The sequence below is a fragment of the Saccostrea cucullata genome, unplaced genomic scaffold (genome assembly GCF_032062105.1).
Source record: "Saccostrea cucullata isolate Sc308-1 unplaced genomic scaffold, CSIRO_AGI_Scuc_v1 ctg3136, whole genome shotgun sequence".
NCBI lineage: Eukaryota > Metazoa > Mollusca > Bivalvia > Ostreida > Ostreidae > Saccostrea > Saccostrea cuccullata.
In genome coordinates, this window is record NW_026938289.1 from 48,656 (window position 1) to 116,423 (window position 67,768).

General features: G+C 35.0%; 5 protein-coding genes and 1 long non-coding RNA gene across 7 annotated transcripts; 4 read left to right on the forward strand and 2 right to left on the reverse strand.

Annotated features, from left to right (window-relative positions):
* Positions 1-5,170: 5,170 nt before the first annotated feature.
* On the forward strand, positions 5,171-8,198 carry LOC134249910 (uncharacterized). The gene is made up of 3 exons (XR_009988394.1): positions 5,171-5,306; positions 7,226-7,352; positions 7,929-8,198. It is a non-coding gene; the product is annotated as an uncharacterized LOC134249910 (long non-coding RNA).
* A 6,027-nt stretch (positions 8,199-14,225) lies between these two features.
* Positions 14,226-15,152, reverse strand: LOC134249911 (P2Y purinoceptor 1-like). The gene has a single exon (XM_062732266.1). It carries the CDS (start codon positions 15,139-15,141, stop codon positions 14,590-14,592), a length of 552 nt encoding a protein of 183 aa, XP_062588250.1. The 5' UTR covers positions 15,142-15,152; the 3' UTR covers positions 14,226-14,589.
* Positions 15,153-15,958: 806 nt separating this feature from the next.
* LOC134249912 (metalloproteinase inhibitor 3-like) lies at positions 15,959-21,097 on the forward strand. Of its 2 annotated transcripts, XM_062732268.1 has the most exons (5): positions 15,959-16,007; positions 17,112-17,243; positions 19,255-19,346; positions 20,438-20,537; positions 20,933-21,097. In XM_062732268.1, the coding sequence occupies exons 2-5, from the start codon at positions 17,219-17,221 to the stop codon at positions 21,037-21,039; spliced, it is 324 nt and encodes a 107-aa protein (XP_062588252.1). In that variant the 5' UTR covers positions 15,959-16,007; positions 17,112-17,218; the 3' UTR covers positions 21,040-21,097. The 2 variants fall into 2 exon arrangements, with proteins under 2 accessions (XP_062588252.1, XP_062588251.1); XM_062732267.1 differs by lacking the exons at positions 15,959-16,007; positions 17,112-17,243 and adding an exon at positions 18,595-18,864.
* Positions 21,098-37,933: 16,836 nt separating this feature from the next.
* LOC134249913 (fibronectin-binding protein PlpA-like) lies at positions 37,934-41,953 on the forward strand. Its single transcript, XM_062732269.1, has 2 exons — positions 37,934-37,994; positions 40,166-41,953. Exon 2 carries the CDS (start codon positions 40,341-40,343, stop codon positions 41,310-41,312), a length of 972 nt encoding a protein of 323 aa, XP_062588253.1. The 5' UTR covers positions 37,934-37,994; positions 40,166-40,340; the 3' UTR covers positions 41,313-41,953.
* On the forward strand, positions 41,419-41,817 carry LOC134249908 (protein lin-41-like). The gene has a single exon (XM_062732264.1). It carries the CDS (start codon positions 41,419-41,421, stop codon positions 41,815-41,817), a length of 399 nt encoding a protein of 132 aa, XP_062588248.1.
* A 9,337-nt stretch (positions 41,954-51,290) lies between the features above and the next one.
* LOC134249909 (uncharacterized) lies at positions 51,291-53,603 on the reverse strand. Its single transcript, XM_062732265.1, has one exon. The coding sequence runs from the start codon at positions 53,601-53,603 to the stop codon at positions 51,291-51,293; it is 2,313 nt and encodes a 770-aa protein (XP_062588249.1).
* Positions 53,604-67,768: the final 14,165 nt, after the last annotated feature.

Here is a 67,768-nt window from a genome sequence, read left to right on the forward strand (position 1 = left end):
AGCATTGCCCTGTGTTGACCCTTATTTGTATTGAGTGTTTATCCTGCAAGGAGCCCCATTGTGACGCTAAGGTGATTTAAATATTGGGCCAGTCGCTATATAAGGTGATGTCAGGTAAGTCTTGGGTAGCGCAAGTTTTCCTTGAACAGTGAAAGTAGTTTCACATGTCCATGGAGGGTTAGGTTGGTTTATTCGTGGTAACTGAATCTCCAATCAGGGTAAGTGCAATTTATTTACATTTATCATATTGAAAAGTAGTGCAGTGTTATATTAATTTAGCTTATTCTATTTTTATCCACGAGAGAAGTGTTCGAATTGTATACGGGAATTTTACCACGTGCACATGCCGTGAGTTTAAGCGTAAAGTAATGATATTAGTTTAATACTGAGAGTGTAACGTTATATTGTACATTATTTTGCTTTGCCGTACGAAACGGTGTGATACATATTAGTTAAAACTGTATGTTTGAACAATTATATGTGTAAACATTTATGCTATGTTGTTCGGGGTCAAGCTGTTATTATGTCTACGCATATTTGTTGAAGGTTCTTGTACACATATATGCATCCGTGTGGTTACACGATGGTTTGGTGCTGTCAGCGGTGGCAACCTAGACGACTACACGAGGAAGTGGTACGCTAGGCCGAGGCCGTGTGTGTGGGGAAACGTCTTTTCCTGGATTTAGTCAGCACTGCAGACGCTTAAGACGCTTTGGATAAGCGGGACGTCAAGGACGTTGTGGCATTCAGTGCAAGGGCGTGGTACCCGTATGGCATGGACCGTAACAAGGAGTGGACGTGGACGGCTCAGGAACGTGGTCCCAGATGAACGCAAATAGACATTTTGAAATTGTTCTATTTTCATTTTTGTATATTTGTATGTATTTGTTTTTATATATAAACTTGTAAATAGAACATCAATCTTGTTATCACTGATCAAGCTTAGGGTGTCGTGACACTTCTCTTTTTTTATTTAATTTCAAATATTTTTGGCATATACACAATAAAAGCTCAAACTAAAGATTTCAAATTGCAAATCAACACATATATTTCATTGCAAGATATCACTGATTCTAATTCTGTGTCATGCTATTGCCAGTGGTATATCGGAAGCTGGATTTAAGGAGATTTCTCTCAGAAAATCTTTTTGTATGTAAGAGATTTACAAAGATCATTGTTCAACAAGACTGTTTCGAAGATGTACAAAACATTGAATCATATTGACATATATAGCATATATTACATGAAAAGATTTCAATTTTAAAGATTAGTAAGTAGTAATTAAAGATAAATTTAAGACATCATTCCTCGCTGTGAGCGAATTTCTTGAATGAGGCTGTTGACATCCCTGTAACCCTTACCTATTTGCCATTACTCTGCCTCGGTTTGAAAATTAATTATACTTGAATAACGAATGAATTGAAAATACAATTACCATACGCAAGTTGAGGCCGAATATTTTTATATAGAAAATGAAAGTTAGTGATTAAAAAGCAAGAGCCATTTTGTTTGTCATTTCTGGGACGTTGTTTTATCACATTTTCTCGGGTTGGAACTTTTTCGACGTTCTTCTCAGCAACTCTTAAATTTTGTCCTATACTTGGTACTTAGGGTCACTGAGTAGGGAGGGATCTTTTTCGTGCTAGCACCTATTGCGACACGGTACCTCGGTTTATAAGGTCCAATCCGAAGGACCGGTCTCCACATACCACAGTGAGATTCGAACCCGCGACGTAAGGATTGACTCTAGAGCAGACGCTACGTTGGTGATAATAAATATCTTTTAAAAGATATTAATGGTAATCTAACAACCAAGCTCTATGATAAACGACATGACTTTAACTTTTCTATCGTAAACTTCCTTTACTTATACAGCGATATATCTTCATCACCTGCATGCGGAGTGAAATATCTCAGTTGATTCGATACGCAAGGAGTATGCTCTATGTACCAAAAATTTCTAAAACGAGGAAAATTATTGACGAACAGTCTAACGAAACAAGAATATCAGCAGTCTCGTTTAAAGTCATCATTTCGTACGTTCTATGGTCGATACTATTACCTTGTCAGCAAATACATTTCATCATTAAATCAAATGCTGACTAACGTTTTTTTTTATTCTAATTGTTAGTCTATTATTTATACACTCCATTGACGACGGATACTTCCGTTTTGTCGCATATCTGCGGTGATTTTCTTTGATCTTTCTATGGTGATATATCCCATATCACATATGCGATAATACTTTCCACGCCCATCACTACAGGACGCAGAAATCAGGTCATGAGAAAAAAAAACTGATTTTATTTCACAAGTTCATAACTACAGAAAAATGAACATGTTTAGTTATTTCTTATCTTTTAACTAAATCAAAATCCGTGTATTTAATTCGGTTGAAAATTCCCAGTCGTTAAAAAGATTAATCCATTTTGAAAGTTACGGTAATATCTCCAAACTTTATATAGTTAAACTCCTAGATATTTGCTCCAGTCTGTGATTTCATATTTGCCTGGTTCGAAGATAAATTGTCAAAATCTTAAATCTCAGTAAAAAAAATCAAATCAAATTCACTAAGAACGTCCGACATGTTGAAGAGCTTGCTTGAAATGAATTGTAATTTCATGACACGCTGAATATGTTTTTTTATTGAATTTTGACACTCTCAATGAAATTTACGTCATCAGACATATGACAAAATGCTTACATCATAGATGCCTCGTACTATTGGTTATATCGTTTTCATGCGGAAAAATAGAAGATGCATGTCATTCCTTTTTTTCTTGTGTGAACTACACTGCCCCAAGAAACGATTTGTTCAATGCTATTTTTAGAATGATAAATTTACGTATTGTAGACACTCATGTTCTATTATGGGGAGATAATTCGATCAGTATTTCTGAAAAAGAAAGTTTATTTTTAAATGTGCAATTGTTTATTAAGATATCTGGTCGTTTTTGAGTAATGATTTTAGATTTGTTTGTCCATACTACATTAATTCAATTCTGTACATGCATTGCCTATGTTAGATAATCTTATTGACCTTTGGTTCCTGTGTAAATTAATTTTGAACAATATACTTTGTGTTACAAATTGTTATAAAGGAGAGGACGTTCTAAGTTTTTAAGAACTTGTGTCCAATCTTTTTGTTATAACATCAAAACAATAAAATATGTTAAAAACTCCGCGCCCTCGATTTCCACGCCCCATGAAAACGATATAATCAATACTACTCGGCTTCTATGATGAACATATACATATCCTGATCATGACAAGGAGAACACGGCGAGAGCGACTTGTAGGCAGGGAAAGTTCACTCCTTCATGGCACATGATCCCACCTCTGATGTTTTGGAGGTCTGCGTTTGCTCTTCTCCTGTTTTGTATCATTTTATGGACTTTTGATCTTAAAAACAGCTCGTTACACTCATTTCTTCCATTTTAACATTTTTTTTCTGAAGAACGTCAGTCAGCATTTGACTTTGTCTTTGTATCGACCAAAAAACTTGTAAATGCTCAGTAGTTGATTTTCAACAAGACTGTTAATATTTTTGTTTTTAAAACCTGTTTGCCAATAACCTACCTCGCTTTAGAAACGTTAGACATGCTTATGCGTATCGAAAAAAAGATGTCTTAAAAAGTAAAGATGTGGCAATTTTATATAATTGCAGTTTTTATACAACGTGTTTAATATTAAATTCGAAAACATATAAAATAAAATATAAATTAAAAAAATTTCAAATTTGTTCAAATGTATAATTTTAAATCAGTAAGAATTCAGGTATCCATTAATTGATTACAAAAATAATTTGAAAACATTTTTCAAAACAATGAAATTGCCAATAATAACAAATTTTAATTGCACATTAAATATATATTCAATTTTGTTTCCAGATTCTGTATTTTACTGTTCCGATATTGCTTCGAACACAATATATGATGTCACTGTTGCAGGGAAGATAGGTTACTTCTTTAGTAAATCGAAACATGTGATAGTAGACATTGATGTAGACAAGCTATTTCTGTATGGCATACTTACAGACAAAAGCTATTGTTTTCTTTTTTTCCTGTCCTTTCCACATGTTTCTGATCAAGTTAAACAAAAATTACATATGTATACGAGGGGTGATCAAAATGTTTACAAACTACTTGAATATCTTCCATACAAGAAACAATATTTGGTTTTAATGTTGATTATATTTTACATTAATCCTCCCCGATTTTAATGCACATCAACCACCGTTCTGCGCATGCGCGAGTCACGTGATATTGGCGGTCACGTGACCCCCTCCGTAGCTTTTTGTCACAAAAGTTTTTCTGAGTTTTATATTTCTTTCCATGTGAGTTAAATTTTATGACAAGAACAGTTCATTTGTCAGAAATGGTCATATCTCGGCAACAAAATGGGCGGATAATAATATCCTTTCCAAAAATAAGCATGGCGGCCATTAAAAGACAAATCTTCTGTCTCAGGAGAGACCTTTATTCAAGGTGGATAGAGAATGGGTGCATCCTTTTTATCATATTTAATATGTTTAAAATGTAAAGTAAACGATATCTAAGGTATTTAATACTTATATCATTGTTCAAATATTCAACTTTTTTTCAAAGTGCTAATTGGAGGTCTTTGTTTGCAAATTGCTTAATTAAAAATACATATCTTTTCAAACTTGCTTTCACTGGGCAAGATGACAAGTATCATTTTTAACCATCAGCCTTCCTTCACTTAAACGATTAATCCAATAATTAATTGAATCTATAGGAACTAGTTTATCTCAATGAACTGTCTAGAAATTATTATATGATACTGTATAGGGATTTCTTAAATATACAATCAATTGTACATGTACAGTCGTTTGTTGAACGAGTTCGACTACATGTAAGACAACCATTTTTCGTCACAAGTGACCTAAATAGTGACGTCATTTTCACATTGTGGCGTATCAAACAAGGAGAGAAACCTTTATTATGCATATGCTATTTATAGAACTTGTGTATGGCTATGTGTGTACTGAATTTCATTCTAATCTGAATTTCTTTTGATTTTCTAGATATAGAGATAGTTTGCGACATTTTTGATCACCCCTCGTATTTGATGGTTTTAGATATGCAAATTTTCAATATTTTATAATTTTGTGTAAGAGTGTTTCAAATAAACGACTACTTTTAGGTCTATTCTGAAATTAGATCGCAATGATGCAAGTTCAGCAACCTTGATAGAAATTTCACCTTTGTATGGTCGGCTTTTGTTGATTTTAGTGCTAAAAGATGGATGGACAACTGAGAGTAAAACGGATAATGGAAACAAAGGTAAAACTAAATTTATATATATTGCTATATTATTATTATATACTGAGTAATTCAAACATAAACAATATTATATTTTTATACTTGATTCAAGGCTTTGAAACGGATATTGAAAATTTCATCTAACAAATATAAACTAAATTTAAATTTGTACCTAACTGAGTCAAGGGCTCGAGTGAGCTTTTCTGGTCGAAATATGTTCGTTATCTGTCCTCGTTGTCGTTGTTGTCGTCGTCGTCATTGTAAATTTCAAATTTTATCTTCTTCTCAAGAACCACTAGTGTCGATTTAAATTTGTTGAAATCATCCCCCCGGGTATATAGAAACCATAAAATAGAGACATGGTCATGAAATATAACAAAGAAATATAAAGAATAAATCAATACAAAAAAGCTTGTAACTAATTTAAAATTATTCTGAAGAAGTGTATATTAAATTTTGATCACCCCCCCCCCCCCGACAACCAATGTTTAAGTGTCTTTTCTGCTGGAAGCCAAGGTTACGCAACTCAAATCTAAATGAAGCTTCCAGAATATATCCTGATAATCTATCATCAGCTGTCTGGAATGATGCTTCTCAAAGATTTGAATCTAGCAGTTGATCTCTGATTCATAAGATTTTCTGTGGACTTTCATCAGCTTTATATGGTTATTCCTTATAAGAACAGCACAATTTTTTTACTAAAATTTTTAGAATTGCTATTTAAATGAGCAACACTTTCCAGAAACTATAAGACATAAAGACTTAGTTTAAGACTTTAATTTCTAATTTGAACCAGAGTATTTTATAGCGATTCTGAAAGTCTGACCTCCATGCAGTACAAATAATATGAATTTAGCACTTTATAATCAAGAGACAAAACAAAATTCAATAGGGAGTGTGGTATATATGCACTTTAAAATTTCAATAATTATAAGAGTCATATAGACATGAAATCATTGTTCTCCTTAACATTGATGCACTATTAACGTAGAAATTATGTAAAAAAAATATTTTTTTCATAAGGCAATGACAAGTTACTATCAAATAAATATCGGCTGTATAAATTCATTGTTTAAACAAAACAGGTTTACCTTCATGTTTCTAAATCCACCTTACCCGTTACGAAGATATCTACTGAAAAGTAATTTTAAAATTCAAAGTAATTTATTTCACTTTTCCATTGTATTGTTTCCTTTTGTATTTGAATAAAACATTGGATTTTTGTAATGTATTACAAACCTATACACCCCCCTTTTTTTTAACACAACACAAAGACAAAATTCAACACACCAACACATTCTCATAAATCTGTGTAATAAATTTAAGTCGTAAACTGTTTCAATTCATTAAAAATTAAACTTTGAAGAAATGATCTAAAATATGAGAGAATTTAGGAATTAGATAACAATTGTTTTCTTTAGTAAACTTGAGTGAACACCATGAACACTGTAACTATGTGAAAACCTTGATTAACTATAGTGAACACTTTGACACTTTAATTTACTACAGTGAACACTTTGACACTTTACTATAGCGACAACTATGAAAACTTTGATTTACCATGATGGTGATCAATATGAATCCTTTGATTTACTATCGAAAAAAAAAATGATTTACAAAAGTAACTTTGACACTATAGTGAACACTTTGAAAACTTTGATTTCCTATGGTGATAACTTTGACACTTTGATTTACTATTATAATAGTTTACTAGAATTAAATAAGGTAGTTTATAGTTAACCATAGTATTTTTGTTAGGGCAGGTTTAAACTAAGTCGTAATATGTCTTTATTTTATTTTTTTTATCAAGGAGTGTGGGTTCAGTTCACAAGCATGAGTGCATACCATGTTTCTTTTGACGCAAAAAAACTCAACTCCAATAAAACAACGTTAGCTTGCAATAGTATAAATTCTATGAAATATTTACTCGTCTATTTCAGAGGATAATGTTCAAGACAACACTTTACATTTTATACTCACTCCTTTAACTGTTGTCGTATGTGGGGTTGGTGGTTGTTTCGCATTTGTTTTTGTTAAGAAGCGAAAACAACGACATCAATTGAACAGGTATGTAAATTAAAAAGAAGAATTGTATTTTATTTGCACAAACTAAGTAATGCATGCAATGATCTACCTCCCCTTTCGAAAACTATTGTCAACCGAGGCAAAGCAATAAATATCAATAGTTTCTTTTTTTTTTTTTTTTTTTTTTTTTGGTTGTTGGTTTAGGGGAGGGTCCACTTTTACACTCAACTACATGCAATATCTATATACCGGTAATGTAAGAAGGCTATTACTACGAGTTACATGTGAAAATAAAACCATGCTAGGATAAATATCATACTCAACTCAATACTTTGAACAGTAGTATGCTGTATTTCATATTGTTTTATTTTTATTGCTAAAAAACCTATATTTTTAAATTCAAATTATTAGTTATTTGTGTGAGAGAAAAATGTAATTACCAATTGATTTCGTTTGCCTTATATATCTTGATATGAAATATATGGAGATAACGAACAGTATTCAAGATCAAAGTCCATAAAACAATACAAAAAAAGGAGCAGAGCAAATAAGGACCTCGAAAACATCAAATGTTGGATCAGGTACCATGGATTTTATTGATATTTTAAATCTTTTTAGTCCTCCACAGGAATTGACTGAAAATGATCCCTATGTGTATCGTGAGCTTTCAGAGGCAACTTTTACAAGAATAGGTATCAACACTTCTACAAAAGAGGTTATTCCAAGATTATACGGACATGGTGAAGCAAATAATTCAGTCCCCTCGGAAATTGGTCTTCAAAGGGTTACAGAAATAAAATCAAGTTTCTCCTATGCCTATACCACAAACGAGAGTGGGTTGTTAAATGTTTCAAGAACAGTGAGTATAAGGGCGCCGTTGGATGATGACTGAAGATAACAAATGTTAATTGATCATTTCTCAAAATATATAAATATAAATCATTAATGTTTGTAAAAATAAATAAATGCTTGTGATTTTTATACAAGAAATTTACATTCTTATCCTATAATTCTTCCTTTGTTATCATGTGCAAATTGTTTCAACTATTTTATATTTCAACATTTTTAGAAACGAATGCATTTTTATTTTGTCGAAACCAAGATTTGTGCAATATTTTCAAATAAACATTTTTTGGATTCAAATGTGCATTTGCCGCAGGCTCAAGTGAGCTTTTCTGATCACATTTTGTCCGTCGTCCGTCCGTCTGTCTGTCCGTCCGTCTGTCCGTCTGTCTGTCCGTCTGTAAACTTTTCACATTTTCGACTTCTTCTCAAGAACCACTGGGCCAATTTTGACCAGACTTGGTACAAAGCATCATTGGGTAAAAGGGGAATTTAAATTGTTAAAATAAAGAGGCAAGTTCCCTCACAAGGGGAGATAATCAAGAAAAGATAAAAATAGGGTGGGGTCATTAAAAAATCTTCTTCTCAAGAACCACTGGGCCACAAAAGCTGAAAATAATGTGGAAGCATCCTGGGGTAGTGTAGATTCTAAATTGTTTAACTCATGACCCCCGGGGGAAGGGCGGGGCCACAATGGGGAATCAAAGTTTTACATAGAAATATATAGGAAAATTTTTTGAAAATCTTCTTTTCAAAAACCACTGGGCCAGAAAAGCTGAAACTTATTTGAAAGCATCCTGGGGTAGTGTAAATTCTAAATTGTTCAAGTCATGACCCCCGGGGGAAGGGCGGGGCCACAATGGGGAATCAAAGTTTTACATAGGTATATGTTGGAAAAATCTTTGAAAATCTTCTTCTCGAGAACCACTGGGCCACAAAAGCTGAAACTAATGTGGAAGCATCCTGAGGTAGTGTAAATTCTTAATTGTTCAAATCATGACCACCGGGGGAAGGGCGGGACCACAATGGGGAATCAAAGTTTTACATAGAAATATATAGGAAAAATTTTTGAAAATCTTCTTCTCAAGAACCACTGGGTCAGAAAAGCTGAAACTTATTTGGAAGCATCCTGGGGTAGTGTAGATTCTAAATTGTTCAAATCATGAACTTCGGGGGAAGGGCGGGGCCACAACGGAGAATCAAAGTTTTACATAGATATATATAGGAAAAATCTTTGAAAATCTTCTTCTCAAGAACCACTGGGCCAGAAAAGCTGAAACTTATTTGCTCATGGAAGGATCCTGGGGTAATGTAGATTTCAAAATGTCTAAATTATGATCAGTGGGGTAGGGTGGGGATTCATTATGTATTACAAGGAGGAAATCTGGTAAAGAGCAGAATGGTCAAAGCTTCTCAGGTGAGCGAAGTGGCGCATGGGCCTCTTGTTTTTCTGTATATTCTGGGTGTTAATTTGTTTTTGTTTTCTTGCAATACCACTTAATTTTGTTCATTTTTGTTGCTCTTGTAATTGTATTTTCTGTACATTTGGGAAAATATTCGGTGTAATTAAAAAAGAATAGCTTATACACATATGAGTTAACGTACTAGTTTATTTAAAGATTACACAATATCTATTCTCCTTTAACTGAAGTATATTCTAAAACCTACCTAAATAGTTTTGAAAAGTACATAATGCATTATAATGATAAATTCTATTATATCTCTAATTGTACTTACTGTAAGACAAAATTAATATATTCTGATTCAAATCTAATTTATTTAGAAAAGAAAACAACTGTTTATCAATTTAATTTTAAATATAATAAAATTGCTTTAAACAAACTTTTAATCGCAACGATTTTATTTCGCGATTTACCGGGGGTAAACTAATTCGCGACGATTAATTTTCACGATCAAGCCTATTTTGGATCTGTTGTTATATAGGGAAATAAACTTTAAGGATTTGTTCGCAGCCAGAAATATTCGAAAGGACGGAGCTCTCGAGAACCTCCCAAACATTTCTAGCACGCGAATTAAAGTTTGTTTACAGTAGTTGTTCATTTGGCAAATTAAAGTCAACATCAATATCATAGTCATTTTGTAAAAGAAAAGGTTAATTTTAGTGGCATCTCAGTATTATTTATTTTTGTTGATGAAAACTCAGACATCATAATCAATTATAAAAGTTTTACAATCCAACAGAACTACATTTATCTTTCTGTTAATGCTGAAAACATTGAATAAAGGGAGAAAAACAAATATCTCCTACATTTTCAGAATAGTTTCTCTTTGATCAGTAAGGGTCTGAGAACGACATCGAAATTTTTTTTTGCTTTTTAGCTCACCTGAGCCGAAGGCTCAAGTGACCTTTAATGATCACATTTTGTCCGGCGTCCGTCAGTCTGTCTGTCCGTCTGACCGTCTGTCTGTCTGTAAACTTTTCACATTTTCGAGTTCTTTTCAAGAATCGCTGTGCCACTTTTAACCAAACTTGCCACAAAGCATTTTTGGGTGAAGGGGATTCAAGTGTGTTCTAATGAAGGGCCACGCTCTCATACAAGGGGAAATAATTGGGAATATATAAAAATTTAATGGTACATATACGTTTTAAAAAATCTTCTCAAGAACCACTGTGCCAGGAAAAATCAAACTTATGGGTAACATCCTCAGGTAGTGAAGATTTAAATTTGTTCAAATCATGACCCCCGGGGGTAGGGTGGGGCCATAATGACCGACCAAAGTTTTATATAGAAATATATATGAAAATTCTTTTTAAAATCTTCTTATAAAGAATAACAAAGCCGTAATTGGTCATATTTATATGGAAGCATCGTCAGGTAGTGTAGATTCAAGTTTGTTCAAATCTTGACCCCGGGGGTAGGGCTGGGCCACAATGGCTAATCAAAGTTTTATAAAGAAATATATAGGAAAATTCTTTAAAAATATTCTCCTCAAGAATATAGCAAAGCCATGATTTGTCTTGGAACTAATTTTGGATTTAAACTTTTCAATAATGAACCAATTTCTACTTTTTCCTAACCACAGGGCTCAGGTGAGCGATGTGGCCCATGGTCCTCTTGTTTTGTTTATTGTGTTGTTTTTATAATTAAAGAAGAACAAAACAATATTTATATCGTGAATGCACAAATCATGATATAGAACATTAATCGAAATGCTATGTAGCCAATTTTACATAACGAGAACTTAGGCAATATAACATAAGATTTTCAAAAAAATATACTGCGCTTCAAATATTGATTTATATGAAATGAAATAAATATTAAGGGATGATCTTTTGTGTCTTACTTTTTACGGAGTTTAAACGGCTTAATGATAAAAAAATAATCATGGTTTGAGTATGGTACTCATAACCACAATCAAGTCCCAAATATTATTTTCCTTTTGTGAGTGATATATCGGGATCGTAGTATTCGTCATTATGACGCTTTATTACTAACGTTAAATTCGACGTCACGTCAAACGTTCAGATGAAATCGCAAGAGTTATCTCCCACAGTGTGTTGTACGTCTTTAAACAGAAACAATGGGTCGAAATTTGAGGGAGAGAGGACCTTGAGAACGATCTGAGACAGAGATATCACGACCCTTAGGAAGGCACTTTTACAACTAGTTCTATACGCCAGTATCAGGGATGATACTACTAGGTATAAAATATAATATTCTCTTCCTTATGCAGCAGTATACCTTAATCAACTGCATCTGCGGGTTATAGCTTTTAGTTGATTTTATATGCTAGAGCATACTCTACTTATGAACAGTTTCTGAAACAAGTTAAGTTATTGACAAAAGAGTTGACCTTGTCAGTTAATATAACCTATCACTGGGTCAAATGTTCATTGACAATTTTCATACAATTGTAATTATCGTTCGGTGATTTTTTACATATCAATTTTTCTACGATTTTTCCCTTTATTTCCCTGGTGAGCTCGAGATTAAAGATATCACACACTCTGACACATCTGTTTCATACTTGGATTGATTGATTGTATATTGTTTAACGTCTCTCTTAAGAATTTTTCACTCAAATGGAGACGTCACCGATGCCGGTGAAGGGCTTCAAATTTAGACCTATACTCGGCACTCAGGGCCATTGAGCAGTGAGGGTTCTTTATCGTGCCAACGCCTACCGTGACAAGGGACCTACGTTTTTAAGGTCATATCCGAAAGACCCGTGACTTTCACTTCTAGTGCCGAGCGCTTGGCGAAGGAACAGTCACTACCTTTGTTTACGTCTTAGGTATGACGCGGCGCCGCGATCGAGAATCGAACCCGGGCCTCCCGATCACGAAGCGAACGCTCTACCACTAGGCTACCGTGACCGGTATTTCATACTTGGATATTTTACTTGAAAACGACTTAAATGGTAATCTAGCAACCAAGCTCTATGAAAAGAAGAAAACACTTGCTGTGGCCTTCAACTCGATATTTAGATATATCGACGACGTATTGTCAATTAACAATAGTAATTTCCATTCTGATGTCGATACGATATATCCTGGTGAGCTTGAGATAAAAGATACCACAGAGTCTGACACATCTGTTTCATACTTGGATAGTTTACTTGAAAAAGACGCTAATGGTAATCTAACAACCAAATTATATGATAAACGTGATGACTTAAACTTTCTATCGTCAACATTCCTTACTTATAATAATACCTTCAGCAATATACCTTAATCATCTGCATACGGAGTATATATAACTTAGTTGATTCGATACGCAAGAGCATGCTCTATGTATGAACAATTTCTGAAACGAGGTAAATTATTGACAAGCAAGTTGATGAAACAAGGTTATCAGCAGTCTCGTTTAAAGTCATCATTTCGTAAGCTCTATGATCGATACAATGACCTTGTCAGCAAATACAATTTATCATTGAGTCAAATGCTGACTAAGGTTTTTCATACCAATTGTTAGTCCATTATTTATACACTGAATTGACGACGGATTTTTTTCCCGTTATTTCCTGATCATGACAAGGAGCACACGGCAGGTGTGACCGGTCGGCAGGGGATGCTCCATGGCACCTGATCCCACCTCTAATGTTTCGGAGGGCTGTATTGCTCTGCTCTTATTTTGTATTGTTTTATGGACTTTGAGATTGAATACTGTTCGTTATCTTCATATCCTTCATGATAAACGTGATGACTTAAACTTTTTTATTGACAACTTTCTTATGCAGCAATATACATGTACCTTCATCACCTGCATATGGACTTTATATCTCTCAGTTCATTTCGTTCTACATCTATGGTCGATACAATGACCTTGTCAGCAAATACAATTTCCACTGTGTCAAATGCTGACTGACGTTTTTTTTCATATTATTTGTTAGTCCATTATTTATACACTGAATTGATGACTGTTTTTTTCGTTATTTCCCAATCATGACAAGGAGTACACGATGGGCGTTAGCGATCGCCATTAGATGCTCAATCCACCATGGCACTTGATCCCACATTTATTGCTTTAGAAGTCCGTGTTTGAACTACTCAATTTGTATTATTTGAAAGCCCTTCGTTATATCTACATTTTTTAACAAAAGCGTATGTATACTATATCCGTATTCCTATACTCGAACCTTGTTGTACGTATGTACCAAAATTAATATATCTCACTTCTCTACAAATATCAACATTGCAAAAAGTCATAGTACACAAATCCAATGTAATTGTTTTTCACGTTTTTCTATCGTATTCTTTGTTTTTCACAGAAATCAACTTTCAAACCCCATTTAAAACGGACTTATAAATTATATCGGATATTTCGCTTTTTCTGGTTTAGTATCCAGTCAACACTAGCTATTTCCACATGTTTCTGTATTTGTCCCATTTATATTTGGGTGTTTTATTTCTTTTTTTTTTTTTGGCAATAAAAGTTCTGTGAATGTTCGTTCCTTTAACAGTTGTTTATTTCTTTTATTTCGAATGTTAAAACTGAGCTCTAAGAATACTATTATATGATTTATATGTCGTTTTTTATCCTAATGTCAAAGAAAAAAACAAATGGACATCTCCAAGAAATCTAATTTATTAACAAAAATACTTGTTTATAAAAGGAACGTTTAATACAAAAAGCGCTGTTTATTTGGCAGAAGCAATATAAAATGCATAAATAAATAAAATATCTTACTACTGGTTGCATATTTCTCAAGGGGTTGCTAAATAATGAAACAAATTTATTTATAGTTATACACTACAACGTTTTACAATCCAACAGAACTACAGTTGAACGTCAATATCTCACGGGATATAGTTAGTCAATACCATGGATATATCGAGGCAACTTGAAAGTCTCTAATTCTTTTTTCTTCAAGTATTTTATCTTAGATATGTCGATTTGTCGGATATCTCGAATATTTTTCTGGGTCAAATAAAATGTGAGTTATCGAAGTCAGATTGTAATTTATGTAAAACCTACGGGTTCTTTGTTAGACTACCTTTCTTGTGTGTAAGGATCATGGAAGAAAAAAAGAGTATATAAGGATTACAAGAAAAATTCAGAAAACCAAAGATTATACCAATGTCAAAGGTAAATGCTTCATGGGTATAGGTAAACGGGCTGTTTTCATCTGAGAAAAAGAAGGATAATACAACGACGCTGTATAATAATTGTGAGATTTGAAAGTAGATAAAAACTGATAATATAATGGAAACTATGACATCCATTCTTCTACTGATGCTGTTAGTGACAGAAGATTTTCTTAGGGCTTTCCTCTTTAGGAAATGTAATGCAAGAATTACACATATCGGAATTAACCCACATAAAGTAATTCGCATTAATACATATATGATTAAAAGTAATTCAATTTCATCACTTGAAGCTTTTATAGCCCATAATATCATTAAAAGAATAAACACTGAAAAAAGTAAACATAAAATCCAAACCATAAGAGAACAACAGATAACAATTGACGTAGTTAATCGTGCTTTGCTTCGTAAAGGATGGACAGTCAATAAATATCTCATAATAAATAGAACTAGAGGTACTGTGAGCGATGAGCTCAGAAGATTTTCCCCGCCCCCCATATGGTTATTACTGGTGAAAAATTACATGTTTTCCTGTGGCCGGAAAACCCACATAATATGTGTCGCATTATTAATAGTAAAATAAAGGTGCACAATGGCAATATGTAATAAAGATTCTGTGAAAGTTGCATCAAATTTCATTAAAGAAATAAACATTGAAAAAAGTAAACATAAAATCCAAATCCCAAGAGAACAGCAGATAACAGTAGACGTAGTCAATCGTGCTTTGCTTCGTAAAGGATGGACAGTCACTAAATATCTTATAATAAATAGAAATACAATGTGTGCACTAGAACTATAGGCAAAAGCTTCTTCTAAGGATTTGACGGTTATGAACTCAAAAATACTTGAGAATAAAGCATATCTTTGAATAACAAATGAAACCAGGTTAGAAAATTTAATCAGAAACAAACTACCGATATTGAGAGTGTCTGGAAAAGCAAGGCACCCAATGGCAACAAAAGTCGGAGTGTGAAACTTTTTATCGCACAACACCTTGCTGATGGTGACAACATTTCCCATGAAACCCAGTAATCCAAGTATAATTGCCAGTACTACGACAATTGTTTGGAATCCTTCCGATGTCAAATCATTCATCCTCGAATGGAACAAATAGAATGTTAATTCTACTGTAGTATTCTCATTATATCCATTGTAATTAAATTCAGTAGAGAAGTTTTGAGTTTCGTTCCAAATATTCTGAAGAGGTTGTATCGTTGAAGACGATATTGGATACCCAAAAGCACTGATGTTGTTCTGTGTTAACGTTGTTTCTTTATCAAAAGTTGTTGGATTCCATTTGAATGGTAAGGATGTGTTTACCATAATTTCTTTATGAGATGCTTTTTCAAGAAAATCTGTTCAAAGAAATTGGTTTCATTTGCATATTCTATTTTACACTTTTTCAAACAAACTAACTAGACAAGCAAGACAAAACAGAATAATTGTAAAGAAAACATTAAGAATAACATTTTTCGGTTTACATGATAGAAAGATAAACTTTTAATTTTAGAAAGAATTTTATTTTACATACCTCACTGTGTAAAAAGATACACTTTTCGTGTTTAAAATCTTCACTGAAATAAGGAATTTAATCTTTCCTGTTTTTGGTTTTCTCTCATGTGCATATAGTTGTATCAGATGAACTTTTTTTGTACTTTACAGCTTATGTATAATGATAAATACTAGTCTCCTGTGTATTGTTCATTAAGCCGATCCTTTATTATTAGATAATTACTAACTGTGCTCTTTTTAGTTGTTATAGCTTTTGTCTGTTTATCTGTTTGTGTGTTTGTCTGCAAACTTTAACCTTTGTCATAACACATGAAAGAGTATGTGTTACAAACTCTTTAAAACTCATTAAAATAACCTTGACTGTCTATGAACTAAAATATTTTTTCTGCAATCTTTAACTATCGCCATAACTTTTGAACCATACAATGAGTTTTTTATGGCTATTTATGATAAAATTCTTTAAAATGGCCACCATAGTCAATGTCTCTCCTGCGATATCAAATAAACCTTTTTACTGCTTTACAGTTATGCATAATGATACTAATAATAAAACCCTTTCACTGATTTGTATTGTTCATTTAGTCCTGATGCTAAAAGTAGCTTTTTTTAACCTTCACCATAACATTGAACCCTGAGAGATACAGACTTCATATTTGATAATAATCAACAAATGACATTGACCTTTTTTTGACCTATATGCTTAAAATAAAAAAAAACGGGTGCATAGTGTTTCACAAACACATATTGTTCTACATTTATTTATATAGGTGAATCAATATTTCGATTCTTTTTAAGGTAATTTTTTTCACTTCCTCCAAAAATTGATTTTACATTTTACTTTTATTTTTTCTTCCAAAAGTTGACACTCTGTACCAAACATCTAAATTCTTTTTCAGCTTTTATCTTTGTGAAGAGTCACAAAGAGCGGTAGTGAAAGCGTTCCCTTGCAGTGTTGAGAAGACGGAAGATCCTTAAGTTTCGGATTCGAATACCACTTTTGGACATGGAGATCGTTCCTACGAATGAGAGCTAGTCTTGTTTACTTAGGTGCCGTATTGTAGTCGGTGATAGCACAAAAAAAATCCTGACTTGAGGCCATAAAGGCCTGAAACAGCTTAAAATCTGATGCCTCATCACTTCTCAAAATGAGTGAAAAAAACTAATTAAGAGGGTGTAAAACAAAAGAATAAAATCTTTATTTTTGAATATATATTATCAAAAACATTATGGTGTGAAAATTTATATCCCTTTTCTTTGTCCAATTTCATACAAGTAATAATGAAATACATGTATGAAAGTATATTGTAAAAGGATAACATGTCTTCATTCATTCATTCATTCAGGATTGATTATATATTGTTTAACGTCCGTCTCGAGAATGATTCACTCATATGGAGACGTCACCACTTACCGGTAGAGAGCTGCATCTTGGCACTTAGGGCCATTGGGCAGGGAGGAATCTTTTTCGTGCCAGCGACTACTGCGACACGAGACCTCAATTTATACCGTGTCATCCGAAGGACCGGTCTCCACGTCGGGATTCGAACCCACGAAGTAATTAAGGATTGGCTCCTTAACTCGCGACTCTAACCACTGCGCAACGCAGACGACTCTTCAGTCATGAAGGATAACTCTTAAAATCATTATCTAATTCAAAAAGTCTTAAAATTAAGGTTGAAATGATTACCTTTTCATGCAAAAACTTTCTTTTTTACATTATAACATGATTCAAGGTATATTTGAAGTCCCAAAAAGGGTCATGTAAAAAGTTGAAATTTGTACCATTTAAATGCAGTTTTACCATTTGTGCCATTTTAATGCAGTTTAATATATAATAATTGGATTTTGATTGAAAATAGTCCCTCTAGAATATTTCACTGATTTTTGTTGACATGATATGAAATAAGAAGTGACCTGTGGTTTCTTGCAAGGATAACACAAGCTATTTAAGCCATGTAATATATAATAATTGAGAGAAAGATAAACTATCTAGAATACCGAATTAGTACTATTAAAAAACATGGATTTTTTCTTAATGCCTTAATACTGAAGTTTTTAACCTTTAATATATTTGTTAATCAAATTGCATTTTAAAAAAAAAAGTCGATATTTTTCTATTCGCTGTTGCTTAATGCATATTAAAGATTTGATAAGTTTCCCTATACAATTAACAAAACTTTTATAACGAAATAATTAACTCGTTATAACGAAATACTAATTACATGTATAGATGTAATAAGGAGCACATATATACACTCTAATTGTTAAACATTACTTATGGTAAACCTTATCAAAGTAAAATACTCGATATCAAGGTACAGATGTTATACATATATAATGTTTGTGAGTTCTTTTATACGTGTCATTGCTGTACTTGTAGTATGTATGCAAGAACATAGAAAAGGCGGAGATATTTTCTCTATTATCAGAATGCACTGAAATGTAAAAATAACCAACTTCTTAAAGGGTAGCACGTAGGAAAATACAGGTTATATAGAATAACGACTGTAGACGTGTGTTATAGCTCCGTCAGACGTCTGGTAGAGATGAGGTTGATACTGACCCTGTGTTCCCTGTCCCTGTACCTGTATTACTCCGAGGCCTGCACATGTCTCCCTATCCCTCCTAATGGATGTGGTTCTGACTATTGTATGTCATTCTTAAACGATTTCATCACATTGTTTTCGTTTCTTAAGTTTTTTTTTCTAGTTTTGAAGAGTTCATAAAAGTTCTAAAATGATAAAAGTATATATATTGTTGATCAATAAACATTCATTTAATATAAATGTAATTAGATTTACATAAAATGTAAGCGTTTTCAAACTTTAATAACTTTTTGTGAAAACCCCATAGAATTGTGTTTGATTTTGAATTACGAAAATAAAGTGGTAGTTATTTTAAAGAAATATGATTTTTCTTATTCTCTTCGTTTATAGATTTATAACAATTTTATTCTTTAGTTTGTGTTCTTTCGCGTGATAGTACCATAAAATTCCTGAAGGATATTAAATTTTACTTTTCATGTTTATATGTTCAAAGCAATCCTAGGATATGTTGTTGGAGTTAGAAGAATCGGACAAGCGCCAGGGGATAGGAATATCTACACAGTAGTCGTACAGCGTGTCTTTAAGGTATTTTTTCCTTGAAATCTTGATTGATTGATTGATTGATTGACTGATTGATTTATATTTCGTGTGAGAATAGATTGATTAATTGTTTGCGTATTGATTTGATTACCTTACTAATTGATTGATTACCTGATTGATTGATTGCTTTTTTTGTTTCTTGTGAGAATAGGTTGATTGATTGTTTGCGTATTAATGTTCTGAATCTCCTACAGAATTTTTCAGGGCTCATTGGGAGACTACCAGATAATTTATTTGACGGTTGGAGAGATTTTCTATTTGAACATGTTTTGTATATTTTTTGCAGTCCATTTAAATCGTACCAATCAATTTTAAACCAGTTAATGTTGAACATCCCAAACCCTGGAAATGACCAGGTACGATCCCATTGATTAACTGTAAATACATTACATTTATACAAAACAATTTACATAAAAAAGGAGAATACTCCTGTTTTGACTTTCATCTCTCTACATCCAGGTATATTGACGGGGCCATGCATTATCATTTAACCTAAGTTTCTTAGGTTTTTATGTCGATACGATATATCCGATTGAACTTAAAAAAAAGACACACCTGTTTTATACTGTATATCTTAAAGGAAAAGGTGTGAATGGTAGCCTAGCATGAAAGTTTTATGAAAATTAAATGTTTTGTTTTTAACTTTTCTATCGTCAGTTTTCTTTACTTATGTAGCAATAAACATTTACCCTTATAATCTGCAAATGTGTTTTTGTCTCCCATTCTTGATTCATAACAAAAGAGTGTGTTCTTAATCCATCAACTTTTAAAACAAGGTATGCTGTTGACTGAAAAGCGAGGCAACAGGAATATCAAAAGTGCCCTTGTCATGATCGGGAAATAACAAACAATCTGTCGACAATGCAGTATGTACAAAATGGAACACATACGTTATCATGTGACTTAATGATAAATTTTATACACAGACAAGGTCGTTGTATCAACCCTAGACCGTACGAAATGATTAAGTTGTCATTAAATTTTAAACAATTCATTGATTTTATATTCTGTTGCAATTTGGCTAATTTACTAACTATTTTTTTTTCTTATTTCTCCTAATAAATATTATTTTACAGAGATCCAAATATCTAAAGTACGTGATTCGAATTGAATCCAATGTCTCCAGTGCTGCTTGTGGTGTCAATTTACAAGTCGGGAAAACTTACGTCATTTCCGGTAATATTACCCAACGTATAATAGTTTGTATGACATCTAGAAATATGGTATTATTCAATCCCTTTAAGACTTTTTTCGTAAAGGATGGACTAAAACTGACGCTATAAAACGTTATAAATGCTTATATACTTTTAATATTGTTTTCTACAAGGCTCTTATAATTTGTTTTAATCCCTTATCAATGCCATATTCGTTTTTAATTTAGACTAAAATGAAAAAAGTATTTAAATCTCCTGATCCGATTTAATTTATATCAATCTTGAACACAAATGATAAACAATTGTTTAACTATGATATAAATATCAGAGCAATTATGAAATGAATACATGTGTAAAATACCACGCTGTTTAATTGCCAAAGAAAAATGAATGAACACTTTTTTATTTATCTTCTAGGTAGTGTAAATAAGTACAGATTTTCCACCAACTCCTGTCAGTATGTTCGGGAATGGAGGAGAATTCCTCTCTCACAGAGGAAAGGACTATTCTGTAGAAAACGTTAGACAAGTTTGTCTCTAGTTTGAAATATGTCATCTTTATAAACGTGAATGAATGATACAATTAATAAAACGATATATGTACTAATTTCATAAGATTGTATGCGTCTTTAAATTTCTTTTGTCGTTCCTAATCCTATATTACGTCATGAAGAAAAGTTAATGATTACTTTTAAAAAAAATATGCTCCTTGTTTTCTAGGATACCTGTCACAGAAAAAAAGCGGCTGGCACAACGGTCGATACAGGCCTTGGTGGAATCGAACATAATTACTTTTTTTTGGTTTTTTAATATCAATAAAATCGAAATAATAAATCAATAGGTCTATATGGAATTAAACAAGTTCAAGATCAAAGATGGGAAACATTTCTTTAGTAAAGGATCGTTATCAAATGGCTTATAATACGTTTAATTTCATAATTAAATTGCGTACAGATATTTAGATATATACTAGTAATGAAATGCACGCATATCCCATAATCCATCAAGAATCATCAAACAGGAATGTCAGCAAACGTACATAAATATGTAGCTTGAAAATGTTCACAATAAATACACTTGTAATACCTTGGAAAAGGAAATGGTTCCAGTTTAAACATCAATTATTTATATATATAAAAAAACTTAGACGATGGGCCAATTTAGAAAGGAAATCTCTGAAATATTGTCAGAATGGATTAAATGTTACAAATCCATGTTAAAATCTCGTATTAAAAGATTGAGGGGCAATATCAAAACCATCTATTCTTCTGTATTGAATAATCCAAAAGTGGAAAAAGAACTGGATAGATTACATAATCAGTACGTAACTGTCTTCGTTCGAAAAGCTAATTATATAAATTGTATTTTAGAAGAACGTGGATTTAATTTTCAAGTATTTATCCATCTTATACTCATAGTTCTCTTTCTAAGGAGGAAATTCTTCAATTCAGTTTTGAGTATTTTCAATATCACAAACAAACAATTACAAAATGAATTTGAACTACCATATGCATATTGGCTTCTTAAACTACATAAGAATCATCACAAACAAAGATACATAATGTGTTCCAATAAATTTTCGACAAAGCCTCTTTCGTTACTTATTACTAAGAAACTAATAGCAGTGAAGTAGAAACTTCAACAGCACCGTACAAAATATATATTCAGGAAATAATGTAAATCAGATGTGGATACTTAAAAATTCCAAGGAACTTTTTGACAATTTGAAATCACAAAATTTTACAAACATTTACAGCTTAAAAACGTAGGACTTTCAACTATATACACAATAAATTAAAGTCTAGTCTTTTTTTTTTTTTTTTTTTTTTTTTTTTTTTTTTTGATCTGATTTAATTTTATTTCCCAGACCTATGCTATAACATACAAATTCCCTACTCAGATATTTATGGCAGTTGCCAGGGATGGGGCCCTGACTAAACTCCATCTAAATACATTTACAAAAATTAAATTCTATATCACCTCGCAGGATGATTATTGATATTGTAAGACAAATAGCGTACATAAGTAATAATAGTTACATTATTTTTTATAAACAAATAATGTTTATATTAGAATGTTTTTATATATCTAAAATATAAGTAATTGAAAATATTATTGTATTAATTTTACAATCAATATATAAGAGGAGTATATGAATACACATTCCCATTGCTGTTTAAAGGGGAGATCACATAGACTGGCTCAGTCCTTGGGTTCCCCTTCAGCAGCACTACTAGGGGGACTGAAACTGCCAGTAGCGGGAATTATTAAACTTATAAAACTAAATTCTAAATGTATTATTGATATACATAAATGTATTTACATACAAATACAATTTACAGTAATTTTGTAAACTTATCAATAATATCAACATTAAGTGAATAATTACAACATTTAATTACTTTGCACCAAAATACTGTGGATTTTTTTATATGATGTAAAATATTATATTCAGTTTCATCAAGATTTTCTATTCTACAGAACATTTTGTATTTATATATCTTTAATGCAATAAAGGAAATAAAATTATTCAAAAAATATGTTTTCTTATTACATTCTAAGTAAAAACCAATAATAATGTCTTTCCATTGGATTTTAATTTTCAACACAGTGGAAGCTATATCCCAGATATATTTAACATTTCTACATTCAAAAATAAGATGTTGCATGTCTTCTACATTAGAACAGATAGAACACTTATCTGAGGTTTCTTTTTTCCATTTTACCATATATTTTTTACAACAAAGTAAATTGTGTAGTAATTTGTAATTGAAATCTGCAATGTTTTTATCTACAGCTACTTTAATCTTTTGCTGATAAATAGATTTCCACATTTCTTGATTAACATTGAATATTTCTCCAAGTAAACGCTGATGTTTTGGCGGAGAAAATTTCTTACTCAAAAGGACATTATAAAAAAAATGACACTTCTTACTTTCAATCTTACAATAGTTTCCATGAAAATTAAAATACCTTTTATTCTTTATATTAATAAATTTATGTTGTTGATATCCATTTTTTTCTCTAATATATTTAAAAACAGAGTAAATTATTTTATATTCACACAATATATTTGACTTTTTTTGAATTTCTTCTCCTATATTTCCGATAGTTTTAAAACCAGCATCTGAAAACAGGTCTTTTACATATTTTATATTTTTAACCCAGTGTTTAAAGAATATCGTTTTCCCCTTAAATAAAAAGAGTCTATTATTCCATATTGGTTCTTGTAGAATTTCGTTTATATTCATCCTTTTTAGGTCAGGAAGTTTTTTACATTGATTAAAATAAATAAAAATCTCTTTATAAAACAATGGTAATCTTTTAAATGGGTCAAAGTCGTTTAGACTACTGCTGTTGGTTTTTAATATATATTCAACATTTACATTATATGTCTCTAATAAATTCTCAAGGTGAGAGTGCAAAGAGTTGTGATCAGCATTATTTATAAGGCGTGGTATCCAAGCAGCTTTTAATGCCTGGAACTTAGTAAGTACGTCAACTACTCCAATCCCCCCTTCTTCTATTTTACCAATTAATGTATTCCGTTTAATCCTGTCTCTGGAGTCCCAAAGGAAGTTAAAAATTAATTTGCTTATTTTTTTTAATTCGTTTTCTTTTGGAATAGGCAAGATAGATGCAACATAGATGAATTTACTTATACCTAAGCTGTTTATTATTTCAGTCTTGCCAAAAATTGTGAGTTTTCTTTTTTTCCATGATTCAAAGAGTTTTTGCATATTTTCACATTTATCAACCCAATTTTTTCTATAGCATTCATCTTTATTTACACCTATGTATATGCCCAAACATTTAAGAGATGAAGTATTTACTTTAATACCTTCTATTTTTTCTCCGACACGACTCAATGCTCCTGTCAAGATGCATTCAGTTTTATCTATATTCAACTTGGATCCGGCGTATTTAGAAAACTCGTGTATTGTTTTAAGACATTCTTTCATCGATTCCACATTTTTTTTAGAAACAATGTAAGAGCATCTGCATGATGGACATGTTTATATTCTTTACCCCTATCGTATAGTTTTATCCCAGAAATTTGGTCTTAATTCTGAATTTTAAGAGCTAGAATATCAGCGACAAATAGAAATAATATCGCTGAGATCGGACGCCCCTGGCGAATTCCCCTATACAGAGTGCATGTTTAAGATACTTACCCATTGTTTTTAAATCGAAATACTGCATTTTTATAAAGAATTTTCATCCATTTTAAAAAATTGCTTTAAGGTTGCATTTCTCTAAAGTTTTGAGTAAAATCTTCCATTCTATCGAATCAAAAGCCTTTTCAAAGTCTAAAAATAGCAATATCCCATCATTGTTGGTTTCTTCACAATATTCTAATATATCTAAAAGAATTCTAGCATTTTCACCAATATATCTCCCTTTGATATATGCAGATTGATTTTCATTGATTATATTTCCAATAACATTTTGCAATCTTTTTGCGAATATAAAAGCAATTATTTTATAGTCAGTATTAGTTAAACTGATTGGGCGATAGTTTTTTAAATTTTTTTCATCGCCTTTCTTATATAAAAGAGAGATAACTGCAACTCTCTGTGAAAAACTCATTTGTTCATTTTCAAAAATCTTTTTCAATGCTTCGTAAAACAGAGGTTGTATATCTTTCCAAAAACATTGATAAAATTCGTTTGTGAGACCATCTAACCCGGGCGATTTGTTAGGTTTTAGATTAAATACTGCTTCAGAACATTCCTCTAGAGAAGGAAATTGTTCACAGAAATTAGCGTCGCTTTCGCTTAGTGTATTTTCCAGTTCAATTGAAGATAAATAATTGTCTATGCCATCGTCAGATATATTATTTGAAGCGTATAGATTTTCATAAAATTCACACATAGCGCCTAAAATGTCATCCGTAGTCTCTATATTATTGTTATTTATCTTTAATTCTTTTATGACATTTTGTTTTTGTCTACTTTTTTCTAAATTAAGAAAAAATTTTGAACATTTTTCACCTTCTAATATCCATTTTGATCGTGATCTCACAAAGGCACCTTTACACTTTTTGTCATAAAGCTCATCTAATTCTCTTTCTATTTTGCGTTTTTTGTTCATGTCAATATTTTGAAAATCTGATTCTTCTATTTTATCTAATTCCTTTTCTAATAAGTTAATTTTTTGCTTAATATTTTGACTTGATTTTTTTGCGAATCTAATAGAAAATCTCTTGCTTTAATTTTGAAAGATTCCCACCTATCTATCGGGTTTACCTGCTGTTCTTGTAGCTCACTTATTATATTTTTAATTCCTTTTTTATATTCTAAATCAGTTAAATGGGAATTGTTTAATTTCCAGTACCCACTCCCTCGTTTTTTCTCATCTAATTTAAATGATATTTTTAATACCCTATGATCAGACATTCTTTTTCCGAAATTTGTTCCAGGAATTTTACGTATAATTATGTTATTTAAGTCCAAGGCAAAATTTTTGCTTAATAATATATAATCTATTCTACTACTAGGAATATTTTCTGAATTGCACCATGTCTATCCATTTGAGGTTGGATATTTCGTTTTCCATGTATCTATTAAATCAAACGAATTTAGTATTTTTTTTAGCTTTTGAATACTTTGATCGTGATCATTATCAATTTTACAATTAAAATCACCACATAAAATAATATTATCATCATCTGGTGTACACTTTTTATGCATGAAACTATGCAATGTTTGAAAAAATAGACCTCTTTCTTTTACAGAGTTTGGTGCATAAATATTTATAAATGAATATAATATTTCATTTATTTTTACTTTTAAAAATAATCTTCTACCGTCATGAGATACATGTTTCTCAACTATTTCTGTATTCAATTCTTTCTTAAATAAAATACTGACACCTCGACTGAATGATGAGTCACTATAACAATGAAATGACTTTCCGAACCATCTTGAGTCATATTTGATCTTATTTTTCTCGACATAATGGGTCTCTTGTAAAAAAATAACATCTATTTTCGTATCATTTAACCATGTATATAGTTTAACCCTTTTTTCGTCCGAGTTTAGTCCACGGACATTTACTGACAATATTTCAAGATTATTCATTTAAGATCTGTGAAAAAAAACATGTTTTGTGACAAAAGAAATATTCCAAAATTCTAACAGTGTCTGAAGATTCACATTAAACATTCATGCTTTGTTACTTGATTTGCTGTTATTTCTGCGGTTTCTTACCAACTGGCTTTTCTGAGCCGTGTTTGGATTTGGCCGTTTTGATCTCATGATCTCCGTCAGAATCTGGCCCATAGTGTTTTTCCCAGGCCACGCGCTAATCTCAGTGTACTGTGTTCCTTTTTTATCCAGTCCAGACCCCCAATAGTCATCATAGGCGGCTTCAACGAGAAGAGTAGATGATTCGACAGAGGAAAGTTTTTCCTTGAACTCAATCACTTGATCGAATTTCGCTTCGATGACCTGACGCATAACGTCGTCTAGTCTTTGATAATATCATTTACAGCTATTTTTTCAATAAAACTCATGAATTCATTTAACTTGTCATCGGTCATTCGATAAATTATTTTGTTGAAAAATATTCTGATTGTATATACAAGCAATCTGAAGTTGATATTAGAAAGGTGCTTGAGTTTCTGATTGACGATATCTTTGTGTTTTTGGAGACCAGGTCTTCCAAAAATCTATTTCAAATTGCGCCCCTTTTACGCAGACTTAATTTTGTATTCACATGAAACAGAATGCGTGCAAAAAAATTATGGGTGACAAGAAGAAAACGCTTGCTGTCATTTAGATATATCGACGATGTATTGTCAAGAAACAATAGTAACTTCCATTCTTATGTCAGTATGATATATCTTGATGAGCTTTAGATAAAAGACACCACAGAGACTGAGACATATGTTTTATATTTGGATATTTGACTTGAAGACGTTAATGGTAATCTAACAACCAAGCTCTATGATAAACGTGATGGCAGCAACTTTTCTATTCTCAACTCCGCTTACTTATGCAGCAATTTACCTTCAACCCTTAAGTTAATATATATTTCAGTTGGTTCGATACGCAAGATCATACTCTACGTAGAAACAGATTATAAAATGAGGCTAATTATTTACAAACAAGTTGATGAAATAAGAAAATTATCAGTTTTGTTTCAAGTTTAAGTCCTATGGTTGATACAATGACTTGTCAGCAAATACAATTTTTCATTGAGTCAAATGCTGACTGAAATTTTCAATACAAATTGGTTTGCATAAAAATTGTTGTCACCCGCGTGGCTAAGTGGTAAAAGCGTCTGCCCTCGAGTCGCAAAGTAAGGAGTTGATCCCTATGTCGTGGGTTCGAATCCAACTGTGGGACACGGAGACCATTCCTTCGGATAAGATCATGTCAACCAAGGTCCCATGTCGCAGTAGGTGCTGGCACAAAAAGGATCTCTCACTGCTCAATGGCTCCGAGTGCAGTGTATAGGACAAAACTTGTAGCTCCCCATCGACAAGTGGTGGAATCTCCATATGAGTGAAAAAAAAATCTCGCGAGAAACGTTAAACAACGTACAATCAATTAATCATACAAATTGTTAGTCCATTATTTATACACTAAACAAACGACGTTTTTCCCCGTTGTTTTCCGATCAGGACAAGGAGCATACGGTTGGTGTGATGGGTCAGCAGGGGATGCTTACTCCTCAATAGCATCTGATCCCACTTCATATGTTTTTGAGGTCCGTGTTTCCTCTGCTTCTTTTTTATATTGTTTGATGGACTTTTGATCTTAAATTCTGCATTTTCATTATCTCCAAAAATCTCATTTACAAAGAACCCATGTGGCAACGCACTTTGAAAAAATTACGCACTTTGAAAAAAAAAATTAAAGTGTGTTAAATTTGGGACAAAATCAACGCACTTTGAAATTTTTTTCAAAGTGCGTTAAATTTTTGACACACTCAACGCACTTTGAAAAAATAATTTCAAAGTGCGTAAAGTGTGTACATAAACATTTTTAACCATGTGGGCATTAACGCACTTTGAAAAAAATAAGTATGAAACAAAAAATTCTAGACTTAGATTTCAGTAATAGATAGAATCAATTTATAATAATTATATCTTTCGAAAAACTTATTTTTAATTTATATGTATTCATTTGACCTTATTGAAAACAAGGAGAAGACGAGTAAAAGGACTCTCATCCAAACACTTTTTTTTTCTTATACATTGTACATAGCCGTCGGTAGCAAATTGAAAGTTGACCCCGCCCAACCCCCAACCCCACCCCCAGGTTAGCCCCAATTTCTAATGCATACATATATTATGTATATATGTTTGCAAAACATTTGTGTGCCCACATGTAAGTCCCCACCCCACCCTTCCCGGTACTGATGCCTATGCTTCATCCAAATATTATATATATATTTATAACTGGTATGATGTGGAAAACTTTCAATAAATCTAAGTTTACATAAAATGCAAACTGAAAAAAAAAATAAGAACAGAAACGCATTTAAGAAAGAAAGAATTTTCAAAGTATGGAAAAATCATAATCGCTCACTTTCACATCCTGAATGACACCTTGTCAGAATGGATTAATGTATCAGATCCATGTTAAAGTCACGTATTAAAAGATTGAGGGGCAATATGAAAGCCATCTTTCCTTCTGTGTTCAATTAACCGGAAGTGAAAAAAGAATTAGATAGATTACACGATCAGTACGTACTGGTTCCTGCCGACAAAGCAGGTAACAACATTGTCTTCGTTATAAGGCTCATTGTGTAAACTGCATTCTAGAAGAACTTGGATTTAATTCTACAAGTGGTAATCCTACTTATACTCATACTACCCTTTCTAAGGAAGAAATTCTTCAAAATCACAAAAATAAATTATTAAACAGCTTGATTTATTTGAAATTAAAAGGATATACTTATTCGTAAAATAAGATTAGATAGATGTCAAATCTATATAATAAATTAAATTATTTTATTCTTTTCAGATATTTTATCTAAATTTTCCAGACATTCTGCAGACTTTATATTTGTTGCTTTTAAAACTCGTCAGAACTTGTTTTTTATAGCATTACTCAGCGGCAGTTCCTTGAATCTTGAAAAGAGAAGACCCGACCAGGGGAAGGGGCCAATGGCCACACCAATGATATTTATTTATTAAATAGAATATATATTTTAGACACATGTCATGATTGGGAAATAACAGAAAAATCAGTCGTCAATTTAGTGTGTAAATAATGGACTAACAATTGGTATGATAACGTCAGTCAGCATTTGACTCAATGATAAATTGTATTTGCTGACAAGATCATTGTATCGACCATGGAACTTACGAAATGACGACTTTAAAGAAGACTACTGATATTCTTGTTTCATCAACTTGTTCTTCAATAATTTACATCGTTTTAGAAATTGACAATACGTATAGCATGCTCTTGAGTCTCGAATCAAATGAGAGATATAAACTCTGTATGCAGATGACGAAGGTATGCTGCTGCTTAAATAAGGGAAGTTGACGGAAGAAAATTTGTTAAGATATGCACCTCGGGTGAATCAAGCTTAACTAATTTTCCCTTTAAACTTGAAAAGACATTGTAAACGCCTTTTTTCAAATATAATAAAACAAATCTTCATGTTGTTAGTAAGTGTTTTTCTTTCTTTGGAGAAAAAAATATATTTTATTTTTCATGACTATTGTACTTATTCCTTGGATACATGAATATGTGGAAAAATTAATAACATTTAACGTGTTCTTTAGTGTGCCAATGTCTTTCATATTTGAAAGACCCGTGACTTTAACTTCTAATGCCAAGCGTTTAGCGAAGGGACAGTCACTACCTATGTTTATGTTTTAGGTTTGACGTGGCAATTGCTCTACAACTAGGCTACCGTAAAATGACGTGTCGATGCTGCCCCCGATTGATAATTAAATGCATATTTATAATTTTAACATAGCTTATCTTCTTATCCTATAAATTAGAAATTTTGCATATTTGATTTTCTTTTTCTTTCTTCCGAAAATGTTGACGAATTTTCCTGTATTTCTCTGTGCACTCTATAGAGTTAAAGCAAATGTTTCAATTGTTTCCGAATAGCTCTTTTGCTTTAATATTTCTAGAAATAAATTATGAACTTTTTTGTGAACCTAATAAAGCATATCCACTTTTCAGGATATACAGCTGTATTGTAACGACCTGCTCACAAGCATTGGACATCATTCGATGTCAATACTGCGAGGACGAGCCAGCTGTATTTCACTGTGTTCCGTGTAGAGATGCAATCTGTCCTCGATGTAAAGTCTTTTATCTTAAAAGTAAAGTTCCGTCCGGACACAACATCGTCCGTCTGTCTGAGAGACTTCATCCAACAAATCGGATCAAAATGTGCGACGTCCACTCAACTCAAGCGTACGAAGCCTGTTGCGAAGAGTGTCAAGTCCCTGTGTGCATTGCGCGCATTCAGGAAAATCACGGAAATCACGCTATCTGAAAATTAAAGGATATGTACGAGAAACAAAAGGCTGAAACCAAAGATGAATTCTCTAAAATGAGGGGACAGTTTAAGTCGGAGATTATTCAAAGGATACAGGATTTCAGAGATCGAGAAAGGGAAATAAAGACCCACCATAAAGATATTAGAGAGAAGATGTAAAAAACAAGCTCAGGATTTTATAGATCATATCAGCGCAATTTTGAAAGAAACCTTGGATGAATACACGAAAGACGAGAGAGAAAAATTACTGGAAATATCTCAATATACAGCAGAAGCGGTACGATTTGAACAAACCTTGGATAAAATGATTTAGAATTTAAAAACTCTTACAGTATATGGTCATCCAGCCGACCTTATATTGTTCCTAAAGCAAAATTCCCACACTTTTAAGAGATAAAAATTTCTTGACAAAATAAATATCTCTATGCCTTCATTTACAGTTGGTCAGATCAACAAATCCCAAAATGAGCAGCAGTTTGGTAAATTCATCAGAAGTCATGTCAGCCATTTTAGATTAGGGGATGATAGCCCAGAAGATAAACATCCGACTGGGTCTGTAAGCAAAAAACTATCTACAAAAATTTATAGGGACATTCAGTAAAAATTAGAGAAACAAAAACTCAAAAGAGATCATAACATCATGTGAGTTATCTTGACGACAGATCAACGTACGTCAGTGGTGATGGTCTTGGAATACTACTTATTGACAGATCAGGGACAGAGTGGGATAAAATCAGCATTTTTGAAGAACCATCTGGTCTGGCTGTGAGACAAGACGAAAGTCTGGTTTACTCTGGCAACAGAAATAAACTATCTTTACAGAACACAAAATAAAACTGATAAGTACTGAGTATGGTCCTAGAACTATGGGTTGTACCAGATCAGGTGATATCCTGGTCTGTATGGTTAATGAATATACAGCGAGAGTGATCAAGTACAGCAGTAGTGGGGAGAAGAAGCGGGAATTCCGGATTGGTCAGAACGGGAGGAGTCTTTTTATTGATCCAAGGTTTGTCTGTGAGAATGTCAATGACGATATCTGTGTTTCTGTGAGTATAAATAATAGTGTGGTCGTTCAGACCAAGTCTGGAAATCTTCCGTTTACATATGACGGGAAGGGCTTAAAAGAGACAGATTTGATCCGCGTGGTGTGGCTACCGACAGTCTGGGTCACATCCTTATCGCAAACAGAGCCAATAACGCCGTACACCTAATCAGCCAGGACGGCGACTTCCTGTCTTACATCCTGACAGAGGATGATGGGATATCACTACCACACGGAATCTCTGTGGACACGAACGACAACCTGTGGATTGTAGAAGAAGGAAACACCTGTGTCAAGGTGTATCAGTATTTGTCATAACGTTAAACACTCCATTCCTAACTCATCCTCAAAACAATATATACTGGTATGACTATTTTTCGGTTTATGAATCGAATCAAATATTGAATTATTATCTTATATTGATTTCACAAGAATGTACATGTACATAAACGTATTTTAACCAGAAATCTAAATGTAATTGATAATAAATGTACCGTAAACTTCTTCCTGTGTATATCACTACATGTATGTAGAAAATGTATCATTTTACGTTGATTACTAAGTATGCAGAATATAACTTTATTAAAAATTCTTTATTTCTACATACTAGAAGGTATCTTTTTTTCTAAAAAGCGGAATGATATTCGTCTTTTCTTATAAAGCAGTTATAAAGAGATTCTGATTCACAAAAGAATATTTTAAGGACGAGATTTAGAGATTTGAGATTCAAAACTCAATATATCTGAAGTGAACAATGAATGCACTTAACGCCATGTTTTGGCGTCTGTCACTTATGATGTTTTAATATATTTTAACTTGATTTCTATTTGTAAACTTACAAATAGAGGTCGTTCAAATTTGCACCAGATTTAAATATTAAAAATGATTTTAGACTGTATTACAATAAGCTAATTTTAAGGGGGGGGTTGTCCTTTGATTTCCAAAATACAGAGAATTTGCACTTACCTGCCCTTAATTGAGGGTTATATACCGTATAACTGGATTTTTCTACGGGGTGCTATTTTTTGCGAAATTCTGCGATCAAGTCTTAATCGCAAAATATTCAATCGCAAAAAATACGTAAATAAAATCCGGAATTTTCAGTTCCGATCATCGAAGCTCTACTTTTACAGATACCGGAAGTATATGTAAATAATGCCAATGCACGTTTTCAATCGTATTTTACAGGTAATTTACTTGATATCAACAACAATGATTGTTTTTCGAATAAATAAAACGAATTCCTAAAGATTCAATATTTATTTGTTCCTACATTGTATTTCATGATTTATTTATATGAAACCCGAATAGCAATTGTCGGTTTGGCCAGAGACATATATGTCTCTGGTTTGGCTATTCCGCGGCTTGGTCGTGTCCTTCACCAGTGTTTACCAGATTTTTCTTAATCGGTATTCTGTCCTTGAGAAAAGAATTTCTTGTGTGATATTTTCTCTACTGGGATTATATAAACTCTTTATAATCATAAATAAAAGTTCATAGTCTATGGGAACTTACTGAAACGAAATTTCAAAGAATGATCGTCTCGATTTCAATTCAAAATAATTGTGACTTTGTTTCTAATTTACTCTGTGAATAATAACCCGTTAATTATAACAACACACGGATGACCCACAGGTGTGGTGTCATTTATGTAAACACCCAATTAACAGCCCAAGGCCTTCGCTCACTGTTTCCAGGTAAGTCCAGACTGCATCTATTTTACGCTTGATTGGCGTGTATACAAGCGCAATCAAAACTTCGAGAGATAGACAGTAAAAAAAAAAAGACTATTGTCAAAGTGAAATCGCAAAAATTGAAATCGCAAAAAATAAATATACCTATTTCATGATCAAATCGCAAAAATTTGCACCCGCATTAAAAACCAGTTATACGGTACGCATGAGAGCATATTAAACGGCTCGATCCTTATTAAATAACAACCAATACCCTACAAAATGTATGACGACCAAGGAAAAAAATTGATTAAACAAACTTAGTATCAAGATTTTTAAAACACTCATATTATTCTGATTCCGATCCAGACTTTGACCCAGCATTTTTAACGAGTCAATTAACCAATTAATACACTTAAAATGAACCATACGGAGATAACGAACAGTAGGCAAGATCAAAAGTCCATTTCACAATACAAAACAGGAGAAGAGCAAACACGGTTCTCCAAAACATCAGACGTGGGATCAGGTGCCTTGGAGGCGTGAGCATCCCCTACCGACTTAGAAAGTATGATGCTTGACCCATTGTATATACTAAATAGTTTTTGAATTTCACAAATAAACGCAGAGGAAATTCGAAAAATGTTCTTTTGATAAAACAATAAAACGGCAAGTTAGTAGGAGTAGATTAACTACTATATGCAGAAAAATGAAAACGTCATCAAAACATTGTACAAAATGTTTCAGTTACACTTTTATATTTGAATTGTATCAAATACAATAAACTAATTATATACCCGATTACTAAAGAAAACGAGACGGATCATCTGATTTCTTTGAATAACCGTCAAATCAGGCTTTAATTTTATCTATTTATCTGACATAAAGAAGATACTTGAGTTTCTGCTTGACAATTTCTCTTTGATTTTTGGAGACCAGGTATTCCAACAATCTATTTGAATTCCCATGGGTGCAAATTGCGCTCCGTTATCAGCAGTATTATTTTTATATTCAAATGAAGCAGAAGCAGAGTTTATGCAAAATCTTATGCATGAAAAGAAGAAAACAATTTCCTTCAACTCGACATTTAGATATTTCAACGACGTATTATCAACTTACATTGGTCATTTCTATCCCTATGTCGATGCGATATATCCTGGTGAACTTGAGATAAAAAAAAGCCTGACACTTCTGTTTCATACTTAGAAATTTTACTTGAAAAAGACACTAATGGTAATCTAACAACCAAGCTATATGATAAACTTGATGACTTTAACTTTTCTATCGTCAACTTCCCTTACTTATGCAGCAAAATACCTTCATCACCTGCAAACGGGGTATATATATCTCAGTTGATTCGATACGCAAGAGCATTCTCTACGTATGAACAATTTCTAAAAGGAGGTAAATTATTGACAAGCAAGTTGATGAAACAAGAATATCAGCAGTCTCGTTTTAAATCGTCATTTCGTAAGTTCCATGGTCGATACAATGACCTTGTCAGCAAATACAATTTATCACTAAGTCAAATGTTGACTGACATTTTTCATACCTATTGTGAGTTCATTATTTATACACTGAATTGACGACCGATTTTTTCCGTTATTTCCTGATCATGAAAAGGAGCACACGGCGGGTGTGACTGGTCGGCAGGGGATGCTCACTCCTCCAAGGCACCTTATCCCACCTCTGATGGTTCGGGGTCCGTGTTTGCTCTGTTTTTATTCTGCATTGTTTTATGGACTTTGAGATTGAATACTGTTCATTATCTCAATATCCATCTATGATATTTAAAATTTATTCCCTCAAAATGGTCGGATTATGAACGTTCGGAAAGTTATTTCTCAACTGTGTTGCTCCTATTTTAGATTACTGCTGTGGAATTAAGGAAACCACAAATTATTATTGTACAGTAAAGGTGAAGTCCCGTGTCTTTCGGTTTTTTCTTGAATAACACTGATTAACGCCATTGATTGCAATCCAAAAAAGAATGTGCTTGAATGCCATCTTACCATCGGCATTATATTAATTTCTTGCTATTCAAAAAAAACCGTCTGACAAAGAAAAATGGTATCCGGACCAAAATCACAGAACGAATTTAATTACTATTTGAATCGCTGAATGTAGCGGATATATACACACACTTATCGACATGCAGCTTAGAACTTGTCGAAATTCTCATAAGATCAGAACACAGTGGCTAGAAGATTTACAACAAATCCTCGAACTCAGAAATTACAGGGTTTTTTTCAAAATCAAAACGAATTTGAGGAGTACGTTAATATGGACTTAAATAAAAACCACCTATGGCAATGTTTCGTTGCAGTGTATAACCACTCCAAATTGGAACTGGACATTATAAAGCTTGAATAATATGAAATTAAAAGGATACTTCTTTTGTAAAATAAGATTAGATAGTTGTCAAATCTTTCATTAAATGAATTTATTTTGTACGAAATTTCCAGACATTGAGCAAACTTTATATTCGATGCTTTTAAAACTCATCAGAACTTCACAAAAAGAACATTATATATCCTGGATTGTTGTTTATAACATTTATCACTGGCGGATCCTTGAATCTTGAAAAGAGGGGGTCCGACCAGTTTTCTGTTAGGGGTAGGGACCCATGGCCACACCAAAAGTATTGATTTATGAAATCGGAAGTTTATTTTAGTTACGATAGGGGACTCGGGTATACCTCCCCCCGCTCCTTATGAATCCGCCAGTGTTAACTACACACTAATATATCTCAATTGTAGCAGATTTAAAAATTAATCATATTATGTCTATTTATTATTTTGTATAACTGTTTAATTATTTAAAGTTGACTGCAGTATTTTATTATTTGGCCTAAAATGTAATCCAGTAACCTATTTATATCTTTTACTCCTCAGCAATGACCTAGATTTTGTACTTGTATTTCAAGTGAGGAGTTATTTTGTAACTTAGAGGAGTTAAATTATTGCGTCATGGGAGGAGTGAGTTTAATCAGTATATAAGGGGAAGAATTGTAGAAACGCAGGAGTAGTTAGGAAAGTTTTGACCAAGTCACTCGTTTGTTTTGTTAACTGTAAATAACTTTTTATTCGCGAAAACTTTATTTTTGCGTAATTACGCAAGACAGTGTACTCGCGAAAATTTAATTCTCGCGTATAATAGTATTCCTTTAGAACATATAGAGCAATAACCACAGTTCGCGACAATTTTGTCTCGCTATTCAAGAGTCAATGACTATCTCGCGAAAATAAGGTGTTGTGATAATTTAGTGATCTACAGTATTTGCTATGCTTTGGATTTATCGCCATTAATAAATTGTGAACTTTACGCTGTGTTTTCATTTAAGAGAAAAGGAATATAATAGTGTTTGTGGATTGAATATTAATTATTTAGGATTTACATGTTCGGAAAATAATAATAACGCTACACAATTCTTGTGTTCTCGGCCATTAACCAAAACATTCATCTGTTCACCAGAACAGCGATATGTCAAATTTTTTATTCCCTAGACTGATTTTTATCAATAACATCACCATGAGATTTAAATGGAAACCAAATAGGACTCTACATACACCGCTACTTATATATCACATGTGGATGATTTAAACATGTTGATGGTCTAGTCAAGAGTTTTTTTTAATTTAAAGCTAGAACAAGCAGCTGTCAATCTATAGGGCACTTGTGAACTTAGATCTACCAAGAAAGACACACTGTATTTCGCAACTTAATTTTATTAAGCTATTGTCATGAAGATATGGAGGGCAATTACTCTGCTATATTATTCCATGACGCGCACTAAAAAATCCTTTAATGTTTGATACACTGGAAAGATTAAATATTTCCATGCTGAAAAAAATGTTTCTCCTATGGAAAAAAACAAAAATACGAGTATATCTTAATTCCAAAGAAGAAAAAAATCTAAATTCATTTAAGAAATAACCAATGTAATCAAGTGAACATGATGTTATGTAAATCAATAACTAGGCTGGTACATTAAAATTCCTTAAAATCCTTATAGATTGAAAAGAATAATTTTCATCAAAATGGATTTTTGTGTACGTCCCTATGACAACTTGGTAATATAACATTTGAGTATGATAAATAGAATACAAAAATACTAGAAATAATTCAAATGTATAACTCTCCAGTCAGTAGTTGTTTTAAAAATGGATGTCTATAAAACATTAAGGAATAGTTCATAAATAACAACCAATGAAAAAGACGCACCCATATTTACCCTTTACAAGTAACTAGTAGTAGGTCGTGTGTGTGTGTGCAAACAGGTATGTCTACAATCTTAGTACAATGTAACAGAAATACGATCTATTCTCCTTTGTTTATTTATAATTATTATTTATATTTATAATCTTTCTTTTTTGAGATTTTTATTAAAATGCCTTAATTATTGTATTCTGTTATTTTTAAATAGGCGAAACTACTTTCGTTTTTAAAAACATGTGTACTCGTTTATAAAAAAAAGGTGACTCTCTCCCTCTCTCTCTCTCTTTCTCTCTCTCTCTCTCTCTTAATACCCTTTTGATAGATTTACTATGTACGCTTAATTTTGGAAACATGTCAAAGACACACTGGAACATAATAGGAAAACAGCCCGGCGGATCCCTTAATATACGTGTTATAGTTGCAACACGGTTGCTTAGCAACATTCATGTCTACCCTTGTAAATCATATTAACCAGCAAATAAAACATAATATAAATTTCTCAACGTATAGGTACTTCGTCTAATTAAACTTTAATTAAATATTTTGAATGCATTGATTGAGTTTGAAAACTGAAGGATATAGAGATAACGCACAGTATTCAATCTCAAAGTCCATAAAGCAATATAAAATAGGAGCATAACAAACAAGGACCTCCAAAACATCAGGGGTAGGATCAGGTGCCATGGAGGTGTGATCATCCCTTGCCGATCTGTCACATCCGCCGTGATTCGTCGTCAATTCGATGTGTAAATAATTAATATAATGAACTAACAATAAGTATGATAAACGTCAGTCAGCATTTGACTCAAAAATAAATTGTATTTGCTGACAAGGTCATTGTATCGATCATATATAGAACTTACGAAATGATGACTTTAAATGAGACAGCTGATATTCTTGTTTCATCAACTTGTTTGTCAATAATTTACCTTGTTTTAGAAATTTTTCATATGTTGAGCAGGCTCTTGCGTATCAAATAAACTGAGATATATAAACTACGTATGCAAGTGGTGAAGTCATATTGCTGTATAAGTAAGGAAGTTGACGGTAGAAAAGTTAAAGTCATCACGTTAAAGTTTATCATAGAGCTTGGTTGTTAGATTATAAAAACGTCTTTTTAAGGTAAAATATCCAAATATGAAACAGATACACGTGTCAAACTTTGTGGTATCTTTTATCCCAAGCTCACCAGGATACATCGTATCGACGTAGAAATGGAAATTACCATTGTTAATTGTCAATACGTCTATATATCTAAATGTTGAAGTACACAGACAAATACTACGGTACATAAAACTTTCACAGACGACAAAAAATTATCGGATGAATAAAGCATAATTAGACCTAATTTCCACTTTAACCCTGATCGGACATCGAAAACGCTTTTTTGAATAAAAAAAAGTCTTTGTGCGGACAATGTAAGTAAGTGTTGTTCTCTCTTAGCAGGAATATATTTATTCTATTTCGCATTTCATTGTACTTATTCCGTGGACTTCGTACTTTAATATCTGGAATTATTTATTACATCATCATCTTTTTTGAACAATTAATTTTTTGTCAGTGCGAAGAGATAATTTGAAAAATTAACTTCAGATTCAGCCTAATAAGATAAATCAAAAATGAATAAACAATGTATCTTGTTGAATTTGATGAATAAGGTACATTGATATTCTTACTGTACAACATACTGTAGAATTTTAGGGATGGCTAAATTTTTTAAAATATTTTTTTTAACAATTTAGTTTTTGTAAAAAATGAAACTCTCAAAATAGTTTTTAAAGGGTGTGAATTTGTTAAGCCATATATGGCGTATATATGGCATAGATTGAGACTAACTAAAATAAAAAAAAAACCATATATATGTATATATACCCCGGTAAATCTATTTTTTGTTACTTTTTGTAAAGATAGGACTTTCCTTTAAATTTCACAATTTATATCAATCGTGTTTCATAGATATCCACAATATGAAACAAAGATATAAATTTATTTATTTATCGACTATCTTAATATCAGACACATGCAGTTTATGGTCAGTTTTACTATAATTCTTATGTTTATGTTTAAGTTTCAAATCAATGAAAATTTAATTTGAACGTGAAAAGCAAATATCAAGTAAATGTTCCAAATATAAATATTTTTCAGCTCATATACACCATATAAAGCTTTAATATTTTCTGAAATAAATTAATGAAATTTCTTTCTGAATTGAAATAAAAACATTTCTTTTCAGGATATACAGCTGTATTATAATAGCCTGCTCTCAAGCACATTACGTCATTCGATGTCAATACTGCAAGGACGAGCCCGCTGTCTTCCACTGTGTTCCGTGTGGAGATGAACTCTGTCCTCGGTGTAAAGTCTTCTATCTAAAAAGTAAAGTTCCTTCTTGACAGAAAATCGCCCGTATGTCTGGTAGACTTCATCCAACTGACCAGATCAAAATGTGTGAAGTTCACGCATCTGAAACGTATGAGGCTTGTTGCGGAGATTGCCAAGTCCCTGTGTGTTTAACGTGCATTAAGGAAGTTCACAGAAAACACCCCATCGGAAGGATACAAGATCTTTACGAGAAACAAAAAGCCGAAACTGCTGATGAATTGTCTAAAATGAAGACACAGTTGAAGTCGGAGATCATTCAGAGAATTAAAGATTTTAAAAATGGAGAGAGGGAAATAAAAAACAGCCATAAAAATATTAGAAAGAAAATGAAGAAACAAGCTCAAGATTTTATTGATCATATCAGCACAATTTTGAAAGAAGCCTTGGATGAATCCACGAAAGACGAGAGAGAAAAAGTGATGGAAATATCTCAATATACAGCAGAAATGGAGAGCTTTGAACAAAACTTGGATCAATTGATTGAGAAATTTGAAACTCTTACTGAATCCAGTCATCCTGCCGACCTTATATTGTACAGAAAAAGAAATTCTGACACATTTAAGAGATTAAAATTTCCTGAAAAAATAAATCTCACTATGCCTTCATTTACAATTGGTCATTTCAACAAATCTCAAAATGAGCACCAGTTTGGTAAATTTACCAGAGGTCACATAAGCCATCTTAAATCAAGCGATGATAGCTTACAAGTTCAAGATCTTTCTGGGTCTAAACGTGTAAAATCATCTACCGAAAAAGTATCAGTACTTTCAGTCCGTTCAGTGAAAATAAGCGAAACAAACCCCCAAAAGAGAGAATTATATCACGTGTGTCGTGATGACAGATCAGCGTACATCAGTGGTTATGGTCCTGGCATTCAACTGATAGACAGGTCAGGGACAGAGCTGAATAACATCAATACTGACACTGAACCATCTGGTCTGGCTGTGATGCAGGACGGAAGTCTGATTTACTCTGACGTCTATAATAAAGTAATCTAGAGTGTCACTCAATAAACAGACAACAAGACTTATAAATACTGAGTATGATCCTTTTGGACTGTGTTGTACCAGGTCAGATGATATCCTGGTCTGTATGCAAGATTTCATGGTTTCGGTGCGAGTGGTAAGGTACAGCAGCAGTGGGAGAAAAACCCACGAATTCCAGACAGATCAGAACGGGGAGGGACTTTTTCTTGATCCAAGGTTTGTTTGTGAGAATATCAACGAGGATATCTGTATTAGTGATTGTAATACGTGTGGAAACAGTAAAGTGGTCGTACTGAGCAAGGCTGGAAATCTTCGGTTTACATATGACGGGAAGTGCGAAGCTGGGGCGTTAAAATATTTCTTTCAACCGCTTGCTGTAACTACCGACAGTCTGGGCCACATCCTTATCGCAGACAAGGCCAATGATGCCGTGCACTTGATTAGCCAAGACGGGATCTTCCTGTCTGTAATACTGACAGAGAATGATGGGATATCAGTACTATTCGAATCTCTGTAGACACGTCAGATAACTTATGGCTGGTAGAACAAGAAAAAGCCTGTATCAAACTGTATCAGTATTTGTTCCAAAATTGAAGGACCCGTTCATATACTGTGAACTTTCACAAATGTATATATTATCCTTACAAAATAACACGCCATCAAAACAAAATATACTTATTCCTATCTCGTATATAGGCAAATGATCTAATATACATGTTGACTTATTTTTTTGTATACTTTAATTTCGCCTCGTTTTAAATTCGCCCAAAGGAGGATAGGGCGAAAGGGGCGAAAATTTCCCTGTATACAGTATTGTTCGAAAAAAATATACTACGAACTTCAGCATCTACAAACGTATGTAGAACCACTTCCAACAAGATCATCTTCAATTTTTGGTAAAAGTATTTTTTTTTCCGAATAATCTATTTACTACAGATGTTAATGAAATAGCTTTGTAATTGGTTGGAATACATTGATCTTTGTTCTTAACTTTATAGACAGTTATAATTATTCCTCCTAATTTAAACATTTAAGGGACATATTTTCTCTAATTGCAACACTAAAAAGTAATCACAGCTGTTCTGCCACAGAATGCTGCTCTCTCTTTAAAATTTCTAACAGAAACCATGATTGACATTGGTAAAAAATTTAATAGACCAGAAAGTTGTACTGTGTTGAAAGTTTCATGTGTAAACAAGGAAATATGGGATGTTGTGGGAAAACAAGCTCATTCTTCTGATTTGTCTTTTCAAGAGATACAGAAGTCTGTGGACCAAGGTTTAGTACTAATAGTTAATATATAAGATGAATTGGCAAATTTTTATTGGAATGTCAATTTGCACATATTCACTGTTCTTCCTTTTTGGTTGGCCTCTGTGCCGAGAGATTTTACTAAAAAAAAATGTTTTGAAAACAACTCTTGCAGCCTTCAGACCTATAAATATTAAATGTGTTCACTATTGAAGTTTCTCTCAATGTAAATAGAAGTTTTGATAATTGTAAGGGAGAAACTGATATAGTGACATATGTGTCGGACAATCAATTAATCTCAATATGTCAGTAATGATACCCACTTATTAAATTTTTTTTGCCTTATCATTGATTATGTTAAAAAAATTACAAGAGCGAATTTTTCTAGTTCGTAAATTTGCATCCATGATTAATCTTGTTCATGTATTTAATGCCATATTTGTTGGACCTTTGTTTTTTGCAGAAACTTGGAAAGAGACAAAAAAGTCATAAAAATGTCATTAATTATGAATCGGAAATAGTTATTTCAGAAAATAGTGTTCAGGATATATGGTTGTTACATATTGTAAAAAAACAAACAGAATGGGAAATCAATTCGCAACCCATCAGTTGACTGTTGGGTTGAATCTGATTCATCCTTTTAAGGTTGGGGAGCAAGTTTTGAGGATAAATTTGCTGGAAGCTGTTAGTCTGTTTTAGAATCTAATTATATGATACATATTAACAAATTGGAACTTGGAGCTATTTAGTTTCACACTCAGAGCTCTTTTTGCGAGCTATTCAGATTCTCGCATATTTATTAACGTAGGTGTTGCCGGATGACCAAGCGTCTTATCCATTCTATTTGAATACTCAATAAAACACAATTCCAAAAAGGTTTCAAATGTATATTCTGGTTTTAAAATTACAATGATTCACTGGAATCGTACACGTGGTGTTCCTCGTTGCGCACACTCCCCTCTCGGGTTTTGGGACCTCAGAAGCTGAGTGTCTGTATCTAATAAACTTTTGCTTAGGAAATATTGTTGAAATTATCTCAAATTTAACTGGCTAAGGATGGAATTCACACATTTACAAAATTATCAAAGACCCGTGCATGTTCTAGCGTGACCACACTGCTCAACGCGTTATCGGCAACTCGGTTGTTATCGGATACTCGGTGCAGGAAAAAACAATGCAAAGAAAACGTAGGTGACTTTAAATTTCTTCATTCAATGATAATTATTTACTTCTGCAAACAAAGTTTGTGATTTTTGGCAGATAAATGATAATACTTTCAGCGGTAAAAAGCACGCTCCAAATCACACTCTTTCAAAAGATCTACAGCTCTTTAAAATAAAATTTAATCAAATTTTCTGAATATGTCAACATATTTTAGTCTTTGTAGAGGTCAGAATCAATTTGTTTTATAAAATAAAGTGATTTATTAACTATATAGACAATCATAAACCTTTAGATAAGCAGACATATATCAAAATTCAAATTATGGTTTCTTTTACGGGCATTTGAAATGTTTCGTTGGGCAAAAACATGTTATCGGAAACACGGTTGAAGTTGCCGGATAATTCGGCTTTTCACGGGTGCAGGTTATCGGAAACCTAGGTTAAAAAATTTCTTTCTGTTTCAACAAAAGATTAAAAAAAAGACGAAATTCCATAAATTCTGCGGTCAAGGCTTTCAGTTCTTAAAGAATAACAATAATTTGAATTTCAGCAAACGAAGTTTGTGATCTATGACAGATAATTGATTATACTTTCAGCAGCAGAAAGCACAAATCGTATCAAAAGATCTACAGCTCTCTCATATAATATTTTATCTTTAAAAAATTCGGATTATGTCATCACAATTTAACTTTTGTAGAATTCAAATTTAATTCATTCTATCAAACTGGTAGGGGGTATATTTATTCTCTGGACAATCAAATCAAGCCCCCCCTGGCCCCTCGGATACTACGCCCCTGACTATCCTATCTGTTTAATCATTTTCTCATGTTTTCCATTCAAGTGAATCTCTTCCCGTGGGAATCCGGGTTAGAATAGGTCCTCAGTACCCCCTTGCTTGTCGTAAAAGGCGACTAAATGGGGCGGTCCTCCGGATGAGACCGTATAAACCGAGGGCCCGTGTCACAGCAGGTGTGGCACAATAAAGATCTCTCCCTGCTCAATGGCCCTAAGTGCCGAGCATAGGCCCAAATTTGCAGCCCTTCACCGGCAATGGTGACGTCTCCATATCAGTGAAATATTCTGGAGAGGGACGTTAAACAGTATACAATCAATCAAGTGAATCTTTTTAAGCTTCAGGAGGTTTCAGACGTAAATCTTTAATTTATCATAACAATTACTTTTGTTTTATGATAAACTGAGTATTACATTATTATTATTTTTTAAATCAAGTTCCCCCATGATCCCCAGAATCACGTCACAGTTTGATTCATTTTCAGTTCCTCATATGTTTAACTTTTTTTACAGTCAGTGATTAGCGTTTTCAATTACACTTTGGGCGGGTGGAGGGGGGATTTTTGCTTCAATAAAACATCCAATAGCAATGCAATATCCATGTGAATCCCCCCTCGATCTATCTGAGATGAGCTCTATATTTACATACTGCATCTGGCCAATAATGACGAAGAGCACACTGCTGGATGTAACCGTTTATCAGGTGGTTCTTATTCCTTCTTGGTATGTTAAACAACCTCCTATGTCTTAAGAAATCCATGTTTACGATTTCGTAATTTTTTATGTCAATCTCTTTTCTCCTCAAAAGTTTTTATTCTACGTCATATAGCTTAGTCTAACGCCCTATTTGGAAATACATTTAACCACCCTCAATTTTATTGAGTTTGAACTCTTTAACGACGTTAGATCCTGATATTTAAAGTCTTAAACTTTTTTGCCAACTATATTTTTAGTTTCTACATACATAGCTTTATTAAAATTCAAATCAAAAAATGGGGGTCAATATGCTTCTTTTAGCGCTACATTACATTTAATATGACCTTTCTGCACTGAAATGTGTGTTTTAATTAAAAATTACTTCTTCGACGTTTTCCCTCCAATATTTTTATCCAATTAAAGCATAAAACTAAATTCATGCGCGGATCTAGAGGGGGGTCGGGGTCCCCCTGGAATTTAGCAGGTTAAAAAATGTATATACTATAAGAAAAAAACAGTTACCATGGACCCCCCCCCTGGAGAACTCAGACACCCCCTGGTAAGCGCTAACATGTGTGAAGTGGGTAAGAAAAGTGAAAGATTTGAAGCAATAGAAGTCACCATTCCCCCCCCCCCCCCACGAAATAGGTTTTTGACGTATGCCCGATTTTCCTTTTTTTTTTTTTTTTTTTGCTTTTCAAGAAATTTCTGGGATAGGATTTTTTTTTGACTGAGGTGGACCCCCCCTGGAAAAAATTTCTGGATCCGCGCCTGAAATTAACTCTAAGTATGTTTTAAAAAAGACACTTAAAAATTGTGACTTAGAAAAAGTTTCAAATTGCTTCGCATAATCAATTATTTGACCTTTCTGCACTAATAAAATGTTATTTTTCTGGCATTGAAAATATAATAGGAAAGAAAATTATTTTAAAGTCTTAAACTTTTTCTGATTTTAAGCAAATAGGTCAAAGTTATCTTGAATATTTAGAAAAGAACATCAAAAGTTGGGGTATATGGTGTACATTTTTAGATATTACCAAAAAAGTGTAAATTTTACGTTAAAATTGGCTCATTTTTTCCCGGATTTTCAGAATATATTTACTATATTTGTCACACTTTGCTGGTAGAATTTAATAGGAAACAAGCAAATTCAAAGAATTTTGGTCCCCCGCATTCGGTATCTTTGTGGGCAAGATATCATTTTTAAGGTCAAGGTTAATAGGTCAAAGTTTTTGGTATCCCATGGAAAGTCTTGCCATAAAGAATACATATATTTAAAATATGAAAGTCCTAGTTTCTACCGTTCAAAAGTTGTGACCAAGGTCAACGTTTTTGAAAAGTAGTAAAAACTCTAAGGTCAAGGTCAAAGGGTCAACGTTCTTGGCATGCAATGAAAGGTCTTCTCACAAGGATTACATACGTGAAGTACGAAAGCCCTAGCCCTTACCGTTTAAAAGTTATGGTCAAGGTTAAAGTTTTTTCAGAAGTACGTAAATCTCCAAGGTCAATCCAAAGGTCAAAGTTGTTCATATCCAATGAAAGGTGTTGCCTCAAAGAATACATGTGTGAAATATGAAAGTCCTCGTATCTAGCGGTCAAAAGTCGTGACCAAGGTTATAATTCTTAAAAAGTAGTTCAACGTCAAGGTCAAAAGGTCAAAGTTTTTTGTATCCAATGAAAGGTCTTCTTACAAGAATTAAATATGTAAAGAATGAAAGCTGTAGCCCTTACCGTTCAAAAATTATGGTCAAGGATATAGTTAAATATATGTACGTAAATTTCCAAGGTCAAAAGGTCAAAGTTCTTGGTATTCATTGAAAGATCTTGTCACAAAGAATATATACCTGGTATGTGAAATATGAAAGTCCTAGTGCCTACCATTCAAAAGTTATGGCCAAAGTAAGTAAAAGTTTGGAATTTTTTAATAAAAGTAGTTGAAGCTCCAAGGTCAAGGTCAAAAGGTCAAATTTGGTGGTACTCAAAGAAAGGTCTTATCACAAGAAATACACATATGGTATATGAAAATTATAGCTCCACTAAATCAAAAGTTATGGGCCAGGTTAAAGTTTTTGTGACGGACGGACAGACTGACGGACCGACGGACAGACAAATGAGATTTAATGTCCCCTCGCTTTCGCGAAAGCGGGGGACAATAATTTAATAGATATTTCAGAACCAGCATAACATATTTCACTGCAAAAAACAGCTTTGTGTGCAACCAGCATGGAAAAATAGGCATCCAAAATTAGCAGTACTGTTATAGTTTAAATGGAAAAAAACTGACCATTTTCGTCTATAAAACCTTCCGCCACAAAATATAGTCCCTAGCTTAATTCTACTTGAATGGAATTTAGTCGCGGTTTTTTCATTGAATATAGTTTAATTTGCATTGTAGAATTCAGTTTTATTGTTAGAAACTAAAAATGATGCTAAATTTTATGAATAAAGGACCTACGCGAAATACGCTCAAAATATCAGGATCGAATGTCCTTAATCGCTTTAGGCCAGTTAACTTATAAATTTATTCGTGTTGGAAAGTGTGAAGTGTGGATAATACCCCCCCCCCCCTCTTTAATGAAAAAAAAAATATATAAGAGTGTATAATACCTGGAAAATATATAATTTACCCTTCAAACACATTTATATGTCGTTATAGATTGTACTTTTTCTCACGTTTAAAGAATGTGCCTATTCGGTATTATAAAAAATTTTATAATACCAAATAGGACCTTTCATTAAACGTGAAAAAAAGTTCATTTTGCTAGCATATAACGACATATACATGTGTTTGACAGGGAAATTGTATATTTTTGAGGTATTATACACTCTTACATTTCTTTTCATTAAAAAAAGGGGGGTATTATCCATACTTCAGGTGCCTGTGTGTTGTTTAACGCCACCTTGAGAATTTTCAAGTCATATGGAGACGCCACCACTTGCCGGCGGAAATAACAATACTTGTCCTATACTCGGCACTTAGAGCCATTTAGCAGTGAAGGATCTTTTTTGTGCTAGCACCTATTGCGGCGTCCCACTTTGGGATACGCACTAGCAACGTATAAGGATCGACTCTTTATTTGGCGACTCTACAGCAGACACTCTTACCAAGGGCGACCTCGGTAGATTGAAATGAAATTTGTAACTAATACCATATTTAACAACAGGTCAAGATCATGCAGATATCAATGAGATATGCCAAAAACACACATTTTTTAAAGTAACATATTCTTAAAAGAGGTAAATAATAACATAAAATTAGTATTGTGTGCCAGCCACTTTATATATTTAGATTTCTTGCAAATTTCTGTCGTTCCTTTATATTTTTCCTAATCTATCTCAACCTTTGTTTCCGATAACCAAAACCGAAGTTTCCGATAACAAACTGAATTATTCAACCGTATTTCCGATAACATACTGAAAGTTATAATTGGGCATTTTTTGTCCGTTAATAACATAGTTGCAAGATTCTGACGATGTCTTCTTGTGGACAATCATTAACGCTAGGTAAATATAAGGATTTTGAATACAAAAGCTATTTACAGCATTGCCAATTGGAGAAAAACTTGCAAAACATAACAGATTTGACTTTTTAAGCCTTCTCAAGGCTAACAAATGCTATTCTTATACGTATCGAGGCTTTATACTATATCCATATTTATTTCTTTTTACAAAAATAACCATGAACATTCTCTGTTTCTATTTTAATAGAGTTTATTTGAAATAATTTACTACCCTGTAAAAAATTGTGATCAACCGAGTGTCCGATAACAACCGAGTTGCCGATAACGCGTTGAGCAGTGTGGTGACACGGCAGGAAAAAGAGACTGGTTTACTCAACCGTGCCTGTTAAATAGACTTGAAGAATTGGGGCTCCATAAAGGATAAAAAAGTAGAGGTCACCTACAGGATAACTGAGTATTATACAAATAAATACATACATGTAGAGTAAATGTGACAATACCTCCTTCCTTTGAAGAAGTATGAAAATACTTTTGAACACACATTTACATGAATAAAATCAACCGTTTCTTTAATTCAGAATTCTATATACAAATCAAAGTCTACTGAGATAATCAGCACCCTGGTTATCTTTCCCTCTGATTGCAATAACCCTATACCTATAAGACTGAAGACTAAGCGCCCATCGCATCACTCTGGAGTTGATCACTTTAGTCTTGTTGAGATAAATCAAGGGTTGATGGTCTGTCTCAATCAGAAATTCTTGTCCATAAAGGTAACGCTGGAATTTGTTGATTGCCCAAACTATGGCCAGACATTCCTTTTCAATGGTTGAATACTTACATTCGCTCGGTTTCAGTTTACGGCTAGCGTATGCTACTGGAAGTTTCAACCCAATCTCATCGTCAAGCTGCAAAAGAACGGCACCAATACCACCATCTGACGCATCTGTCTGAAGAATGAATGGTTTAGCAAAGTCTGGAAGTTTCAAGATAGGTGAATGCATTAGCATTTGCTTAAGAGTATTAAAGGCGTTTTCCTGTGGTTTATCCCAAACTATTTTGTTAGGAGCGCCTTTCTTTGTGAGATCTGTAAGAGGCAAAGCAATTACAGAAAAATTTGGTACAAATTTCCTGTAAAAACTTACCAAACCAAGAAAAGATCTAAGCTGGCGTTTCGTCTCTGGTCTACTTGCGTCTTGAATAGTCTTTACCTTTTCAGGATGTGGTTTTAGTCTATCCTCACCTACAATGTGTCCAAGACATTCTAAACTGCTGTACCCTATTGAACATTTTGATGGTTTGGCTGTCAAATATGCATCTCGCAACTTACTGAAGAGTTCCTCGAGTATCTTCAGATGCTGGTCTAAATCAGGTGTGAATATGATAACACCGTCAATAAAATTATCAATGCTCTGCATACCACAAAGTAACTTACGCATAAGTCTTGAGAATGTCGCTGGAGCTGTTACTAATCCAAACGGCATAACTCGGAACTGAAACAAACCTTTGGATGTTTGAAAGGCTGTCTTTGGCTTTGAGGATGCAGTAAGTGGAACTTGCCAGTAACCTTTGGACAAATCTAGTTTTGAAAACACTTTGTGATTAGCAAATTTTGAGAAAATCTCTTCAGCGTTAGGCATTGGTTCAGCGTCAAATTGAGAACAAGAGTTAATAGCCCTAAAATCTACACAAAAGCGAAACGTATTGTCCTTTTTCTTAACAAGTACAATTGGTGAACAATAAGGACTGTCTGAGGGCTCAATCATGTTCAACGCAAGCATTTTCTCTACCTCTTTATCCACAGTATCTCTCATTGCAAATGGTACTGAGTACGACTTACTTCTGATTGGTTGATCTGAATTAGTTTTGATATCATGCTCAATCAAGTGAGTGCAACCTGGAACGTCAGAGAGAACATCTGAGAATTTATTCAAGAGTGAAATTACTTTCCTTCGGTCATTACCTGACAGTTCTGGATTAACATCGACGCTTTCTGGTCCTTCCGCATTCCCTGAACATGGAATATCATCTGTCTCTTCCTGTTCATCTGCCGTACAATCAATCACAGCGGAGCTGACAATTGCGTTGACCTCATGATCTAAGTCTTCTTGAGCAGTGTTCCTGTCAAGGTATTTCTTTAACATGTTGATATGAAATGTTTTCAACTTACCTCCCATGCTGATCTGATAATCTACCTTGTTTACCTTCTTTATTATGATAAAGGGGCCCTTCCACTGCAGTTATAATTTATTGGAATCTGTGGGTAAAAGAACCAAAACCTTATCACTTACTTTCAAATGTCTAGCTCTTGCTGATTTGTTGTAGTATTTTGTCTGTTTTTTAGCTGCCTTCTCCAGGTTTTCTCTCGCTAGTGCAGCTGTTGATTCTAGACGCTCTCTTAAGTCCAATACATACTCGTAAGTTGTTCTTACCTTAGGATCTTCGACATCTCTTGTCCACAGTTCTTTGAGGATACTTACCGGTCCCTTGACATGCCTTCCAAAAACTAACTCAAACGGGGAAAACCCTGAACTCTCCTGTGGGACTTCTCGGTACGCAAATAGAACTGGATTTATATATCTGTCCCAATCTCGGGGACAATCTGCAGAAACTCGTTTAAGCATTTGTTAGAGAGTATCATTAAATCTTTCGACCATTCCGTTCGTCATAGGATGATAAGGTGTTGTGATTATCTGCCTGACTGAAAGCAAACGACTTACCTCTCTCATGAGTGCTGATTTGAACTGACTACCCATGTCACTTAAGATTTCGTCAGGTATACCCATCCTTGAAAAGATCTCCAAGAGTCCCTCCGCAACTCTCTCAGTTTCTATTGATGCCAGAGGAATGGCTTCTGGATACCTAGATGCGAAATCAATTAAAGTGAGTATATACCTGTTTCCTTTATCTGTGACCGGATGGATTGGTCCAACAATATCTACTGCGACTCTTTTGAACACTTCGTCTATGAGAGTCATCTTCTGCAAAGGATGTCTGGTAACTCGGCCTTTGTGCACTGTTCTCTGACAAATATCGCACGGGTGACAGAAACGCTTAACATCAGACTGTATTCCGGGCCAATAAAATTCTGTAAGAATCCTAGAAGTTGTGCGACAAGTTGCTAAATGTCCTGACATAATGGATTCGTGCGCAAATTTCATTACAACCTCTTTAAATTTCTGTGGTACCACAAGTTGAATAAAAAACTTACCGTTTTCATCTGTTGATTGATACTTACTGTAGATTAATCCGTTTTTCAGAAACCAGCGTATTTTACCTCTCCGTTTCAGTACCTCCTGGTCTGCTGCTACCCATTGTCGAATCTTTCCAAGGGTTTCGTCTTTCTCCTGTGCGATCTTAATATCATCTGGTCTTATATTGTCCTTCACAATCTCTGGGACTTGAAGTTGAGGATATGGTTTCTGCTTTTTCTTGACTTGTTGTCGAGTCTCTACTGCATGTACTTCAGTCCACAGCGGATCTGGATCATCAGGCGATCTTACCTTATCGATGTTGCCGATGATGAGATCATAAATAGGGTTATCCATGCACCAAGCGTCAAAAGTTCCTGTAATATATGGCATATCGATAGAAATAGTAGCTACAGGTACCTTGACTGAAGATCCATCTGCTAGAATGCAGGTTTGAAACTTGTTTCTTATGAAATTATCCTCACCAACTTTGCTTTTTCTCACAACTATACCTGTACATCCCGTGTCTCTCAAAACTGTTACGGGCATACCTTCGGCATATCCAGCTGAAATAGGTAAGTTATTTTGCTTCTGATAGCAAGATGAAGAGACCTTAGTTGAAAAGTCACCTGCGTCAGAGTTTGTTACATTGCTTGTTGGTAAAGAAGAAACAAAACTTACATGTACCTTGGCCACGGTTTCATCTTTTGCAGTTTCCTCATTTATAGAATTCTCCGATTGCTTATGAGTAACTGAACTAACCTTTGGCTTGTTTCTGCATTCTGAAGCTATATGGCCTATATTATGACATACATAGCATCGTCTTTCTGATTTTGGAATAAATGCTGGCTTAGCTTGATATTTTCTCTCACCTTTACTACTTCTGTGACTGTCATGATCGTGTCGATCCTTCTTTTGTGGTCGGTAATCAATGCTTTTGTCGCTAGTGAATGTTACAGCATTAGCCAACCTTGCTTCCCGGTATTGATCTGCTAAACAAGCCATGTCTTGAATGGATTTTGGTATTCGCTCTTTTAGGAAAAGAGTTAAATCCCTATTACAAACATGCAAAAACTGATCTCTTAGAACCAAATCAAACAAAGCTTCAAAAGTTTCAGCAATGTTTGCCATTCTCAACCATCTTTGCAGATAATTAATAAGTCTCACAGAAAACTGAATGAAAGTCTCACCTTCTTCTGGCCTGGAAGATCTAAATTGTCGCTTAAATCCATCGTCAGTAAGGTCATAGCGCTTAAGTAAAGCTAATTTTAACTTATCGTAGTCAAGAGCTTCCTCTGAAGGTAATAGAGCATACACATCTAATGCCTTACCTTTAAGAAGTGCGCTGAGATTTGTAGCCCATGTTAACTTAGACCATTTCTGTGTTTCTGCGTATCTCTCGAATCTCCTAAGATAACTATCCATGTCATCTTTTCCATCTGCAAATGCTGGAATCTTTGGTCCTTTCATTTTTACACTAACCTCATCACTTGGATCACTAATCTTTAGTTTCCCTTTCTCCTGGAGTACTTCCATTTCAAATTGGTGGGAGATTTGTTGAAGTTTCAATTCTTTGTCATACTTCTTTTTCATTCGTTGATACTCTAATTCCTCTTTCTGTCTTTCTCTTTCTGCTCGTCTTTCTTCTCTTTCGATGTCCTGTTGGGTTCTTACAAATTCTCTCAAATCATCTTCCTTATAACCTAATGATACCCCATAGTCAATGAGTTCTTTCAACCTTTCAGCCATGATTAAAGGATACACAAAAGTCAAGAGTACAAAAGTAAAGATACAAACAAAATCAAACTTGGGTGAAACAACTCAAAATTTCCGAACATACCTAGAGTGGTATTCACCTGAGTCTGTGTCCAACATACATGCACTTGGGTACGCCAAACATGCACATATTTTATCTAATATACACATTTTACACTGAAACCACTTACTACTTACACAACACAGACACACAACTTACTGAAGTGACTTCTTATCAGTTTGGAAATTTTGGAGTTTCAGCAGTGATTGAACCTCTGGGTCCAGATTAACTCTCTACATAGCATATCTACAATACAAAAGTACAGCATATGATTTTTTTTTTTTAATACAAAAATTAAATTAAAGACAGATTGATAGGAAGAAGACAGGTAGAAATCAAATTGTGTTTTATTCTCAATTCAATTTGAAGTTTAATTTTCACAAAACAAATAATATTCTCTTTATGATATCAATAAGTTTTTTAGCTAGTGTTGTTCTGTGATTCTCCCCAGTCCTTGTTCCTATTTTGTTCTTGAACCAGATGACTGCTGCAGCTTTAACTTCGCTGAAGTTGGAGCCAAAGTGTCATCATCTGTCTCTCATCAGAAGTTTGGAGCTAGTTGCTAACAATAATGAAAAGAGACACAAACACAACTTTAAATTTAAGTAACAATTCAGAGGAAAAATCCAACGTTGAAAGGAATGTTGAAATAAGAAATGTAGTTGTTCAGCTGCTGTTGCCGGAACCAAATTATCGCTAACAATGTTGCTGGACAATGAATGATACAGTTGCTGCTTTTGTCATAGTTGTAGATGAGCCGTTGAATGAGATACACGAATGGATTAGCTCTCTATACAGAATCCGTTTTTCCTTTAGGAATCGTATCCCTGGAAGAATCCTATCCCACTTCTGACACCATTGTTGCCGGATGACCAAGCGTCTTATCCATTCTATTTGAATACTCAATAAAACACAAGTCCAAAAAGGTTTCAAATGTATATTCTGGTTTTAAAATTACAATGATTCACTGGAATCGTACACGTGGTGTTCCTCGTTGCGCACACTCCCCTCTCGGGTTTTGGGACCTCAGAAGCTGAGTGTCTGTATCTAATAAACTTTTGCTTAGGAAATATTGTTGAAATTATCTCAAATTTAACTGGCTAAGGATGGAATTCACACATTTACAAAATTATCAAAGACCCGTGCATGTTCTAGCGTGACACGGCAGGAAAAGAGGGTGATTTACTCAACCGTGCCTGTTAAATAGCCTCGAACAATTGAGGCTCCATAAAGGTTAAAATAGTAGAGGTCACCTACAGGATAACTGAGTATTATACAAATAAAATCATACATGTAGAGTAAATGTGACAGTAGGTCGCGGGTTTGCTGACGTCATTAAAACTGGGTACGCAATTTATATGATTTATATAACTTTCTTGTGCACATCTGATTATGACGTCACGGTGAGAAAGGGAAAATTTCAGTACATAATCTAGCTGTAACATTTGTTGAAATAATAGTTAAGTGTAACATATTCATAGAACATGCTGAAGTTATAAAAATAATAAAGGCTTATTTTGATTCGAGTGACCATCACTGAAAGTGTTAGAAGCGTTTCATTACGTATCATCAATCGCATCTTCTCGGGTCTATTCTGAGAGCACATGTACTTGTTTCGGAAATAAATTTTAACCCTTGTATCATGTATGATTTATAAATATTAAATACCGGTATTAAATGAGTATAATTTTAAAACAGGTTATCTAACTCCGAATTACACTCGATACCCCCTCCTCAGAAACGCACTCATTTTATTGTACACTTTCAGTGGAAATGCACTAAACAAACTGTTTATTAGCATTGTCTTCTACGATAATTTATCTACACAACCACATATGGCATGCATGTTTTGTTTTTTATTTATCTCCGTAAACAGCGTCAAAACTTTGAAGGTCGAACTCAATTATGAAACGGTATGTGCTAATCTCAGACTAATGTATATAAAGGTTGATCACAAATTAAAAACTGCTAAGGCACAGGTCTCCGGGGTAATCTTAATGAAACATAAACTAAATTATATACCGGGTATATTATATATACATTTTTTGAGCGGCATTGACCTCTTGTAAATAACCACAGGCACGTAGGATATGACCCCCTCCCTCCTTTCCATTTTTTACTTCCTAACGCCAGGGATGAGTAAACTTTTTCCATTTTTTTTAATTTTTACTCCACCCTATATGTGCACGTTGATTTAAGGTAGTTCTATACTCGGCACTAAATGGGCTCAATCTTTAAAAATCTGCTTTTATAAGATAGACATACATCCCAGCAATGGATAGACACAAGAAAAATTATATGTCAACATGTTCACTTTTCCGCTATAGCCTATCAAGTATATACCCCGAAATGTAAAATACTGAAATTTTACCTATCTTAGATTTTGTTGTATATAAATTAATTTAAGTCTACATATTCAACTTTAATACCCAAAATAGAGTAGAAACATGTTATTAAACAATAAAATATCATTGTTTTGCATGAATTATTATAAATAGATGAACTTTGTTAGGCTATTGTATCAAAATCTGATGTGAGAAGATATGCTTCCCAGGACAATCTTGGTCATTTAAAAAAAATTATGGACTCAAACTTCGTAAATTTGCATTATTTTTACTAAATTATATTTAAGAAAAATAATAAGCTTAAAAAATTATATGTTGACGCATTAATTTTCGTGGTATGAGGTCTACACTTAAGGTACCCCCCTACTTTCTTTCTTCCAGAAGTCATGAATTGTCACATATTTCTGTAATACTGTTAATGTTTGAGTGTATACTTGTATTTACAAGCTTGTGCATTATTTAAAACAATAATCATACACACCCAAAACCTATTGTCCCTAAAATTTATCTTATTTTACTCGAAAAATAAAACACACTTGTCTTTAAATTGCAGACGATGAAAATGAAAGTAATTCACTGATTCTCAGAAACTGGATGATTTTGTCACAGAAAGTAACAAAGTATGCTGCAAGTGAATCAACTTTTGTCAAATACTTATTCAAAAGATAATTTTGCATTGGGGTTCGTGGGTAAGCAGGTTGGGGGAGGGGGTATGTGTTTTATGCAATTATTATTATCTAAAGTAAATTTTGTAATGTTTGATTAGTAAAATTAATAAGTTTTCAAATCGTAGTCATTACTTTTCTTCCGAATTATCACTATAAGCTTCAATTTGGCCACCGACAACAGTTGCCTCGATAGTTTGATACAGTCATGTTCTGATGTAGCATGTCTATGGTCCGTGTTTTCGACGCTGCATATCAAACATGCATCATTCACAGAAATATTGTTTTATTACCTAATTATTTCTGTCAACCGAAAGTTGTTCCCAGCCTTTTCTTTTTAATTAATTTATCCTTAAACTGTACAATATGTGTTTGTTGACGCGACCGACTTCGAGCAAAATCGTTACCGGATATTTAAAATGCTAAGTAAAAGTCAAACCAATATAGTATAGTATTTTCTACCTGTATCTACATATTAGCTGTGATGGCGGAATACACAGGGAAAACACTATGAGATAAAATCCGCTCTTTATTGCGTTAGTGGTCGCCAATAATATGTAACAATTACACAAACTTACAGAGGACAATATAACACGTCTGGTCGGGTCGACGATCAGCATGGAAGAGAGTGACGATTACGTCACAGCCCGCATCACTGCCGGCCACGTGATCGGAGGCTGCTAGGGAATTCGTCCCTAGCGCCCCTAGGACCACTACATTCCTCCCCATTTTGTAAGAGGGCGTCCCAGCCCGTAAAGTAATTACAATGGGACAAACTATAATATACAAATAATAAAAATTAACTCCTAGCAGGGCCTATCTTACATACATACACATGCATTCACACAATAATAAACATTAAACATTACTGTCTCTATAATAATAAAAATCACAATTAACAGTTCATATCACACAGTCACTCATCATCCGCGTCGTCTCGGAACACCACGAGGTCCATCGTTGTAAACATCTACCAAGTGGTCCAACGTTGATACATCTGGATAGGCTCTGCTCGGTACATCTAAAGGCGACATCTAAAGTGCGGCATAAGTCATCAGGACTATCTGCTCCCAATTCAGGTAAGTTCAGGTAAGTACATCCGAGTTACCAGTCTCGGTCACGGCATACTGGTTCAAAACGGTCCCCTCAACTGAGGTCCAAAGAACACTCTGAAGTTCCTAAAAACTAGGCCCGCCAGCAAAGCGACATCCTGTCCCCTCGCTGCGGCAACTCTCCTGTACACCTCCCTGATGTGTCTGGGACCCATCGGTGCTTCAACCCCACAAGGAAATTCAGGACTGTCCGACTCGACCAGCAGTCGGTCCATAGGAATAGCTCTAACTCCCGACAACTGGGTCGCGGACATCTCCGCGATCCGACCTCCAACTCCAAAGAAAACGGGTCGGCCAGACTCCACCCAGAGTCTCACCTGCTCCGGTCCACCTGTGAAGTCACGGACAAAGATAGGTACCAGGATTGGAACAAACATCCCGTCCAACAGTGTAAGGCAATCTTGGGTAGGGACGCGGCCCAAAGGGTCGTCCGCGTTCCCCCTCAAAACCAGTATCATCGCTGTACTGAACGACGCCTGGCGGAAGAACTCCGCCAGCACAAACCTCTGACACCTCTGGGTAGACGGACCGGAATAATCCAATCCTATTTCCCCTAGCACAAAGTTCCTATTTCTACACACTCCCACAATGCGGGCTACATCTGCTTGTGTAATCAAGTCCGCCAACCCAGGGGAAATCCCCTGAGCTACGACCCAATGCGGATTACCAACCTCCGAGAAAGGTTCCTCTCGGAAACCATATGCTACATATCACTTCCTAAGCGGAGATTCCGCTCTCGAAGACAAACTCATCAATCTTCTTAGACATCACTAACGAACCTACAAAGACATGTAAGTTTATCAAACCAATGCCTAACTACTAACTAATTCATGTACAAGTCTACCTAAACCGGATCTTAACCTACTAAAACTTGCACATGCTTCCGCACCCCTGCGGAAACCTTACTAACTAACTAACCAGTGTCGACTATGACCGGACTACATTCGGGGCAGATATACTGAGGTACAGATTTAGCATAATCCTCACTTATACCCACACACCCTGGGTGAAACCAGTCCCGACAATTGTCGCACTGCACCATCATTCCCTTGGGATTAGATTGTAAACAAACATAATACTTCTTAGCTCTAGTTCCCTTAGTGGCTCTAGGTCTCTTGGGCGATTGGGGTTGTTTATTCTGGTCTAATCTTTCCCTAACCCGTTTACGAGTACCCATATATGGACCTACTGACTCCGCTGGTTTGGGGCTAACTATTGAGTGACCCCCACTCCCCGGGCTCTCAGGACTTAATCCTGACTCTGTGGACCCCAGCGGTGTAACCACGTTATGTATATGGGAACTATCCCCATCTCGGGCTACTGACTGTCCGGGCAACCTATTTTTGTAGTTTATTAACCATTTAGGGAGTTGCCTGGACTCGCACCTTTTAAGCTTGTCATGGTGCATAACCTTGACCTCGCGCCGAGATTTTACAACAAATATTGTGTCTGACTTGGTTTCTATTATTATCCCAGGACCCCTCCATACTGACTCTACCTTTTTTCCCGCATTGCGGCGCCAGTAAACCAAATCTCCGACCTTGAACTTACTGGTACGGACCTTAATGTCATGCGACCTTTTCATTGCCTTTTGCGCGACTTTTAGTTTTCCGCGGGCAATATCGTGCGCTCTCTGAACATTGTCTTCTAGATCACGTACATACTTGTCCACCTCACCCTCCTCCCCATTTTGAAAAGACGTGGAAGGCGGTGGGGCGAACATCAAGGTTGCTGGGATATTTACTTGATCGGCAGGGACTGCTTTCCCTACCTTAGTTCCCTTCTCAACAATATGACTTTGGTCTGTCATATTTAAAATGCACAGCTTGGCTTTGTTACCTGCGGTATTGTATGTCCGCGAAGCTACTATACCAGGCGGAAATATGCTGGCTGGCTCCAACATAAACTCTGGCATATCGGAACTGTGGGTACTCTCGATGATCTGAGCAGTGTGCGGGGGAATCCGCACTCTGCGGGCTGAAACCGCATCGAGTACTGGTACTGACTCATCAACACTCATAACAAATATAGTGTCGATGCCTTTAACCCTTAAAGTTCCGGCTTCACAAGAAATCTCTACACCATGCTTACGCAGGAAATCTATGCCTAGGAGCATCTCGTCCTGCAGAGAACCAACATAGATCGGGTGTACAAAGTCATAATCCCCGATGCGTATATTAAGACAACCGAGGTACTGAGCGGTCATACCAGCTCCCTCGCCAGCCAACCTAACATTAGTGTTACTCAAAACTTCGGGCTGCGGCCTCAAAGACTTATAAACGTCACTAGATATTATTGATATGTCGGCTGCGGTATCGATTGTCGCTCGGACCTGTTGGCCTCCAAGCTGTATCGGAATCCGCCAAGCTCCCGAACCAGTGACTTGACTACCGGACCTGACTGACGGGATAACGTAGGTCGCGTTTACATTTGGCTCAGTGAACTTGACTTTAGTCTCATGTTTCGGTGCGCGATATCTATCCTCGTCCTCGCTATTTACTGACTTAAGGCAAGGCTTAGGGGACCCCGATCTACGCCGTCGCTGGCGGATCGGGCAATCGCGTAAGAAGTGTCCTGGCTCCTGACACTCAAAGCACACAATGGGCTTCGTCGCACTAGAGCGGCCCCTACTCGGTGACGGATCCCTCGAGGATCCTCGCTCTACACCATGCTTACGCAGGAAATCTATGCCTAGGAGCATCTCGTCCTGCAGAGAACCAACATAGATCGGGTGTACAAAGTCATAATCCCCGATGCGTATATTAAGACAACCGAGGTACTGAGCGGTCATACCAGCTCCCTCGCCAGCCAACCTAACATTAGTGTTACTCAAAACTTCGGGCTGCGGCCTCAAAGACTTATAAACGTCACTAGATATTATTGATATGTCGGCTGCGGTATCGATTGTCGCTCGGACCTGTTGGCCTCCAAGCTGTATCGGAATCCGCCAAGCTCCCGAACCAGTGACTTGACTACCGGACCTGACTGACGGGATAACGTAGGTCGCGTTTACATTTGGCTCAGTGAACTTGACTTTAGTCTCATGTTTCGGTGCGCGATATCTATCCTCGTCCTCGCTATTTACTGACTTAAGGCAAGGCTTAGGGGACCCCGATCTACGCCGTCGCTGGCGGATCGGGCAATCGCGTAAGAAGTGTCCTGGCTCCTGACACTCAAAGCACACAATGGGCTTCGTCGCACTAGAGCGGCCCCTACTCGGTGACGGATCCCTCGAGGATCCTCGCTCGGGACTTGATCTTCGGGTGCGGTCCTCCGAGTCACTGGAGCAATGACCCTTACCTGCATCCCAATCCGGTGACTCGGAGCGGTCCCTATTAGCGCGGCGATCAGAACGGTCTCTGCTGGCACGGCGAGGACGGTCCTCGCTGGCACGATGAAGACGGGTTCTGCTGGCACGATCTGAGGAACGGTCCTCGCTGGCACGATAAGGACGGTCCCTGCTGGCACGATAAGGACGGTCCCTGCTGGCACGATTAGTACGGTCCCGCGACTCCGAGCGTTCTGTGCGTGCCACCAAAAAGTCTTGGCTCTCAGAGTCTGACCGGGCGCGATAAAAACTTGAACCTGGCGACTGACTCCGGTCCCTCTAAAGCGATCGTACTGCCCTCGGACGGCGGGCTAAAGCTCTACGGCTAAGTTGATACGTTTTTACGCGTTTAATTGCCTCCTCGAGAGTTCCCGGGGGATTATTGATCAACTGTTGCCCCGCCTCGCCATCATTACACCCAAGAGCAAAACGGACAATAATTTGCTCCTGGAAAACCTCTGGCGAGGTGCCGCCACCGAACGCTTTCTGGGCGGTGTCCATCACCCTATCTCCCCATTGCTCAATAGCTTCGTCCGCCCGCTGGCTGATCGAGTTAAACTCCAGCTGTGAGGCGGCTCTAAGAGAAGTCTTACCGAATCGCTCCTCCATCCGGAGAACGACCTCACGGAAACTTAATAGCGCGCCTCGTCGCCTGAGGATGTCAAAATACTTCAGGGCTGCCCCCTCTAACGTGAGACTGAGGGCAAACAGAGAGTCGGGGTCGCTCCATTGATGGTACTCGGCAATGGTAGAAAACTTCGAGTAAAACGGACCCCATTCTACGTCCCCGTTATATCTAACCCCTTTAACCTCTGCTGGAATATTTCGACTAATACAGCTACGGGTACCCGCGGGAAGGCAACAGGCTCTGGTATGCGGTGGTCATCAGGGAATGTCCCTGTCCTGCAGTATGCGGACCCCCCTGACTGGGCATAAACGACGGACTACCCCCTAATGCTACTGACTCCCCAACCAACCTACCATAGTGGCCAGCGCCCTGACCACTCGAGTTAGCAACACTAGGATGCGCAGACGCTACGGGCATTGTCGCGGAAGTACCCACTCGGGTGCACCATGCAACCTGACCCGGAACCGGTGGGCCCGTGCTGGGAAGCACTGGGTAATCGGTCCCCCCTGATGCGAAAGAACCCAGAGTTATAGTACTCGGCAACCCCGAGACTAAACTGTCATTGCCAAGTGAGGATAGGGACTGACCTTGATACATGTGTACACTAGGACCCCCCACAGAGACAGGCATATACCCCCCGCTATGTGCGGTCACTACAGGATTACTAATAGGCACCTGCTGTCCGGGTAGTGCGCTAGGGACCCAAGGACTCCCTTGGCTACTAGTCACTACAGAGCTGCTAACAGATATCTTATGTCCGGGTAGTGCGCTAGGGACCCAAGGACTTCCCTGGCTACTAGTCACTACTGGCTGACTGACCCTATTATCCTGCGTGGGTGGGGGTGACTGGGGCTGGCTGGTCTTCATCAACCCAGCCAACATTTGAGTAATGTTACCCAACTGGTCCCCCATACTTGTCTCCATGGACCCAACCTGTGTTGACACACCTGTAACACTGTTCCAAAGGGCGTCTATCTCGGACCCCATAGTCCTCAGCTGTTTTGACACATTGGCCCCCAGGGTATCTATGTCCCCTCTCAGGGCCCCCATATCCCGACCCAGGGTATCCACCCTCTTATTCACAGTGTCCATTTCCCCCTGGATCCGGTCTACCGCTCCCTCCAGTATGTGCTGACGTTCCTGGAGGAGGGAATGAAAAGCGGACCATCCGGGTGTTTCCCCTGGACCCTCCGAGATAGCTCCCTGTGTAAGTGACATGTCCCCCTCCCCATACTGAGTGACATTATCCGGGGCACTCCCCCCCCTGGGGCACAGGTGTACTCGCCACACCCGGGACAAACTTCACACTCTTGGCAGGCGGGACTTTCCCTGGGCTACACTCTAACGGAACACCTAATAGACCACTCCGGTCATCCCCTACCGAACGAGCGTACCAACCCCCCTCGGGTCTCAAAGCCCCCCTACCAAGACCGAACGAGCTAACCTCCCGGTCCATAACACCGGTCCTCAGATCACACAAAAATGTACAAACTTTATTAAAAATACATAGAAACCTCTCGCGGCTAATCCGCTAAGAGTAAATAAAACAATAAACTAAAAACACAAAGACTTAAACCCTATACAGTTACATATTAAAAATCAAAGTTGCAAAAATCCAAGATGGCGACGGCACTAACACACGTGGCTAGGCCGGCACCCCGCTGCCCAGACAATAAACCCTGGAACGCAGCGCCAATATAGTTTTTTCTAACCTGTATCTACATATTAGCTGTGATGGCGGAATACACAGGGAAAACACTATGAGATAAAATCCGCTCTTTATTGCGTTAGTGGTCGCCATTAATATCACATTTACACAAACTTACAGAGTACAATATTACACGTCTGGTCAGGTCGACGATCAGCATGGAAGAGAGTGACGATTACGTCACAGCCCGCATCACTGCCGGCCACGTGATCGGAGGCTGCTAGGGAATTCGTCCCTAGCGCCCCTAGGACCACTACAATAGTTAAAAACTCTCATCTCGGAAAAAGGACGCGCGGTTCCGGTTTTACTATTCGTAAATGACGTAGTGCGAGTATAGAACTACTTTAATCGAAATATTTACTAATCGGAAGCAAATAAAGAATTATATAAATGGAAATCTGAAAAGGAAAAAGAGTGTTTTTCAAATTTATCAATGTCTGCATATTCCATGATTCTCTACGCTTTAGATAGTGATTATGCAAGTGAAGATGGTGAGGCAGACGTCGAGAATAAAAACAAATTGCAAGCTGTCTCTTTTGACTATCAGTCGAAAACGAAAAACATGGTATTTAAAAACAGCATAAAGAGATAAAAGGGTAACATTATTAATAACATGCGATACGTATTAAACATGTTAAAATCCAAAATAGGGAAACCCCCAGAAAAACATAAAGGGGGGGGGGGGGGTCGATACTCCAATTGCCTGTGTAAGTAATAGCACGCGTTGTTGCTAGTTACATGTAGATATTTTATAAATAAAATTAATGTTTATATTATCGTCCCATTTACCCCTCTAAATTCCTTTTAAGTACGTATTTTTTCTATCCTTATACGTATATTAAAGCATAAAATAAAATCAAATTAAGATTTATTTTAGCTAGGCCTATTTGCTGCCTCTTTGTAAACAAAAACATTTTCAATATAAACACTGAATGCATTAATACTCATACTCGGGAAGGGGGGTTTTGGCGGAAATTGATTCAGAAGAAGTTATTGGTATTTGGCAGAAATTGATTCAGAAGAAGTTATTGTTGATTTGATACCCTTGCTGAATTTTCTAACGAAAAAGGATGTATACAAAGCGTACGTAACAACATATTTCGGGTTTGAGTGTTGGGGATGTTAGTAGTCCTTGACTTCTAAATTATCTTCAAACCTACGACTTTTCAAACAAACTTAGATCACAGATCTGCGATTTCAATAGAGATGGAGAGTCTGCCTTTTCCAAGGGGGGGGGGGATACAAGGTCACTTTTATTTTCCAAATTCCGGCGAGAATCCGCGCATGGACGAGACGGTAGAAAGAAACGGTAGAAATAAACATAAAGAAAATAAAAAAAACCTAAAGGACTGATTGTTGGTTTACGCCGTTTACGTGAATTTTCACTAAAATTAGACATAATAAGCTGAAAGGAAAAAATGTCTAATAGTTATTTTATTGAATTATTAATATGATACTGGTCATTTGAAAGCAGATATTCATGAATTTCCTTTTTCTTAAAATCCGTATAATTTTTTTGTGCTCTGCATACCGGGTCGATATTCACGACGTCAAGCGTGATGTCGCGATATTTTATGACGTTTTTCTTAAAAATGCTACATTTTTCAATATAAAAGCAATTATCTACAATTTAATTACGAAAAAATGAACCCAAAGACATATAATTTTTTTTACATAGATTTATATCAAATCAATTCTACTTTTAAATACCAAAGGATAAACAAATTCGTCTGCACGATTTAAAATTTATCAATATTTTTTAAATCAAAATCTTGCCTGAAAACAAGCCAAAAACCACGTTTTCCCTATACAATTCAATAGAATATCCTTGAAAATGTAACTTCCACAATGGCATCTTTGGAATTCAATTACATAAAAACGGTGCAGACGAATTTTATGAAATTTTCAGAGAATGGAAATCAAAGGTAGAGAAATCATATAGGTAATTTTCATGGTATGTTTTCGAACACTTTTAAAGCCCTGTAAACCCGCGACCTACGTTAAATCTGATAACACTACTGCAGTCTCCATATATTAATTTCATAGGTGAAATGACTTTTCTGAAACCCTTGATTCAGTTGCAATTCAAATTTCGAACTGGTATTTAGACAAAAATATCATTATTTCAGCTAAACCTATTCCAGGAGTGGAAAATGTAAAATCTAATTTTCTTTCCAGACAATTCTCAGATTCTAAAGAAATAATGTAATAAACTTATATTTTTATTTGACTTTGTCATCATTTTTCTTTCCTGACATTGATTTGTTTGCTTCAAGACTTTATTGAACAGTTAAGCAATATCATTTGATCATCTTGTACTTGATCCAGAAGCTGCTGATACTGATGCTTTTTCTCTGAATTGGACCAATTTAAACCCTATATGTTTTTCTCTCTTCAGATTTATAGGGAGAATTGTAAATAAAATAATGGATACGGCTAACTGGACCTCTGCAAATACTTTTCATGCGCATTATTTAAAAAAAATTCTGTACAGAATTCCTTTGCGAAAAGTGTGTTGGACATTAATATGAATAGGCAATGATTCATGTAAAGTTTTTCGGATATAAATTTCGTGTAAATAAATGGCTGATATCTTTCGATTTGATTGAACGTTCAACGTGTTTATTAATTTTTTTTTCTTGTTGTGTTGTGTTGAATAGGCTATATCATACCCTTGTAGAGCCAAAAAACTATATGTAATAGAAACGTCCCTCATCCAAGCATACCTTTTGGGATGTGAAGGATGCATTCTATGTAATGAGCCTAAGGTTGAAGAATGTATCATATACCCATCCATTTTTAATAGACTGTTCATGTTTTGTTTTTCCCAACCCCTTCTGTTGTGGGTTGTCACAAATTCTGTAAATTATTATATTCACACGTGGACAGTCACTTTTATGTGGGTGGGGTTCCCAGTGTTGATACATGTCACACTATTTAAAGTCTGTGAATTAAGATCTTCTCAGTTATGTTTCGCTACACAAGGAAACAAATGCTCTATGATATCCTCTTGAGCCTCAGGCTCATTATATATTTAGGATCTCCCATGGTTTGTGGTTTGATATGATTTTTATCCAACGAGTTGTGTGTTTTCTATCCCCGAGCCTTAGCGAGGGGATAGAAAACACACAACGAGTTGGATAAAAATCATATCAAATCACAAACCATGGGAGATTCTTTTTATCACATATTTTTGTTCACTATAAATGTGTATTTTGTCGTTATTTCTAATTCAAAGTTCCTTTTCGGTTACTTCAGACCAAATAACGTCATAAATAAAATTTCGCTGTATGAAATAGTTCGTAAAAATATAAAAGAAAGAACATATTTCAGCGCTTATTTTTTTAGTTCATGAATGAAATCCTGTTAAAATACATCAAATAAAGTGAAATTTGACAATTTAAGTCATTCTCTCCATCATACACATGTATTTGTTTATTTACATCACGTCACGCGGCGTAGGGATACATAGTGTTGATACGAAAACGATATCACATGAGCTATATCAACGGGATAAAGGGGAAAATATGTGATAATTAATATTATTATATTTTTAGGTGGAATTGATTAAAAATTACAAATGAAAATATAGAAACCTGATGAATATTTTAAATTACAAAAAGGTTTATCTTGCAAAATAATGGAGAAAAGGACAGCATTTTGTAGAATTTCGTGTTCAAATTAGGCATTACTGCATGTTGTTTCTATAACGTATCTCACTTCATGTTACGTCGAAGTCTCCCCCATGTTTCACAATTATCAATTTCAGATACATCGTGTGACCAAAATTGTAAAGTAATAAAATTTCCATAATTGTTTTATTAAGACTTATTTATAAATAAATTCCACGAACCTTTGGATCAACCGTCGTATATTCATTTTTGTTAAAATCTTGTCCACTGAGTCTCAATGATTGATCTTAAGATTTTTTTTTACTGGAGTTGGACTTTACGAGAGTTATTTCTCTTTGCCCGCTTTTCATGTCAACCTGAGTCTCATGAATCTTTAGGTTTTAGGACAGATGATACAAACAATTTTTTTCTTTGGAATAGATTTAATATCATGTAACAAGATTAGAAAAGTGGATAATGCATAGCGTTTTTTCTCCTAATAACTCAAAAATGAAATAGACTTGGAAAATATTACTAATAATTCAATAAAAAAAACAACTATAGACAAAGCATACTCAGGTGAATTTTATGTGGAAATACAAAATGACAAAAATCATCAATAAACCAACTACTGATTTTTACGATTTTGCTTTTCGTAATAAAATTCACCGTGCTTGGTATATTTTTCTTTAGTTTAAATC

Bases quoted from the DNA above. Each gene is read 5' to 3' on its own strand.
- LOC134249908 (XM_062732264.1), top strand. From the start codon at position 41,419: ATGGTTTCGGTGCGAGTGGTAAGGTACAGCAGCAGTGGGAGAAAAACC.
- LOC134249913 (XM_062732269.1), top strand. From the start codon at position 40,341: ATGTCTGGTAGACTTCATCCAACTGACCAGATCAAAATGTGTGAAGTT.
- LOC134249911 (XM_062732266.1), bottom strand. From the start codon at position 15,141: ATGAGATATTTATTGACTGTCCATCCTTTACGAAGCAAAGCACGATTA.
- LOC134249909 (XM_062732265.1), bottom strand. From the start codon at position 53,603: ATGGCTGAAAGGTTGAAAGAACTCATTGACTATGGGGTATCATTAGGT.
- LOC134249912 (XM_062732267.1), top strand. From the start codon at position 18,762: ATGAGGTTGATACTGACCCTGTGTTCCCTGTCCCTGTACCTGTATTAC. The intron at 19,347-20,437 runs GTATTTTTTCCT...ATTATTTTACAG, and splicing joins TCGTACAGCGTGTCTTTAAG to AGATCCAAATATCTAAAGTA. The intron at 20,538-20,932 runs GTAATATTACCC...TTTATCTTCTAG, and splicing joins GAAAACTTACGTCATTTCCG to GTAGTGTAAATAAGTACAGA.